The 72,089-nt window shown below is 44.0% G+C and overlaps 1 protein-coding gene, 1 long non-coding RNA gene and 1 pseudogene across 8 annotated transcripts; 1 reads left to right on the top strand and 2 right to left on the bottom strand.

The window, feature by feature from the left end:
• Positions 1 to 21,196: 21,196 nt before the first annotated feature.
• LOC143639304 (protein FAM156A/FAM156B-like) lies at positions 21,197 to 34,177 on the bottom strand. 5 transcript variants are annotated; one of them, XM_077107487.1, is made up of 5 exons: positions 33,734 to 34,177; positions 32,038 to 32,129; positions 30,826 to 30,906; positions 30,428 to 30,568; positions 21,874 to 23,296 (listed from the first exon to the last, which is right to left on the bottom strand). In XM_077107487.1, the coding sequence occupies exon 5, from the start codon at positions 23,174 to 23,176 to the stop codon at positions 22,532 to 22,534; it is 645 nt and encodes a 214-aa protein (XP_076963602.1). In that variant the 5' UTR covers positions 23,177 to 23,296; positions 30,428 to 30,568; positions 30,826 to 30,906; positions 32,038 to 32,129; positions 33,734 to 34,177; the 3' UTR covers positions 21,874 to 22,531. The 5 variants fall into 5 exon arrangements, 4 of the variants coding, with proteins under 4 accessions (XP_076963602.1, XP_076963603.1, XP_076963604.1 ...); XM_077107488.1 differs by having other exon boundaries at positions 33,954 to 34,177; XR_013154674.1 differs by lacking the exons at positions 21,874 to 23,296; positions 33,734 to 34,177 and adding an exon at positions 21,197 to 21,382 and having other exon boundaries at positions 32,038 to 33,657.
• LOC143639305 (uncharacterized) lies at positions 33,762 to 56,623 on the top strand. Of its 3 annotated transcripts, XR_013154676.1 has the most exons (8): positions 33,762 to 34,194; positions 35,693 to 35,742; positions 36,232 to 36,372; positions 37,900 to 38,100; positions 38,404 to 38,524; positions 41,296 to 41,490; positions 55,274 to 55,502; positions 55,992 to 56,623. It is a non-coding gene; the product is annotated as an uncharacterized LOC143639305 (long non-coding RNA). The 3 variants fall into 3 exon arrangements; XR_013154675.1 differs by lacking the exon at positions 38,404 to 38,524; XR_013154677.1 differs by lacking the exons at positions 38,404 to 38,524; positions 41,296 to 41,490.
• An 8,181-nt stretch (positions 56,624 to 64,804) lies between these two features.
• LOC143639021 (hsc70-interacting protein pseudogene) lies at positions 64,805 to 65,941 on the bottom strand (annotated as a pseudogene).
• Positions 65,942 to 72,089: the final 6,148 nt, after the last annotated feature.

Below are 72,089 nucleotides of genomic sequence, written 5' to 3'. Positions count from 1 at the left end.
GCCCTGTGTTCCATGTTGACGCAAGCCTTGCCCTGCCATATGTGGGTGAAAAGGGGCGTCCTTGGGCATTACAGGAAAATATTTGTCACCCCCCTCCATCAAGTGAACATATATAATAGATAAAGAACAGAATGGTCAAGTGTGCCAAAGATGCCTAAGATCTCAGCTGAGGCGTGCATAGAGAAGTGTCCCATGGGTTTGGCTACATGATTACTACTGGTGGCCTTGACAAGACCCATTTCCTTGAGCTGACCGGGGCAGAAAAGCTCTGTCTGAGTTGAGGAGGGAATGGTCTCAGAAGTTTTGCATTAGCAGATAAAGTGCCAGTAGCTGCTGAAGGACATGTGGGTAGGACTGAGTTTTCTTTCCCCTTCCTTTGTGGCATGTTCCAGGACAGAGGGAGCACTGGATGGCTCAGGAAAGAGGTGTGATCATTTCAGGAGGCCTAGGATCCTGAGCCAAGGTCAGGGTGATGGTCGCAGTTAAGAGTGTTGTCTGCAGAGAGGTGCAGAGAACGCCAGGCGAGGCGCGGGCAAATTTGGCTTGGGAGGCCCTGAGACTTCCCACCCCAGCGCTTCTGCCGTCTCAAGGAATCTTTAGGAGAAATCATTCCAATGGAGGGAGGGTTGCTAGCATTGTGGAGGAGTATTATAGTAGTACCGGTGGAACTGGCCTGAAAGCAAGAAGCAATCCTCTCACGGTCGTGGATAGAGGTAAAGCAATATACAGAAGGTTTCAAGGTTTTTCTCATCACTGCTAAGGTGCTCAGACATAGGCACGGTCAGGCGCGCGATGCCCAGGGCATGACCGCGGGCGGGGAGACTTAGGAGAGGAAGAGGACGGAGAGGCGCTGGTGCTGGCCGGCTCAGCCTCGGGGGCGCTGAGGTCGCCAGGAAAAATCAGAGGGGCGAGGACTGAGGAAGTGTTCCGCGTGAGAAGCGTGTTCAAAGGCTAAGGTGGGTGGGACGAGAATGACCCGACCGGTACGGGTCCGGACCGTTGGGCGGCGGGGGCGGTCAGGCAGCAGGGCCTGGACATCACCGACCCCCTCCCCCACCTCTTGGAGAGGGAAGTCCAGGTGCATGGCTGCCGCGGCCTCAATGGGCTCCCGCGCGCAGGCCCACAACCCGCCAATCCTAGGCCAGCCTCAGCTGCGTTCTTCCTGCCGGAACTTCCTGCCGCTGTCGTTACGGTTCCGAGGGCGGGACTAGCTACGGCCTCCTCTACCGGCATGGTTCTGTCGGCCCGCTTCGGCTGGTTCTAGCGCGTTCTGTCACCCGGGCATTCATCCCTCTTGGCCCCCACAGCCTTTATCTCTAGGGCTCTGGGCAGAAAATCCGCGGGAAGAGTGGATTTTCCTCCGGCGTTGGCCGACCTCAGTTTCTGTGGCCTGTAGATGGCAGTGTTGCGCCGTCCGGCCTTTTGCGCGCTTCTCTCCCCCGCCCTGCGCGGTTGAAAAAAATGTGGCGGAGCCCTTTTCTAGGAAAGAAGCCTTTTCCTTCTCCCTACAAAGTCTGCACAGCCCTGGAGCCGGGGATTGAATTGCCGCCTTCTGGGACGGACTCCCGCTTAAACTCAGGGGTTGTGGACAAAGCCCTCTGATTTTCAGATTGGCATTTCTCTGTGGGGCTTGTATTTCTGTTTCTGAAATAGGGGAATTCTTTTCCCCACCTACCCTGATTTTTTTTTTTTTAGGGGAAAATTCATAATGTAAATAGAGAGTCTAATATATAAAAAACAAATCAGTAATGATAGGCTTAAATATTTATTCAATAAAAATAGAAAAAGAAAAATGCATAAATTTTCAATTCAAAAAAATCAGAGAAAGAACAATGTACATTAAAAGCCAACATTAATGAGCTACAAAAGTATTTATTTAAAAAAAGCAACAAAACAAATGACCAGAAACTTAAATTTTAAAAATAAAGCATACGAATGGGGATGTGGCTCAAAGTGTAGTGCACTCGCCTGGCTTCCATGCAGCCTGGGTTTGATCCTCAGCACCACATACAAATAAACATGTTGTGTCAGCCAAAAAAAAAAAAAAAAAAAAAACTAAAAAATAAAATATATAAATAAAGCATAGATTGGGCTGGGGTTGTACCTCAGTGGCAGAGTCCCTGCCTTGCATGTGTGAGGCACTGGGTTCAATCCTCAGCACCACATAAAAATAAATAAAATAAAGATATTTAGTAAATAAATAAATAAGAAAAGCATGAGTATAAGATATTTTTTAAATGCTTGTAAAGAGAGAACGAACCATCAAATACGAAGAATTATTAATCACAAACCTACTTTGAACAACTTTAAAGCAAACTCTTTTGAAAACCTAAAGGAAATTCATAATTCCCTTAAAAATTAAAATTTAGTTCTTTGATCCTCAAGGAGACATGATGTTTAAAGACATCAGTGACAACAATACCCTGGAAATATACCAAGAAATGATATTAATAGAACTAAAATAATAAGTAGGCAAATCATAAGAAATTATGATGTAAAGCCAGATTCCTAGGATGCCAGTAGATCTCCAGGAGCTCAAACTGATGAAATCTCACAAGAGTCTTTATTGTAGGCTCTAGCCTGGACTCACAACCATTGCCACACAGGGGTCCCTAAGAGTCGAGCTATCTCAATTTATGGAACTTTTATCAATGCATTCTTTTTTTTTAATATTTATGTATTTATTTAGTTTTCAGCAGACACAACATCTTTGTTTGTATGTGGTGCTCAGGATCGAACCTGGGCCCCACGCATGTTAGGTGAGCACACTACCACTTGAGCCACATCCCCAGCCCTCAATGTATTCTTTCATTATAGATGTCATTTAACCTCCAACTCGAAAATTTCTGTACTGATAAAGTGAAAAAAAAAAGTGAAAGAAACCCTTAACCACAGTTTTCTCATCCAACTCTGTTAATTAACCTTTGCTGTCATTTCCTAGTAAGATTTTCATCCAAAAAAAAGCACTTTTAGCATACCAAGACCCGCTTTTTGCATTGTGACATTGACATCTTTATTTTACAGCTTTTTTTTTTTTTTAAGTTTTTATGATTTGGCTTACTTTTATTGAAAAAAAATGGAAAACTTTTGTAAAAGGGACAATGGTTATGTAAAATGGAAATGCAATTTTACAAAATTTTGTGTCTCAAAGAAGACTATCACAACAGGAGCTCTGCGGTTTCTTTCCTTTTACATTTATTCCTCAGCTAAGTGATACAAGTTGCTAGGGTGTTTAGGCAACCCCACAGAGAAATGCCAATCTGAAAATCAGAGGGCTTTGTCCACAACCCCTGAGTTTAAGCGGGAGTCCGTCCCAGAAGGCGGCAATTCAATCCCCGGCTCCAGGGCTGTGCAGACTTTGTAGGGAGAAGGAAAAGGCTTCTTTCCTAGAAAAGGGCTCCGCCACATTTTTTTCAACCGCGCAGGGCGGGGGAGAGAAGCGCGCAAAAGGCCGGACGGCGCAACACTGCCATCTACAGGCCACAGAAACTGAGGTCGGCCAACGCCGGAGGAAAATCCACTCTTCCCGCGGATTTTCTGCCCAGAGCCCTAGAGATAAAGGCTGTGGGGGCCAAGAGGGATGAATGCCCGGGTGACAGAACGCGCTAGAACCAGCCGAAGCGGGCCGACAGAACCATGCCGGTAGAGGAGGCCGTAGCTAGTCCCGCCCTCGGAACCGTAACGACAGCGGCAGGAAGTTCCGGCAGGAAGAACGCAGCTGAGGCTGGCCTAGGATTGGCGGGTTGTGGGCCTGCGCGCGGGAGCCCATTGAGGCCGCGGCAGCCATGCACCTGGACTTCCCTCTCCAAGAGGTGGGGGAGGGGGTCGGTGATGTCCAGGCCCTGCTGCCTGACCGCCCCCGCCGCCCAACGGTCCGGACCCGTACCGGTCGGGTCATTCTCGTCCCACCCACCTTAGCCTTTGAACACGCTTCTCACGCGGAACACTTCCTCAGTCCTCGCCCCTCTGATTTTTCCTGGCGACCTCAGCGCCCCCGAGGCTGAGCCGGCCAGCACCAGCGCCTCTCCGTCCTCTTCCTCTCCTAAGTCTCCCCGCCCGCGGTCATGCCCTGGGCATCGCGCGCCTGACCGTGCCTATGTCTGAGCACCTTAGCAGTGATGAGAAAAACCTTGAAACCTTCTGTATATTGCTTTACCTCTATCCACGACCGTGAGAGGATTGCTTCTTGCTTTCAGGCCAGTTCCACCGGTACTACTATAATACTCCTCCACAATGCTAGCAACCCTCCCTCCATTGGAATGATTTCTCCTAAAGATTCCTTGAGACGGCAGAAGCGCTGGGGTGGGAAGTCTCAGGGCCTCCCAAGCCAAATTTGCCCGCGCCTCGCCTGGCGTTCTCTGCACCTCTCTGCAGACAACACTCTTAACTGCGACCATCACCCTGACCTTGGCTCAGGATCCTAGGCCTCCTGAAATGATCACACCTCTTTCCTGAGCCATCCAGTGCTCCCTCTGTCCTGGAACATGCCACAAAGGAAGGGGAAAGAAAACTCAGTCCTACCCACATGTCCTTCAGCAGCTACTGGCACTTTATCTGCTAATGCAAAACTTCTGAGACCATTCCCTCCTCAACTCAGACAGAGCTTTTCTGCCCCGGTCAGCTCAAGGAAATGGGTCTTGTCAAGGCCACCAGTAGTAATCATGTAGCCAAACCCATGGGACACTTCTCTATGCACGCCTCAGCTGAGATCTTAGGCATCTTTGGCACACTTGACCATTCTGTTCTTTATCTATTATATATGTTCACTTGATGGAGGGGGGTGACAAATATTTTCCTGTAATGCCCAAGGACGCCCCTTTTCACCCACATATGGCAGGGCAAGGCTTGCGTCAACATGGAACACAGGGCAAAGAAAGTGTTCCATTGCAGTCCCATGGGGCAGAAGGTCCTCAGAGGCAGTGGCAGGCAGAGTCAGACATCTCAGAGGAGGAAGGGTGTTAGAGAAGAGGACAGGAGCTCCAAGCAAAAGAGGGTTTCAGCTGGGGTTGTGGCTCAGTGATAGAGCGCTGGCCTAGCATGTGTGAGGCACTGGGTTCGATTCTCAGCACCACATATAAATAAGTGGATAAAATAAAGGTCCATCAATGTCTTTAAAAAAAAAAAGTGTTTTTTGTTTGTTTGTTTGTTTGTTTGTTTTTGAAGAGGGCTTTACCCCACATGCATTTGGGACCTGCAAGAGTTCACTTTGGAGAATGACCCAGTAGCCTCCATGGGCACAGGGATGGCTGGAGTTGAGGAACTTCCATGTATAGAGCTCATCTTGGTTTGCTCTGTGCTTGCTGCCAGTGAGTCCCCGGGGTGGGGGTGGGGCTGCATTCCCTGAAAGGGAATGTGGAAAGTAGCTGACTGAAGAATCAGGGGAGCTATCATGAAGGAAGCCTAACCCATCTAGGGACTAGGGGACCCTGTAGTGGAGGCAGTGAAGTGGGCGACCCTGGAGGGAGGCGGGATGGAGGATGAGACCCAGAATCGGAGGGTTCTCTGGAATTGCAGATGCCAGCAATGCCAGCAACACCAGCAGAGGCTTAGTCAGCCAGGGAGCACCAGGTCCAAACAAAGAGGAGAAAGATACAAATGCAAGTTACCCTGGCCACAGGCATGAGCCAGCAGGTCAGCATCACCAGTAGGACCCTCAGGAGTGAGGGAGGACACGGTGAGCAGCATAAGAATGTCATAGGCCCACTTCCTACATCAGCGCAGATACTGGAAAGCCATACAGGCTCTTTTGTCACCTTGGAAAGGAGGGAGTAGGGAGGTGGGGTGGAAATCTGAGAGACTGAGCATTTTCACAGGAACAGATTGAGTACTTAGTCAAATGGACCACCCACGTGACAGCATCAGAAGACACTTACCCAGACATCAATCTGGTGGTGTCTCCCTTTACTGTCCAGGACAGAGGATAGACACTCCTGGTGAAGATCAGATCAGCCATATGGGGACAAATGAATCCACAGATTCACTGGGGACACCAGTGATTTTGTGGCGTCTGCCTTGACAAGACCATTTCGTTGAGCTGACCGGGACAGCCGACCAGCCAGCGTCTATCTCCACAGGCTCCCCATCTCCACCTGAATGGGGGAATGGGGCCTCCTGGCCCCTTCTCCTTTAACCCAGGAAAATTTTTACCCCCATTGTCAGACCCAGAGATCAGCAAGGAAAGCGGAGAGGGCCAGAAGACAGACACAGAGGGGAGCATCTGGTGAGCTTTCCTGAGGTGATCAGGGCCTCCTGGAGACCTGTCATTGCACTCCCCAAAACATGCCAGGCTCCACTGTCCGTTAGCAACACAGATCCTACCTCCCAGGGTCTGTGTCCTGGAGCTTGGACTCAGAAAATTCTTCCACGCCAGGAAATGACCTTCAGAGGAGATGCAGAAGGCCGGTGTTTCTTATTAAAAGGAGTACTTCTTTCCTTATCACTGTTTGTTTTAAAGTTCAGTAATGCCGGGCTTTGCCCAAGGGTTGAGAGGTAACAGTGGATATTTCAGTTCCGGACTGACCCAGAAATATCTCCCAGGATCTCTTGCCCACCATATCATTTTGTCAGATAACCTATCCTTCATTTCTCCTAGACCTTGCTCACCCATGTATCCAGCACTGCCCTCTGTCCCAGGGGAGAAGCAGGGAATTTCTCTAACTTAAGGGCATCTCTCAACTCTCGACTCCAGCAAGTGGGCTTTCTTTGGCCCCTTTGGATGTGTTTTCTTTCCAGGACATCCATCCTATAGTAGAAGCTTACATGAAATCAGAGAGAACATCCTCACTTTATATGGAGCTGTATGATGTAGAAAATATTGGGGTACCCAACTTTTGCCTTGTTTGGTTCTACAACAACAGTGGCCTACCTCACATCTTACTGAGATGGTAGTGCTGTGAGACCCAAGAGTCTGGCAAAGGCAAGCCAGGACACAGGCCCCAGGGGGTGATCAGGGCTCTTGTGGCTCATCCTGAGAACTTCTAATGGGGTCCTGTGGAGAAACGGCTTGGTTCTCCCCTTGTCGTGGTCCAGCCCCTTCTGGTCTCCTCCCATCAGGGTGAGCCTGTGGCGGTTCCCTTTCAGATCGGGGACTTTGCTACTCCACCAAACCCCAGCACCCACCACACAGTTTGAGGAGTTGGGCAAGACGGGGTTTCCTTGGCAAAGGCCTTCAGGTCCCAATGGTGCCAAAATCCTCTCTTGGATTGGACCCTCCTCCTCTACTGGAGAGCACACACCTCAGTAATTTGATGGTGGGCTGACTCAGGTGGCCCTTGGTAAGATCTCTGAACCTCCAGATTTGGTCCTCTCCATTTACCACCCTGGCACTGGGCCCTGCACCCCTTCTAGTGAGCTGAGGACTCAGACTGACACCCTAGCACCGCAGAGGCCAGAATCACAAAGGAGTTCAGTTCTGTCCCCTTTTGGGCTGACCCAGTCAGTTGCTCGCCTCTGAGCTGGCAGTTCATGATCCTGCCGGAGTTTTGCAGAGGCTTGCCACAGACAAGGCAACCTCTCCTAGCTGCCCACAGCTCCCTATGCTGCCACCCTCCTGGACAAAGAAGTATCTTTGTCCCAGACATTTGGTCTGAATCTCCAAGCCAGCCAAGTGCTCCTGTCCCTCGCCTCTCGCCCCAAATCCAAGGTACTCTAAAAGACGGCTTTGGCCAGGTGTGGTGGCACACACCTGTAATCCCAGTGGCTCGGGAGGATAGGACAGGAGGATCTCAAGTTCAAAGCCAACCTCAGCAAAAGTGGGGCACTAAGCAATTCAGTGAGACCCTGTCTCTAAATAAAATACGAAATAGGGTTGGGGGTGTGGCTCAATGGACGAGTGCCCCCAAATTCAATCTCCGGTACCCCCCCCCAAAAAAAGACTGCTTTGTGCCCTCCCCACTGCCCAGCCAGATTCCTCCTACCTGTATTGTTTTCAAATAGGTCAAACCTTGCCCCTGATGCCACTCTTCTGGGTTAACTCAATCTTGGACCCTCCCATGACACCATCCAATTAGACCTTTTCCACAGAAGACGTAGTACTCCCTGCCCTCAACACCGTGCATCACAGAAGAAAGATTGGGGGCAGGAGGGAAGACGGCAGCCTTCCTGAACCCCAGCCTCTACCTTAAGACCACTGCGCCTCCATTCTTGGCGTGCGAGGAACCACTCCTGGGGCTCGTCCCAACTGCGTCAGTCTCTGTTGTCTATTCATTCACTAGTCCTCGTGATGATCACAGATTGGCGGCACATGCGGTATGTTATTTTTCACAGGTGCTCTGGAGGAACAGAAAGGACCACACCCTGAAAAGCCCACAGCCCTCAGCTTCTAGTACCCGGCACCTTTGCCTCTTTACAAGCCAAGCTTGTTGTAAGTGTAGAGCACAATGAAATACTTTTTGGTCACCTCTCCCTGTCTTCCTCAGTGTGTCCTCACATCTGTGACACATTCTCCAGCTTAAACTCTCCAGCCAGTTACACATTGCCAAACCAGCCTGCCCCATTCTGTCTTGGCCACAGACAACGTTCCTCTTTTCAGTACACTCTGCTTTCTCAGCATCTGTGACATCTGCACCCTAGCTTTCTCCTACCCATCCGACTACTATTGGTCCCTTTTTCTTGGAACACCTGAAAAATCACAATTCTTCTTGGTTTCTGACCTTTGCCTGGGACACTTGTCACTCTACACATGATTTCAGGTGACCAAATCTACACCCAGACCTTTTACCAATCCAACTTGTTACATTCTTATGTCCCAGCGTGTTAATGGCATGTTTATGGCTTCATGTGGCCAAATCTACATAGGAACCCTCAGCCTATTCCCAGAGCCTCCAGAGGACACAACTTCTGGAGCACCTCCACTCAGATTATCCCTCAAGCCCTGCAATCAACAGGTGTCCCCACACCCGTGTCCCATGTCTCATGGTAGGCACTGCCACCCATACGATTTCTTAAGCCACAAACCTGGGAATGCTGCTCCATTTGATCACAACCAGCCCATTACTTCCCTGGAACTCTCTGGAAAAGGCCAACCATGAAGTCCACATCGACGCAGATGCCAGAAAAGTCTCCTACGAGGGTTTTGTTGTTTGCAGAGATTCTGGACACACCTTGATCCCAGGCATATGCCCTGGTTTGGGTAGCCCCCACCACAAACTCCAGGCAGAAGGCCTGGGCCCTGTAATATATCCGGGTGGTTGAAATCCTCAGCTGCTCTAAGAACTCAACCGACAGGACTGGCGCTGTAGGTCAGTGGTAGAGTGCTTGGTTAGCATGCGCGTGGCCCCGGGTTTCATCTAAGCACTCTGCAGAAGAAACAGCTAAGAAAACAATGATTGGATTAATGGGATGGTATCAGACTAAAAAGCTTCTTCACAGCAAAGGAAACAAGAGTGTGAAGAGAAAGCCTATAGAATGGGAGAATATCTTAGCCACCCACACCTCAGATAAGGCGTCGATTTCCAGGATATACAATGAACTCAAAAAGCTTAACACCAAAAAAAGACAAATAACCCAATCAATAAATGGGCAAAGGAACTAAAAGAAGAAATACACACAGTTAGTAAATATATGTTCAATATCTCTAGCAATTAGAGAAATGCAAATTAAAACTACACTGAGATTTCACCTCACTCCAAACAGAACACCAACTGTCAAGTATATGAGTAACAATAAACATTGTTGAGGATGTGGGGAAAAGGGTACACTCTTACATTGTTGGTGGGACTGGAAATTAGCGCAACCACTCTGGAAAGCAGTATGGAGATTCTTCAAAAAACTAGGAATGGAACCACCATTTGACCCAGTTATCCCACTCTTTGGTATATATCTGAAGGAGTTAAACAGCCACATCCATGTTTACAGCAGCATGATTCACAATAGCTAGGCTATGGAACTAACCTAGATGCCCATCAACAGATGAATGGATGAAGAAACTGTGGGAGATATATATAACATTATTAATATTAGATTATATATGTAATATTACACTCTCTCTCTCTCTCTCTCGCTCGCGCTCTCTCCTCTCTCTCTCTCTCTCTCTCTCTCTCTCTCTCTCTATATATATATATATATATATATATATATGACATAATATTACTCAGTCATAAAAGAAGAGTGACTTTTTATGACATTTGCCAGTAGACGGATGGATCTGGAGACTGTCATGCTAAGTGAAATAAGCCAATCTCCCCAAAAACAAAGGTTAAATGTTCTCTCTGATGTGTGGATGCTAATCTACAACAAAGGGTGGGAGGAATGGAAGAAGAGACATTCAGTGGTTTAGACAAAGGGGAATGAAGGGAAGGGCGGTGGGGATGGGAATAGGAAGGACAGTGGAATGAATCTGACATAACTTTCCTATGTACGTACGTGAATACCCCCCAAGTGAATCTCACCATTGTGTACATCCTCAAGACTGGGACCCTAATTAGAATAAGATATATCCCATGCTTGTATAAATATATATAATATCAATATAGATTCTACTGTCATGTATAACTAAAAGGAACAATTAAGAATTTTTTAAAAAAAGAATCTGCAAGTAAAATAAAATTAAAAATTAAAGAATGGTTAGGGAAACACCTCTCCATGTCTGTGTTTGAAATAAGGCATTGCTGCATCTTATTGTTCAGCATCAATTTTCCTGGCACTATTTGGACTGTTGCCTAAACACTCGAATTAATTTGATTACAAGGTGTCATAAAGCGTCACAAATGCAACTCAACACACTTAGCAAGTATGCCTAAGAGCTGGTTCACCCACATCAACTGACACAGATTGGAGCCATCTTCCGTTTTCAAATAACTGCTGTGCTGTATCTGATGAAGGTGCTGTACAACAGTTTGAAAGACCCCAGCCCAGCAACCTTAGGCTTAGTTACAAAATTATTAGGGCACGTCACAAACCTGCAGACAATGTGTTTTTCAGATAATCAGTTAAGTGTGACCGATTGAAAAGGGAAAAACAGGATGGTTGGGAAAGAGCAGAAAAACAGATTCCAGGGCATGCCTGAATAAACAGGGGCTAATAAGCAGGAACAGAAAAATCAGAATGCTCATATGTAACTGTCATGTGGTATTGTTTCAGGAACATAAAATGAAAAATAACTTTACCCTTTAGGTAACCTATATGCTGGGTTCAAAATAGCCAATAAGAAACCTGTTGCTTACCGCGCGCGCGAAACCTGCCCCTTGACCCTATAAAAAAACCTGTACCCCAAAGCCTGGTGTGCCAGCTCACCGAAGCTCCGGCTGAGGTTTCGCTGAGCACCCACAGACGTCTGTGTCCGAATAAACCTCATGCGTTTGCAGCCAGTGCCTCGTGCGTCTTTCCTGGACAGGGAATCGGTGGGTCTTTCATTTGGCGAGCCAGCCAGGAGAACTCCTGTAACCCCGTCTGGATCCCTGCCCGAGGAACACCCGATAACCACTGGGAGGTAAGCTGGCCAGTTCGTGTCATTGTGTGTCTCTGTCTATGTCTGATTGTTATTTGTTCATGCGCAGCGTCTGTACAATTACGCGTAATTGCTCTGTATCTGGGCAGCTTGAGAAGGAGTTGACGAACTCAGACTTCTCCCCTGCCACCCTGGGAGACGTCCCAGGGACTCAGGGAGGCCCATCTGGGGGGGCCTCCAATGTTCTGTAGAGTACACTGTACTCGTGGGTGACGGAGGTGACGGTATCCCTCCTCTCCCTAATCCGTTCGGTTTGTGCTCCAGCCGCGCAGCGTTCTCTGTGTCCAGTCTGATATTTGTGTCTGTCTTCTTGCCTTTGTACTTTCTCATTCCATCTAAGACTAACATGGGACCTTAAAACCAGTAGATATCCCTTAACACTTAGGTGGCTTCTTTAGTCCACAGATCCACCATGAGGAAAAAAAGAGTCAAGAGAGAAATTTGAGCCGATCAAAGTACATACCCTCTTCCCCCTTTAAGACCTAAGACAGATAAAAACTGACTCTGCTGGAAAGTTAGGAGATATGCCAGATTGCCTGAAATTGGGTCTATCCAAAAAAGTTGATCCTTTAAGTGGAGGAGAGACTGAGAAACTCCCAGCAGCTGCCAGAGCCATCTTTGCTCTGGGGAATTTCCTCATTCTTTCCCTGCACTGCAAGGATTACTCCACCTGAATGCAGTAAAGTCAGTCACACCGAGACCCTTGATTTTATACCTATAGTTGCCCCTATGTAAAAACATCTGGTCCACTCGTGGAAAATCTATGGTGCCACTGATAGGAGTCATAATTAAATGGAAGTTCAAAACCTGGAGAGATATTTTCTTATCTAGTTGTCTGATTGTTTCTTGGGGATAATCTAGGTTAAATGTGTGTCTAAAGATAATTTTTTTATTGTAACAATCTGGTACCTAAATAAGTTTGAAGCATTGCATAATCCTGCAGTTAAAAGTTGGGGTTAGGTAATTGTTTAGTTTGTGATTTCAGATAATTCATGCCAGAAAACTTAAATACTTAGGATAAAAAAAATTTAAAAGAACTCTACTTCCAAGTTGGCAAGTAACTCCCAATCATTCAGTTTTATTTTCTCCATCAATTTTGAACTGGGTAGCCTAAAAAGATTTCACTAGGTGAACCAGTGCATTAATTTGGACAAGGATAGTAAATTATGATTTGGTATCTGTTCCCCTTAGTGTGTAAGATTCAGAAAAAAAAATGTTAAATTAAAATGTTGGTCTGGCTTATTAAAATAACATTAAATAGCAACAGTCTTGAAAATATTTAAAGCTTAATTTTGGATATACATGGTAGTGTGTGGTTCTTTTTTAAGATTTTTTTTCCAGGTGATTTAATGTAACTTAGTACTACTTTAAAAACTTCAGAACAAAGAAAGTGACTTAATGATCCTGAAGGGATCTCTTCTGATGGTAGTTTTATATTATTAAATAAGATCCTATTTTCAGTTTTGTGTGAGCAAGTTTTTCTAGTATAAAAAAAAAAATAGTAAAAATGTCTTTTTATGGGAACTCAAACTAGATTAAACCAGAGGGTAAATTGTATGGCATTTACTAATTACTGGCCAGTCAATTTTTTCTAGGATTTTTGCTTTTTCCTTAAATTTTGTATTTTTTTTTGAGCTCATGATTTTGATCCTACAGACAAGTTAATGTTTTTCTGATAAGTTCTATTTTTGATCAACTATGGAGTTTTTAAACATTGCAATGAGATATCACCTGAGAAAGCAACAAGGCCTTTGCTATTGTATTGTGTTACACTTGTTACGTGTTATATGTCAGTATGTCTGTATGTGTGTATGTCCGTGTATCATGTAGTGATATGACAATTGACAGATGAGGAGCGCTCATAAAATATTTTAAAAATGGATCCAAATATCTTTGACTCACGTGATTAAAATGGTTCAATTTAAATTGGGTAAACAGATAAAAAAAAAAAACTAGAAGGTTCTAGATATAAATTTAATAAAAAAAAATTTCTGGATAAAAGTCTATATGATTAAATAATTTAAAAAGTTTAAGTAAATAATATAAAAAAGGTCTGTGTAAGTTGCTTATAAGTTTTTAAACAAGTAATCTTAAAAAAATTAAACAGCTGGTTAAACAAGTGCTGTTGTTTTAAAAAATTGTGCTATGTTATCTCTTTAAAAAGCTAAACTTGGTTAATATAAAAACATCAATGTAATTGTGGTGCCATTAATATGTTTATATCTTCCAGGTATACAAGTCTGTAAGGTAAAAGCTTCAAAAGAACATTATATCAAACTGGTGTCCTAAAGTTGTATGGTAATTTTAGGTTTAAAAAATGTTAGAAATTTATATATATCATTTGTGTTCTATAACTGGACTTGTTATCAATAAGATATGTAAAGTTCTATGTTACTTTTTACACTGAGATACAATTTAAATATATTTTTAGGTTAATGAGAGCCTAATCTGTGTAAAGGTTTTATTGCAAAACACAAAAGTACTTTGCCACTTTTCTACAAAAGGTTAAAAGCTTTCAGCCTTTCTTTAATTCATGTTTTAAATGTGATATTATGTTATGTTTGCTCAAGTTCACAACAATTTATGTAGGCTTTTATAAAATGATGTCTAAAAAGTAAAGATCAGTCTCAGAATTGCAGTACTTAAGATTTATAAAGAGCCCCACCTTACTTGAGATAAAGCTCTATGTCCCATCCCACTATATGTAAAAGTGACTATAAAAAAGTAGGCTAGATTTCAGTACATTTAAAGTTATGTCCAAATGTTAGTTTTTTGTTAAGATTACTAAGATCTCAAACAGGAAATTATAATGTATAACTCTGCCAAAATTCAAGGTATCTATTATATGAACTAAATATGTTTTTACTCTTTGATAATTTTATCTTGTAGTTTTCAAAATGGCTAAAAGACTGCCTGTTAATGTTCTGCAGAGGTACTGATTTAAGAACTCACAACCTGGGTTAATGTAAGATAAAAAGTTATCACTTACAGGATAGAGAGATAGACATTAAAGCCCAGTGCTCTTAATATAAGGCTGTTGACTTATTTGCTGGATGTTTAAGATCAAGTTTTAAAATTAAAAATTTGGCTTTTGCCCTCTGAGTCAGTATGAGTCAGGGGATAGGGGACTTTTCCAAAGGGCTCTGCAACTCTAGGCCACATAACCTCCTGAACAGGGAGATTAATGAGACCAGTGGAGGACAGAAAGCCAATCAGTGCATTTGCTGTGAAGAGGAGGGTCATCAGAAAAGGGAGACATCCCTGATGCTTCCGAGGGAAGCCACATGGTCAAGCAAGGCCTGGACCCATCCTAGCACAAATGGCACTAGCAGATCTGAAAAGCTGCTGTAAGTTCCCGAGGACTCCCAAGAAAACTCAGCTGACTGTTAACAATAGATAAAAACAAAGGTCAGTTTGACTTGCTTCATCTTAAACACTTAGCAAAGACAGTCAAAGCCAAAACACAGTTATTCCTGGGCATTTTAAATAAAATAATAGTAGTTAAATGTAACTTCCATAAATAAATAAACTGGAGGCTTCAAAAGAGATTCTTATGTAGAAATGCCTGATAACCATCAAAAGGGAACTGCCAGAGTAATTTTAGCTTAAGGTTAAGGCCTTTATTTCTAACCTATACAGGTGGGCTTAGTTTTTGCTAGTATGGTTATCCAGCCCTAATAACAGAATTAAAGATTTTACAAGATCAGATGACATTAAATTATTAAACTGTGTCTTAAAAAAAGGACATCTGTAACCCTAAAAGTTAAATGTTATGTTTACAGTCCTAATAACTGGGGATGTTAAAGCCTGGTAAAAAACTTATGTACAGTGACATGTTCCAGCTGCTGCAACACTTATTCAGTACTCATGGTTTTTGTTTCTCTCATAGAAGCACCCATCCCCAGATGACAACCTGTTTTTCCCCAACCAGACCTCAAATGGAACTGACTTCTAAAAGGAAACTCACGTCCCCCACGTCGCTCCCCAACGTCTTCAAGCCCCCTCATGTTCGACACCCCTTTTCAGCTCTGAAGCAGCAAGAACGAGTCATCGCCCCTTCTCCACACAGCAATAAAGTTTCTAAAATTAGGGGGGGAACAAAGCCAAAAGTAGATAGATAGTATAGATAGGTAAATCGAGGCAGGTTGGATCTAGGAGGTCAATTTTAAGTAAGTCTGGAAAGTTAAAGACTGTCCCCTGAGGATTACTGTTTACTAAGATATAGAGCCAGCCCAAATAGGCCCCCAACTGAGGGAACCATGATTGGTTCCCAAGTTTCCAGACAAAGGGGGGAATGAAAGACCCCAGCCCAGCAACCTTAGGCTTAGTTACAAAATTATTAGGGCACGTCACAAACCTGCAGACAATGTGTTTTTCAGATAATCAGTTAAGTGTGACCGATTGAAAAGGGAAAAACAGGATGGTTGGGAAAGAGCAGAAAAACAGATTCCAGGGCATGCCTGAATAAACAGGGGCTAATAAGCAGGAACAGAAAAATCAGAATGCTCATATGTAACTGTCATGTGGTATTGTTTCAGGAACATAAAATGAAAAATAACTTTACCCTTTAGGTAACCTATATGCTGGGTTCAAAATAGCCAATAAGAAACCTGTTGCTTACCGCGCGCGCGAAACCTGCCCCTTGACCCTATAAAAAACCTGTACCCCAAAGCCTGGTGTGCCAGCTCACCGAAGCTCCGGCTGAGGTTTCGCTGAGCACCCACAGACGTCTGTGTCCGAATAAACCTCATGCGTTTGCAGCCAGTGCCTCGTGCGTCTTTCCTGGACAGGGAATCGGTGGGTCTTTCAAGTTCACCAACTGTGAAAAGAACCCAAGCACAAGGGATCATCAGAAGAAATAAAGAACCTCATGTTTCATTAGCAAATGCAGGGTTTCTACATCAAAACTGCAACTGCAGAAATACAGAGATCTTCAAGGGTAGTGTACTGTTTGAAAACATGCATTTCCTGTGAAACGTTTTCCCCATTCCTTAGCGTAAGAAATCTGTACAGCACAGCAGTGAATGATGAAAACCTGCTTTCCTTCATAAGGAGGGGCCTCTCATTTCTGATTTTGGTTTTCCTCCTATAAAGATGGGTCCTTTTCCACAGCTGCAGCCTAGGCTTTCCTCAGTGGAGCATAAGGTAACACTCATTGTTGGGGGGAGGAGTGGTGCTGGTGGTGGTTCATCTCAGACCCACTAAATCAGGATCTCTGGGGACGGCGGCCCTGCATCTGTTCTTAAAATCACTCTACCAGAGATCTCATGCGCAGCTTGAGCCTGAGAATCCTAAACACACACTCCTCCTCCCCCGTCTTGTTTTCAAATACAATCTTGAGCTTGAGGGTCTTGTTTGTTGTTAACTGATTTTTTTTTTTCCCCAAAAGGTTGATTGGGTATCTTCCCTGTGGAGAGCTATGTTTGAGCCATTCATTTTATAGGCATATGTAAATAAATCTCAAGGAGTCAGGAGTGTGTTTATTCCACAAAGTCCCCTTTCCTACTTGATGGCTGAGGGGAGGAGGAGGGCCTCACAGGTGGTGAGGCCTCTGAATGCCGTTGTCTTGGAAACCGTGCTGCTGCTCACCTCCACAGGGTCCCTTGTTCAGGCAGGGGGCCCTGGAGTGAGACAACAGCCCTCCCCACTCGGATGTCTTCCTGGGAACAGAGGTTGAAGCTGAGAGTCGAGGTTGGTTACCAGGGAGACTGAAGCCGGATCCTTGAGATTCGTGAGTAAAAAATGACGTACGTGGAATTTAGGACGCAGGATGGATATTGGGAACCTGCCCACGGTTATGGAATTGTGCTCATGATTGCACAGGCATACTGGTGCACACACACAGTCATGTTGTGCACTCACCAGCACACCTTCTACCCAGACGTGCACAGTGCCACCGTCTGGCTGGAGCATCAAGTGCACATGGGGGATGCAGGAAATAGGCAGGAAATGTAGGCAGGACCCAGAAGAAGGAAAGAGAGAGAGCAACAGATTCCTTACTGTTGCAGAGAAACGACTGCACACCTTTCCCCCGTGACTAACTTCCACATGTGCATTACATTTTTAAAAACATCTTTATTGAGGCATACCATGAAATTCATGCAACTAAAGGTACAATGCAGTGACGTTCTGTACATTCATGTGATTGTGCAACCATCACCACAACCCTGTTTCTTATTTTTTTTAATGTTTTTGTTTGTTTGTTTGTTTGTTTTTTAAGAGAGAGAGAAAGAGAGAGAGAGAGAGAGAGAGAGAGAGAGAGAGGGGGAGGGTGGGAGGAGAGAGGAGAGAGAGAAACTTTAATATTTTATTTTTTAGTTTTCGGCGGACACAACATCTTTGTATGTGGTGTTGAGGATCGAACCCGGGCCGCACGCATGCCAGGCGAGCGCGCTACTGCTTGAGCCATATCCCCAGCCACAACCCTGTTTCAGAATGCTTCTATCCCTTGCCCCCAAAAGATTCCCTCATACCCATGTAGCAGTCAATCTCCATGACTACCGCCAGGCCCAGGCATTCCCTATAAACTGACTCATGCAAGAAGCGGACTTCCCCTCTCCCCACTCCCCGGGTTCTGGCCATTAGGAAAATATTTTCAAGTTTCAAACAAGCCATAGCATGTATTAGTAGTTTGTCCCTGTACTTTGCTCATTAATATTCTACTATATGGATACCTGAATTCCACTTTTTCATTTTTTTATTTTATTTTTCCCACCTTTTATTTGTACCTTCAACAACTGGCAGGCATTTAATTGTCTTCATCTGGGGCCATCATGAACAATACTGCCATAAGCATGGAGTACGCGTTGTCGTAGCCTGTTTGCTGTTGCCAATATCCTCAACTTGGCAAGGTATAAAGGAAAGAGGTTTATTTTGGCTCATGGTTCTGAGTCGAGGTTCCCCATCTGGCCATGGCCCTCTTCCCGGCAGGGTCCCCAGGTGGAGTAGGGCATCTCGTGGCAGGGAGACATGGAGCATCGGAGAGGGTACCGTCCTAACTGGCTTTCATAGCAGACCCACTCTCAGATCAACCCATTAACCGCTTACCCGATTCGTCCTAGACTAGTCCACTGGTGAGGGCAGAGCGCTCATCACCTCTCACAGGCCCCTCCTAAGATCTCAAAATGGGGATTCAATTTCAACATGAATTTTGGAGGGGACAAACCACAGCACGTCTCTGAGTGGTCATGTGTTTTCCTTTCTAATGTATCCACATTTCCACTTCTTTTTCTTACGTGACTGCGCCAGATAGAACCTGTGGAGAGAACGGTGGGAGCGAGCATCCTTGCCTTGCTCTCAGTCTTACGGGAAGAGTGTTTGTTATTTCACCACAATATATAATGTCAGCTGTAGGTTTATGGTAGATGCTCTTTATAGGTTGAGAGCCTTTCCTTCTAACCATGTGGGGTTGGTTGAGAAATTCTTTTTCCATGAATGTGTCTTGGGTTTTGTCAAACGCCTTTTCTTTTCCTAACAAGATGATGATGCTGCTTCTGTCCTTTATTATATTAACATGGTGGATGACCTTAATTGAAATTGGAATGTTAACCAATCGTGGATTCCTAGGAGAAATTTTACCTGGAAATGTTGCGTAACATTTTGTATCTGTTGCTGGATCTGGTTCATGAATATTTTCTTTATTTTTGGTGCTACTGAGGATGGAACCCAGGGCCTCACACATGCTGGTCATGCGCCCTACCACTGAAGTACACTCCCAGCCCTGTAAAAATAATTTTTCTTTTTCAATTTGCAACAGGGCCTCGCTAAGGTGCCCAGGACGGCTTCAAACTTTTGAATCCTTCGGCCTCAGTCTCCCAAATAGCTGGGATTACAGGTTTGCACCTCTACACCTGACTCGTTCATATTTTCTTCAGCCTTTTTGTGCCGATATTCATGGTGGATATCGGTCTGCCGCATTCCTGTGATGTCTCTGTCTGGCTTTAGTAGCAGAGTAAATGCTCTTCACCAAATGAGTTGGGAAATGCCCCCCAACCCCCCACCCTCTTCCACATTCTGGAAGCGTCTGCAAAGGATTGGTACTATTTCTTCTTTAAATGTTGGGTAGAATTCACCCCCAAAGTCACCTGGGCCTGACTTCTCAATTGTGGGAAGATATTTTTCATTTCCTCTCTCCGTTTTATAGGAATGCTCTAAATCTGTCCAGGTTTTCATCCTGTGCATCCATTGTAACCTTTCTCTGCCCCAGTGTTTTCTTGCCTGCTGGTACCTTTCATTCAGTGTCCGGTTTAGAATTTGACATGTCGGATGTCTGTGGACACCATGAGATTCCAGCTCCTAGCCTGTAGCTTTGGATAGTCTGATGTCTGAGACATCCCTTCCAGAACCCCTCCTACAACCCATCCATGGGTATAGAGACCTTTGTCTTGGAGGCGGGGATATGGTGTCATTCTCCACACGATCTCCTGCTTACTTTGATTTGCTCTGTAGTAATGAATTCCTCCACAAGCCCTCCGTGTCTGCATGGAGGAGCCCCAACGGGGTTCCTTCTCACTCCTCTCACCCTGAACCAACCGCTCCACACAAGGGATCGATTGCCTGCTCCCTAGCCCATCCGTTAGTGCATGCTATGGTTTGAACCTTTTTGTCCCCTCTGAAACTGATGTGCAAACTTAAACCCCAATGTGGTAGTGTCAGGGTTGGGTGGGGTGGGCTGTGGCCTAACGGGAAGTATTTATGTCCCCAGGGATCTGCCCTCATGAATACATTAATTCTGTTAAAAGGGGGCTTGTGTGAATGGGTTTGGCTCCACTGCCATGAAAGGAACGACGTCCAATTCCACTTGCCCTTCCACCTTCTGCGATGTGAGAAGAAGGCCCTCACCAGAAACCAGACGCAGGTACTTTGATCTTGGACTTCCAGGCATCCAGAACCATGAGAAATAACTTTCTCTTCTGTATTAGTTGCCCAGTCTGTAGTATCTTGTTACAAAAGAGACTGAGACAGTGCCCAATCTTCCGACCTGATTCAATGCTCAGTGCCTAAGGGCAAGGACCAAAGGCACCATTCTTCCTCATTTCCCCACCACAACCGTCAGCATGGCCTAGACTAGGGGGAGTTAAAGTGTGGAAATTGAGCCCCGGGGGATTGGTTTAACGCTTGGTCGTCATTGGCATCACGGAGCTGGTGTGGCCGATGAACTGAGGATGGTGAGGCGAGGTCTGAGGAGCGTGACTCAGTGTGTGGGGAGTCAGACAAAGGCTTGCCTCTCTGGCCACCACTACAACCTCCACAGACTCTCAGCGACAAATAAGCATCCCTGCCCTGTTGCGCTGTGCTGAGGATTCAACAACACATCTTACCAAGACTTGGTCCTTGAAGGCATGAGGTGTCAGTAAGGTGACTTTGCAATAGCCATTACAAAGGGGGAACAGGTTCAGATTGCCAGCTAGAATCCACCTTGCCTAGGCTTGTGTGCCAGTTCCGCCTCTTGCCGCCCAGGGGACCCTGGCCAAGCTCTCTACTGTGGGGGCTGACATTGTTCCTAAGTGATGGGTCTGTGGTGGGGATAAAAAGAGCTAACATATAGAAATACGCAGGACACTGTCTGACACCTGGTAAAGAACCAGCCAACGTGCATCACCCTGTCATCCCTTCTGAACACTGCAGAAGCCCCGTTCTAGGATTCAGGCCTTTGAGTTTCAGAAAAGAATTCGACCTTCTTTATTTACCCTCTCCCTTGGAACTGGGAGACGATCCTGATCGGGTCAGTTTAGCTCTCAAGTTCTCTGAGGGGATCCCAAGTTGAAAATCTAAGAAACTTACCTGCTCTCAAGCCACTTGTGTTGGCAGGAGACGCTCAGACTTCTGCAGCAATGTAGTGCTGGGGCCTCCCTAAAAACAGACTGACACAAAGCAGAATTTGTTTTCGGCTCAGAGGAATCACATGGTCCGTGGCTGGGTACACATCACGGGCTTCTGTAGGGGAAAATAGGTAGATTTAATCACTCGGGCTTCCTGAAATCAAAAGACAAACGTGTCTAAATCCAGATACAGTTTTGAAATAACTCAGTGATGCTCTGGTTCTCAGGAAGCAGGCGGAAAACTGCTGTACACTTTCACCAAACCAGTGCACCGGGCGACAAGGAATGGCCCCGGACCCCTCAGCCAGGGCATCAGCGGCAACCAGCATGGGCTCCTACTGGGATCTGGGGACCCTGCTTCCAACCTCGCTGCCTGACTGGTCTGAATGCTGGTCCCACTACAGCACCTGAAACAGTGACCGGACAGGGTTCTTGAGCCCCCTTCTCCCCCGTTCTGAATCTCCACAGTGCAGAGCTCCTCTTGACACGCTCTGGTCCGCTGGTCGGGGATGCCAAGGTCCAACAAGAAACAAACCACTATTGATCAACAAACCTGAATTCTAAAGTTACTTTCCTTTCATACATGTGTTTATTTGGTATTGACGATGAGGTACCCCATCAGAAAATCCTGCGCGGGGGAATACTACTCAATGGTTAAGGAGCAGGGAAACATTTACTTACAGTTAGCTTATCATAGTCATAATAGTTTACACAGACAGTACAATAGTGAGCCACCAAGTTCCAATGCCACACCCCTTTCCCACACTTTGTTTAGCTGCAGATTCTCGAACCTGGATCTCAGTGTTGCGCACCGCCATTTCAAACAGCCCTAGCACTGCTCCCAGGAGGCAGTCGATAAAACGGCACAAAAGCACAAGGACATGAACAAAGCATTCACACTACATAGACATCTTATATCTTACTGACAACAAGGTAGGGAGCAAAGACGCAGATCCAGGCTGGGAAAGCGACAACATGCGGCATGGGAGCCATATGGGATGAGGTGAGGTCCACTGGTGTGCAGTCTCCCTTGCCCCAGGGTGCCTCACAGCGCTTCTCAGATGACAGGAAGAGGAGGACCTCCCTGGGAATGGGTCAAATCTCACGCCAATAGGAATCCATCCAGTCACAAAACTAGTCTTGGGACTCCTCTGACAACAGCTGACTGTTTGGTCCCCAGAAGGAGCCCACCCCCAGGAGCTGGCAACACAGCACTGTCTGAATCCCTTCAGGTCTCCGCCCCATGAAAGGGGGCAGGGGGCTCTCAGTTTTCTTCCAACCACTGCTTGAGCAGCCTCTGGAACATTCTCTTGCTTTCCTGCTGCTTCTCCAGTTGGCACTTCTCCTCTTGCTCCTGCTGCTGCTGCTGTGCCCCTTCTGGCAGAAGGCCAGACCGGTTGTTGCCCAGGCTGAGGGTCAAGCCGCTGAGGCCCTGCACTAACGTTTCCCAGGAGGAAGGGTTGGGGGCCCCATTCCTCTCGCCAGAGAGCCCAGAAATACTCGGCCTGTGGCCCTGGCAGTAGCGACATTCACATCGGAACCGATTCTGAGCTCTGTCGCCTGTGGGGTAGACCCTGGTCTCCCTTTCCACTGGGTAAGGTGCCATGTGATCGCGGTGCCTGCGTCTCAGGTGACCCAGGAATGCTTTCTTCCTCTGAGGGAAGCCTAGCCGCTCCCAGCGCCGCTCCCGCAGGGTCTTCTCCTCCCTGTACTGCTGCTGGAACAGCCCCTCTGGCAGAGGGGCAGGGAGGCCAGGACCAGGACTGGGGTTCAGGCCGCTGAGGCCCATCATTAGCTGTTCCGAGGAAGAAGGCTGAGAGGCTGCTGCGCCCTCCTGCGAGTTCTCCCCAGCGGTCGCCTGGGAAGATCCGGAAACCAACGCTGGGTTCCATTTCTGGAGTGGATCCATGGGGGTCCAGTTAGAGCTAGAAGCTCCGCCCAGCCCGGGGGTCTAGCCGGGAAGGTGAAGCTGGAGGTTTTCGAATAGCTAAGAGGTGGCGAGGGAAGCGTGTGGCCAGAACACACCAGACTGCAACAAAGGGTGACAAGAGAAGAAAGAAAACCCGTGATTATTCATCTTACTCCACCTTTCTGTCCCTCCGCTTCCTAGGTGTAAAATGGGGCTGATGATGAGACCCACCTTCTAGGCTTCCTCCGAGGATGACATGAGATAACACATGTCCAGAGCTTAGAATGCTGATGGCATAGCATAAAGGTTTGAGAAATGGCACCACTGATTGCATCCATGAGGCATGTGATGTAACATGGAGAAACATATTGAACGAGGTTAACTCCGTGCAGATTCTTTGTAACCCAGGCTCAGGAACGATGATAAGAACAAGCAATGCCTGACTAACACGTGCTCTTCTCATAGGCATTTGAATACTTTCATCGAGTAGACTTTCAGTAAATTGTACATATTTGTACCACGGTGACAACACACCCTTGGGAATTTCTGCCTTCACGATCAGTGGCTTTACATCTAGTTAAAAAGGCTGCTCGTACTGATGGAAATCATCTCAAAAGTCTCGATACGTGTAAATAAGAATTTCTTCTACTAAAAAACCAGGAGGTAAAACCACGACAATGCAAACAACACATGTAGGGGGGTGGGGGGGCGGCGAAGGTGGGGGGGGGGAAGAATGATGAATCTCCATTAAATGGAAAACTGGTTATTTGAAATGATCAATTGATACATTTTTAGCAGGAAGGGCAAAAGAGGGAGGAAAGAAGGTATAAATAGCAGGGATGGCAGAAGAGATTTCACTACAGACTCGGAGAACAAAAAGAACAACGTGGTCAGACTGCAGTCAGCACCATGAAAATAAATGCTACACCTTAGTTGAAATGGACCAGTTGCTGTAAAATTGTAAGCCACCAAAATTCACCCAGGATGAAGTAGCGTAGACAGTCCTCTATTGTTTACAGAAACTGAACTGGTAGTTTTAAAAACGAAAGAAAGAAAGAAAGAAAACCTCTGCAAAACGATCTCCAGGCCCAGAGAGTCTTCCTGGCCAATTCTAACAAACATTCAATGAAGACATCACACCAATTGTACACAATCTCTTCCAGAAATCAGAGCAGGGGGGACACTTGCAAGCGATGCCATGAAGGTAGTACTGTACTGATACCTGGAAAACTTCAGACTGGTGCTTTATCAGCAAAAGCCCAAAATTCCTCAACAAAATACACAAGAGCTCCAACCCAGCAGTATGTGAAAAGAATCACAAACCACAACCAAGTGGGTTTCATACCAGGAATGCAAAGGTGGTGCTTTCTCTCGCCAAAAAACAACATAATTCCACAGAAGTTGAGGTCAGGCAAAGAAGACAAATGACAGCATGATGTGAAGGTACGAAGGAAAGCCATTTGACAAGACACAAAATCCACTGATGATATGAAATCCTCTGACACACAGGGAATGGAAGACCACTTCCTGAACCAGCTAAAGGGTATGTGCCCCCACACCTGCAAGGTCAAGAAATGGAATGCTTTCTCTGTAAGGCTGAGAACAAGGTCAGGGTGGTGACTCTCACCACGACTGTTTGATGTCACCCTGGAAGTCCCAGACAGGGCAATGATGTCAGGAAAGGGAGCAGCACACAAATGAGAAAGGAAGAAATCAACTTGTCCCTTGGCGTAGATCTCATGACCGTGTATGCTACGTGGAACACCCCAACGTATCTCTGCTCAAACCCCTAGAACTAATAAGTGCATTTAGCAATGATGAAAGAGACAAGGTCAACACATGGAAAACCACCGTGAGTGTCACAAACTGAAACTGAAAAGCAACACACAAGGGAATAGGTACGTACGAAACCAACGACAACAACAAAAAATTTACAGGAAGTGCCTGCGGAACACCTTAAGATCCTAATGAAAGAAATCAAAGAGGACCTAATTCGATGGAGAGAAACAATGTGTCCATGACGTGGAAGAGTCCATGTGGTAAAATAGTTAATTATCCCCAAGTTGTTCTGTAAAACTAATGCAATTCCCATCGAGATCCTGGCAGGAGTTCTGTGTACATACACAGTCTGATTCTGCGCTTCACCTGGAACGTGCAAATTTTCAAAAACAAGGATGAATTTGGGGGAGGTCTTGCCAGAGTTGCAGTAATCAAGACTGCCATCTTGGAAAGGAGTAGACAGGTAGATTAACGGAAGAAAATACAGAGTCCGTAAACACACCCATGAAAATATGAGTTCTGATAGAAATGCGAAGGTGAATTCAAGAGAAGGGAGAATCTTTCCATTGAAAGTGTTGCATATCCGTGTGCCAGGATACCAACCTCGACCCCACCATTTTTATACACGGCTAACTGAAAATGGTTCAGACATCTAAAAGTGAAAAGTCCACTGGTGAGCCTCTCAGTAGACAACACAGGAGAACATCTCCGGAGCCAGAGGACAGGAAAGAGTAAGTCTTGAACGCGACAGCAAACGCACGATCCACGAAAGAAAGAAAACTGATTAAACAGACTCCATCAAAGTGTAAAACTGAAGCCAGGAACGATGGCACACACCTGTAGTTCCAGCTACTGGGGAGGCCGAGGGAGGGAGGATCACTCGAGCTCACCAGTTTCAGACCAGCCCGGGCAATACACAGAGACCCTCTCTCTAAAACAAAGGAAGGAATAAAAATTTCAACCAGCTTTGGCTTGGAAAAAGACAGTATGTCGAGACGATGAAAAGCAGAGCTATGCATAAGGATCACAGATCTGACAAAGTCTTATATCCAGAGCACAGAAAGAAAGCGTTTGCAAAACTTACCGCTAAGAAAACAAAAAACCCCAAAGACTTGCATGTGAGCACGTGAAACAATGTTCAACATCATTAACCATCAGGGACCTGAACAATAAACCCATGATGACAGTATCCCCTTACACAGTACTACGATGGTTAAACGAGAAGCACTGGAAGTACTGAGGGCCGGAGGACAGACTGAACAAATGGAACCCTCACACTTTGCTGGCGAGAAGGCAAAAGACTACAGCCACTCTGAATCTAGAGTGATGCTTTCTCCTAAGCTAAACTTGTGTTCCCCTGAGGACCCAGGAATCCCATGCCTGCCTCTACCCTGGACCAAGAAAAACCTGGGTTCCCACAAAAGCCAGCACACGAATGTTTGCAGCAGCTCTTTCCTCAGATGAAAGGATAAACAAACTGTGGTGTCCACACAATGACAAGCTGTTCAGCATTCAAAAGGAATAGAGTATTGCTCTGAGATTCACCAAGATGTTGCATTATGCTAAAAGAAGGAGGCCCATCTTGGAAGGCCACAGGCTTCCTGGTTTCAGATCCATGACCCTCTCTAAAACACACCACCGCAGGTCAGGGGAACAGATTTGTTTTTACCGGGGAGTAGGGGTGGGGAGGTGTGTCTGCAAAGGGGCAGCAACAAGGAGTGTTGTGGGGGCAAAGGGCGAGTACACGGTCCTGATCCTGGTGGTGGCTACGAGCAGCTACACATGTGATAAAGCCTGCGGAACCGTACTCAAAAGAAAACAAAAATGTTGGTCTTACTGGGTGGTAGTTGAAAAACCCAAATGGCAGACTTTGCCACAAGGGCATCTCTCTATATTTTCTCAATACACATGTCCTGAAGGAGTCTAAAAACGCTTCACATGCAATGCCAGATTGAAACTTCAGGGCAGCAGCCCAGGCTCTGTCCTTCAAGCCAACTTGGAAACCAAGAATACACCGGCTTTCTTCAGAGCATACTGGCAATTGGCAATTTGTATTAACCAAGCATCAGAGCAGGAAACACAGAACAATATTAGAAATGTTTCAAATCATCTGACCTACAAACACAGATAAAGGTCCCAGAGAGAGTCTCCCTTAACACGTCAGTAAGTGAAAGCTGTTGTTTCTCAGGAGTTAGTCCAGTTACATCCTCTGGGCCATCGCCCTCCCACATAAACGCTTATGTGTGAAACATCTGGAAACTGATCTTAGCCCCATTACCTCCCCAACTGATTTTTCACATGTCACAGGGACTCCCTCAGGATCATATTTCCTCATATGGAAAGGCGATTCTCGCAGAAAGAAAACCATTCTCACGAACACCTTTTTGTGAAGAAAAACCAAGCCTTTGGAAACATCAATTCATAACTGACCTGTGTCTTAATCACCCTTTGCTCTCCCTCTCTCCCCACACCGTTCCCGTGAACTATTTCACTGTCCTATCTCCAAACCACACACAAGAAGGTTCTCATGATCTTCTCCAGAGCCATCAAAGGCACCGGGGCCTAGAGAAGTCCCCTATTTGGGGGGAGGGGAGCAGTCGAGTCAATCACTGTGACTTCCCATCCTTCATTATCTTATTCCTTTTCCCTTTTTCCACAGTCCCTTGTCCCAGAGGGATAAAGATCTCATATCAAATGTCTGCTGCAAGCACCATGGTTCTGGATTCACTTCATCTTCACACCCAGCTTCTGAAGAGAAGGAAAGGACCACTGGACACGAATGAACCCACCAAGTTTACTGGTCTGAGCTCAGTTCGGCAGGTGATGTCCCTCAGCAGCCTCTTTGCCCACGGCTCTGGTGAATCTTACTTGTCAGTTCGGCTAGGCTACGGTGCCCAGTTGCTCAAACATTCATCTAGGTGTTGTTGTGAAGGTATTTGTGGGGAGTGATGAACTTGCACAGTCACTAGACTTTAATTAAAGTCCACTGCCCCCATCACGTGAGTGGCCTTTAGCCAATGAGCTGAAGGCCACAAGAGCAGAGACTGAGGCTTCCCAAGGCAGAAGCAACTCAGCCTGAAGACCACAGACGCTCTGCCCGAGTTCTCAGCTTGCTAGCCTGCCTGCAGATTTCAGCCTCAAGACTGCAACTGTCATGTGAAAGTCCAGTGGTGTCATCTGCCCTCTGGATTTCAGACTTGCCAGTACTCAAGATCCCGGGGAGCTGACTCCTCAAAACCCATCTATCCATGTGCAGATGGATATAGATACGCACAGATGCACAGGCACATGGACGTCCTTATTGGTTTGGTTTCTCCGGAGAACCTTGACTCGTGTACCCACAACATACCACATCTTCCTGAAGTCCAACCCAAGAAACATTTACCGAGCTGCCATACTATCAAGTGCCAGGTGGATGACAAGATGTTTGACAGAAAACAGCCTCTGTTGACTTAGCGTCTTCCACGTGCCAGGAAACGTGGGCTGGGAGTTTCACATCCATTATCTCATTTGGTCTCATTTTACAAATGGGGACTCAGAGGCCTACGGGGAGAAAGATGTTGGTGGCAGGGCCCACATTGGAATCTGGAGTGTGAGAGAGAGCTGGGGAGTAGTCTGGAGAATAGGGAGATGGGTTTGAACAGAGCAGATGGGACCAATTCATGGAGGACTTCCAAGCCACGCAGGAGCAATAAAAAGTCACACCCTCTGTGCACTGTCCTGGGGCATCCACCAAAGCAGAAGCAGCCCCAAACTACTGAGGATAGAGCTGGGGCTGAACTGGATGGATCCACACAATAGAAGGTGAGGTGTGTTTATGGCTCCCAGATGGGGAAACCACCATGCAATGGCCAGCATTCTGGTGAGGCCCAGAAGAATGGGGCGGAGAAAGAAAGGCTCCTGGGCTGGCCAGAGAATGCTAATGTGACACTTACATTCTTTTCTCTAGGGTTCCCAGCATGGCCTGGGCCCCGCCTTCCTCCAGTGTGTCCCACAGAGGCACTGGCAGTTTTAATCATTTTAATATTGCTCCCTCAAATAAAATCCACAACAGTCACTGTATCAGGCAGTCAGCTTTAGACAATGAGTGAAGAGGAATGAGACCTAAGCAGAGAGGTAATTTGCCAACTCACAAAACAGAGTGAAGAGGAAGGGTGGGCCCAGGCCAGGTATAATCTGTGACCCACCAGTGCCACCTAGGATCATCTGTTGGAGCTCTCCTTTTCGGCCATATCAGTTCTAGGACTGACATCCATACATGCCAATGTCCAAGGACAGGAAGGCACTTTCTACTCTCTGTATCTCTGCTGTAGCAAGCGAGCAGACCAGAAGCCCCCACAGACATTCCCTCTGGGTTAGTTCCCCATTCCTCAGTCAGTGGGGAGCCAGTGGAATGGATGACCATGGCAGTCTTGGATGAGAGATTTTGCAGGGGAGTGGTGCCTTGGAGGACTTTCACCTCCTATCCACCCTTGGGGAATCAGCTTAGAAAGAACTTCCTCCAGGAGGCCTTCTCTGGCCTCTTCCCCAAGCCCTAGATGAGCTCACACAGCACCCTGAATTTCCCCTCTCCCAGCCCCAGCCCCATTCAGTTGGCATCAGATGGTTCTGCCTGTCTCACTCACTAGCCCAGAAGCCAACAGTGGCCAGCGACTTGGCAGAATTTGCCCATCACAGAGCCCCGACCCCGGTGGACGTTCACGAACAGCCTGCAAATGAAATAAGAAAAATCTGGGGTCCTCCACAAACGTCTCACTCTGTAAGTAAAACCCTATACAATCTGTACTGTCCCATGTTGCAAGGAAGCAAATTCCTGCACCACAAAGTTGGGTAATAGCCCTAAGATCACACATCTAAGACAGGGGCAGAATTCCATGCCATGTCTGTCTGACTCCAGGTGCGTGTTTCTCATGGGGGCAGGGCACTGCCTCTGTGGATTATCAACCCGCATGGAAGCCCGAGTTACAAAGTAATCCTGCGGGGGGGAGAGGCCAGCGAGGAAAGTCCTGGAGGCTGGCCCACGTGTCCAGAGCTGGTCCAGGGATCAGGCAACTGTCACAGCCAATGTTTACCTTCCCTTACTGGTACCAGGCTCTGTTCTCGGTGCCTGGAATGCTGTCCTCAACAAAGCCTGCTCAAACCTCCTGCCCTCATCAGCTTGCATTCTAGCCCGGGTGAGCAGAAGGTAAATAGCCGAACAAGTAAATGCATACAGTGTGGGGGTGATGAGCACTGGGAAGAGAGCTGTGCTGATTTTGACGATCGAGACAAGGACACACGATACTTTTTCCAACTCTGCCTAATGTGATGTCATATCCTTATAAAATGAGTCCATTTCAGTTCGGAAGAACTGAGTTCACATACTACTATCAACTACATAATACTATGATGGTTTTCCAGAAATGGCAAGACTCTACCAAAAATGGCTGAGATCCGTGCAAGGTCACTGTCTGCTGAAAAGCGTATGCCCACCTTATACAACGCCAGGGAAAAAGGAGTCTGAGTTCCAGACAATGCAGTGCCACGCTGCTGTTCTGTATCTTTGTCACCTGCACGGATTAGCTGTATTCTCCTCTACCAGGAAGAGAGGGGATAGTCTTGTCAGCGGCTCTGCTGCAAAAGAACATGGACATTAGCCAACACTCAGTGATGCCCGCTTTCCAGCATGAAAGAAGAAAATGAAGACCAATGAAACGTGGTCCCGGCATGGCATTTGGGATCTTCCTGTAGGTGGGCCCAGAAGACACCGACAGGGAACCACAGTGGGAGTTCAAAGGGGTGGGGGCAGGGAAAGGGTGAAGAGGAGGAGAGGCTGAAGCAGCAGGAGGAAGACAAGGGAAAAGTCTCCTCTTGCAAAGTGAAGAGCTCACCTGGTCACCCGGGTCACTGATCACTAGGTTCACATCGTCAATGCTGCTGATGCCATCGTGAGTGAAATCTATGCCTCTCACCTACAAGACAACAAAACCTGAATGGTGAGGCATATTCACCTAACACTTCTTTACTGATGGCACACTCTGTTCAGCGGTCCCCTCAGTGAGGTACCCAAAGCGGCCATACCCCGAGAACAGAGCTCAGCCCCAGTAAGGAACATTCTAAGGTATAATATAAAGCAGAAGGAAAAAAAAAAAAAAAAACCTAGGCGCTACATTGTTACTAGACACCTAAGAAGAGAGTAGGGATAGAAGACACAATGCTTCTCACCCCATCTCCTCAGAATAAGCAGAAATTCAAGCACAGGACCTGCCACACCAGCTCATTCGCTATATATATATATACATATATATATATATATATAAATACATACATATATATATATATATATATATATATATATATATATATATATTTTTTTTTTTTTCCATCCAAGTAACAGCTGGTCTGACAGTTCGTATTCCCAACGAAGGGGAATACGTGGCTATTGTGCTCATAGTATATGGCTCTGGACTCTCTACTGCGTGGGGATGAAAGCCACAAACACTCTCTGCATGGACGGAAAATGAAGTTGATATACTTTCTGCATCCACTCCTGCACACTCTATCCTCCTTGCAGGATAAGAGTCCTCAGCAGGCTCCCAGTCTTTGGGGGCAGGGAGCCAAACTGAAGATGAGGAAGAGGACCTGAGCTGGGGGAACTGAAAACTCAGAGAAGGCCCTGAGGCCCAGGTGGTCAGGAAGGGCTTCTCCATGGGCGTGGTGCCCTAGGGAAAATGTAGGTTACCTATCCCTTACCTGACATACTCAGGGACAGAAGTATTTCAGAGTGTTTCGGGTTTTGCAAAATTTTCATATACCTAATGAGATTCTCTGGGAGGGGGACCCACTGAATTCATTTACGAGTCATACACACCTTGTACACACATACCCTAAAGATAGTTTCATATGATATCTTTAATTAAGGCGCCTGTGTGTATGTGTGCATACCCACTGGGGAGTGAACCCAGGGCTTCAGGCATGCTAAGTACACCCTCTATCACTGAACTACCCCACCCCCAGCCACTCTCAGAAATTTTGGGGTTTGGGAGCAGTTCGGATTGTGGAGTGTCAGATGACGGAGGCTCAATCTGTATTATCGCCCTTACTTGCAGATGAGGTACGTGAGGATCAGAAATGTTCAGCCACTCACTCAAGGTCACGGAGCTAGGTTGTGATGCTGGCCATTTCTCCGCTAGGTCTGTTAAAATACAAATATCTCTGTACCTTTCATCACACCAATCTCTCCTCTCACTACTGTCGCCTGTTTCAGTTTCCATCCGCCATCTTATACTTACCCGTGGCTCTCCTTACCTTTAAATTCTCATAATCTGATAAATATCAAATACAGATGGGGTGTTAGCACGGGATCATTACTCTAAGGACATAAATTTTCCTTGCAACGCACCAGAACCGAACATTTATCTTTAGTTTATCTGCCACCCACACGCCGGGTCAACAAAATGGATCTGGGGCTTAGTTTTAACTCAGCTAGTCACACAATCCCAAGTCTGATTTCCAATGTAATGGACATCTGACTGCAGAGAGCATGACCAGCGCCTCCCTACAAAAATCATTCCCGGAGGATTTTCTCAAATGCCAGTGATGGTCCAGGCTAAGAGACACTTTGACAGGGAGCTGTTGGGATTCTGCTCCTGAAAACAGGGAACTGCTTCCTCTCTGGCCTTTCTCCCTGTTGCTGGTACCCCAAGAGGCTCAGCCAAGCAAGGCCACTCACTGGCCCTTCTTGGACAAAACTAACACTACCCTGACGCACGCAGGTCAACACACAAATGCAGCACACCCCATAGGACCGTGTGAATCTAGGGAAACCGCAAGGGAAGTGCCAGTGGACATCTGTCAGCCTATCATCACACCAAATTTCTGATCCCACCCAGGTCAACTGCCCAGGATCAGCTGCACTGCAGCCAACGGGAGGACCAAAGATGCCCTCCCTCTCTGAACATCACACACTGCAGCTCGCATGGTGATTTGATGGAAAAGGTCCAAACACTTGCATGCGAATGCAGGAATCACAGAGCCTACTAAGAGCCTGCCTGCTTCTAAGTCACATCCTGAGCCCTCTGGCTTTCAAGCATCCTGGGAAGACTTTCTCTGACGTTTCCATTTGGGAAATGTCGCCTTCCTTGAAATCACTTCAGAGATTTTTGTCTCCTATGGTGGGGTGGGAGATGAGGCGGAGGAGTGGGAGGCGATACCGAGGAAACTGGTTATTTCTGAACCTGTTGAACACGGATTCGAGCCCGATCGCACCCAGCTGCTTAAGGATGCCCACAGGAAGTTTCAGTCCTATTTCTCGGCTTCAAAACGCCGGGCCCCAGCTAGAGAAAGAGAAATACGCCACACGCAGACTGTCCACCCGCCATTCTGATGAGGACGAGATGGGGCGTCTGAGAAAAACAACGGTCCCCTCGGAAAGCGCCCTTCACGGCTGGCCAAAGGAGGACTCCGGTCCCAGGACCCACAGGCGCACCTGGTCTGGTCCAGGAGGTTCTCTCCGAGTCTCTCCCCCCACCCCCTTCTCTTCTCCTTCTCTCACCCAGCCGGTGCCAGGGAGACTCTGTCTCTCCCCCTCGGCCTCCCTCTCTCTCCGTCTCTCGGGGTCTCTGGCTCCCTCTGCGTCTGTCTCTCTCCCAGCCCCCTCGCCTCCCAGTCTCTCTCAGTCTCTCCCTGTCTCTCTGTGGCTCCCACGCTCTCCGTCTCTCCGAGCCTCTCTCCCACCCGCTTCTCTCTATCTCTGTCGATCGGGCTCCTTAGGTCTCGTTGTCACTCGGGCTGTCTCACGCGCGGTCTTTCTCCGGAGCGGGTCCGGGCGTCTGCTCGCCGGCGCGCCGCCAGCTCTCCTCAGCCCTGGTAACGCACCGCGGCGCTTGGGAGGAAAGGGTTAAGATCACCGAGAGGAGCCGCCCTCCGGAGGCTAGAGAGGCCGCGCCAGGGAAGGCGGGGTCTGTGGGCCTGGCGTGCGTCAGAGGGCAGGGACGCCTGGGAGGAGGAGAACGGGGACCTGGGTTCTCTGTGGCAGCTGCAGTGCGAGTCGGGAAGGGGACGGCCCCGGGTTGCTCCGCGGAGCGGCAGGGTAGGGGGTCGCGGCCCGCGCGTTCCCTCTCGGCCCCGCGGAGCGGCGGCGTCGAGGCCGCCCGCCGTCCGGGCAGCGCACCGCCGCGGGCCCTCGCGACCTCGAGAGCGCGGGTCCGGGACGCGGCGATGCTCGCCCAGGCCGTGGGAAGAGATTCCGGGCAGCGGAGGTGACGTCACAGGCGGGGCTCGTGGGAACCGGCGAGGGGGTCACGGGAGGCCACCTGCTCGGGGACGGGCTGGCTCGTTCTGGTCTGGAGCGCGCGAGACCGGATGCCCGCTCTGTGATTTGGGTTTTTTTTCACCAGCTGCTTTTGCAAGGGCAGAAGGAGCCCACCGAGAAGGAACGCGCGTGCGCACGCACACACGCAAAGACATGGAACCCATTCGGGCTGCTGCAGTAGGCAGAGGGCCCTGGATGTGGATACCAGTGTCGCGGCGGGGTGGCTCTTGCCTTTGCGTTTCGCGAGGAATAGACAGGCTATAGTGGGGGAGATTTACGGGGACGGAGGTTATTGATATGATCAGAGGTGCTCTCTGTAAACTGGATGGGGAGTGATTATCGCTGCCCAGCTAGTCGAGGAGAAGAAACTTCCAAATCTAAGCGCATCATCCTTGAGACAGACAGTGGACCAGGAGTCAGGAGGGCCTGTCATACCCGAGTGGTGTGGGACTGGTGGCCGGGTGGACAGAGTGCAGGCCTCATATCTTTAGTCGCACGGGGAAGGGTGGTCCTTTGTGGTCAGCGTTTCCCAAAGCAGGAAATCATGCTGGAATTTCTTCCCCATGACTTGCATCAGGAGTCAGGAGATGCTCAGCATTGTCGACAAGGTCAAACTAAGCAGGGCATCTTTCTTGCCTTTCCAAGCAGATCCATATGTATGGAAAGAGATGATCATTTTGCCCTGGAAGTTACTAACCCATGAACAGCATTTTATACTTTCCAGATGGTCGCATACTCATGGTGTAGATGAAGGCAGAAATCAATAATTGTCCCAGGTTGTGATCATCATCCTCATTTTATAGATGAGGTGACTTTTTGTGTTCCAGTGCTGGATATGGAACCCAGGGACTTGCGCCACCTAGGAATGCCCTCTGCCACTGAACTTTGTCCCCAGCCCCAAATGAGGGCTGGAGCTCAGGTGGCAGAGGTTTTGCCCAGCAGGTTGGCGACCCTAGGTTGGATCCCCAGCACCAAATAAAAATGTTTATAAGGTGAGGTAACGGCCACAGAGAAGATTCATAACCAGCCCAGAGTTACACAGGGAATAACTGGGGTATCACTGATGCACATCCAAGTGTCTGTGGCTTCATTACCCCATTCCAGATCCAGATATCTGAATCAGTCCTCCCTCCTAAACTGTAGACTTCTTGAGCCAGCTAAACACCCACCAGTCACATTTTTGCACTCAGTGAACTCTGGGGCAGTGGAGTGACCTCCAAGAGAAAAGAGTGGTAGGGAAAGTGGATCCCAAAGCCCGTGCCCTACCGGCTGGAGAGAGAGAGGGCCTATTATCAGGAGCTTGAAGGATGAGAGGAGGAGAGGTTTAAGTCTTCCATAGGAGACAGACAATTATGCCCCACGCAGGTGGTGGTCAGCTCGGATTATATTCAATTTATTTACTTTTCCTTTCTCCCCCCCCCCCTTCCTTCCTGCCTATCTTTCAGCATTTGCAAAACATGCTCTTGTGGTGAGCACACCCGAAGCCTATATGTGGGTAAGTAGAGAGATTCCCATTTTTGCATGGTGAGTACCTGACCATAACCACCACCATGCTTCTGGATAAAAAGAGAACATTCCCTTACACTAAACAGATGAAACTAATTAAGTCATGTTTTCTAATTCTTATTTATTATTCTCCAATCACAGAAATGGCATGCTAGGCACTGAGAGGTTAGGTCAGCTCCCCAGAGTCACTGTTGTGGTTGACTCCCACAACAGTTAATGATCAGCATGTCCCAAACTGAAACTGTCCACGCCCACCCTCTGCACACCTTTTTCTCCAAGACACCACCTTTTGGTTTTGGTGGGGTTTGTTTGTTTGTTTTACATTTTATTTAGAGACAGGGCATCAGTGAGTTGCTTAAGGCCTGGTTGAGTTGCTGAGGCTGGCTTTTAACTCATGATCCTCCTGCCTCAGCCTCCCCAGCCGCTGGGATTACAGGTATTTGCCATCACGCCTAGCTGCAGTTTCTGTTTTACCTAGGGAGTAGATGGCTGGAAAAGCTTACTGACTTGGCACATGATGAAGATTCCTTACAGATTTCCCAGATCGACTGACTAATTGGAATAGGTCTGAGAGCTGGGCTTCCGGGGCAAGTTTTACTGAGAATTACAATACACAATGGTAAGTGTGGAAGGCCACAGTTTAATTTGATAGACCTCAGTAATCACTTCACTGTGTATGTAGTGCAAAACATCATGTCGTATGCCTTAATTATATAAGATAAAAATAAGCTTAAAGAATAGTGACACCTACGTAAATAGTAATAAAGGCATATGTGTAAAAGATTTCAAGGAAGAGAATAGCATACATTCACAAAGATCTCCCCTTCATTCATATGGACCCAATGTTGCATTTGCCTTTGGAATTTGCAGTTGCGGCTATAATTTTTGTACCATGATGAGATGCAGGCTGGAGGTCTCTTTTGCAGTGGAGAGTTAAGTAGCAGAATCAAGGAAAGAATCTGTCACTTTATAGCCTCCTTGACCAAGGAAATTAAGTAAACAAGATCTGATCTGCCCTTGATAACGACTGTTTTGGTGTGATGATGGTCCACGGCAGGTTCCGTCTTAGATGCAGTCTGAGCTTTCTGTAGTGACAAAGCATTCTAACTGAGACAGAGAAATGAGTCTGACATAACTTTCCTATGTGTATATATGTGAATGCACCACAGTGAATCTCAACATGGTGTCCGTCCACAAGACTGGGATTTTAATTAGAATAAGATATATACCACGCTTGTTTAAGTATCTCAAAATGGAGTCTGCTGTCTTGTACAACTAAAAAGAAAGTATACTAGCCGAGCTGTCCTCCCTTTGCCAGGGTGTGGGTCAGCAGGAGGCCAAGGTCATCAGTCTTGACTCGGGGACCCTCCAAGGGACTCTGCAGTGCTTGCATGCAACTCGTCATTTATCTTTTACTAAGGATGCCATCCGCTTCCCACATGAGATTCTGTGTCTGTTTTACACCATCCACTAGAGAAGTCGGGTCCACAGCTGGTTCTATCTGCAACATAGTACACCGTGAGCATGAATTTTGTTCACCGAAGCCCAGTGTAATTCCTCTTAGCACACCTAAGCGTGAAATGAAGTATGTGCTGTGGACAGGGGAACAATAAATAAGAAAAGGTGGAAATGGCACCAGTCCCACCACCACCATTCTCAACCTCATCCTGCCTGGAGTGTAAGCTAGAATCCCAGGGGCCCTAGCATTTGGTTCTGCATAGCAAAGGGAGACAAACAGTAAGAAGTTGGGTTGCTGATGCAGAAGAGCCTGGGTCTGGGATTCACATCCCAGTTCTGTCCAATTTTATAGCCAGGCCTCTTTCCAGGTACAGCAAAACGGTCTGTTTGGGTTTCAGAGCTGCCTACCGAGATGCAGATACCGTGCTGTGATTGGATGGTCCTTGTTGTTCCGACACCAAGTGCATCTGAGAAACATGGGCCCCCATCAGGTGAAGCCACCCTGAGGGTTCTAGGACACTCGGTGTCTGCCCTCCCAGGAGCCGCTGTGACCCGACAGCCCTGGAGTCTCTTTGGTGGGAAAGGTTGGCTTCAGCTTACAGTGGCACAGGGCTTTCTCTTCCAGCAGGAAATCTTCAGTTCCACCCTCAAATTATGTCTCACTCTGTTTAATCTCGTTCCCTGACAGATAATAGGAATTCAGAGGCAAACAGTGCCAGAAGAAATGTTTGTAATGGCTTCAACACAGCCCTGGAGTCCACCAGACACCGAAGCATAGTGATGTGGGGCCCAACGGACTGAGGATGGATGTCTAGCTCTGTTCTTCAGCTCTCCCCATTCTATGATGTGGATAATCAGAGCACCTATCTGCTACGCCGACCCCTCCCTGGTGAGTGTGGCCCGAGCAAACCCTCCCCGACACCCTGTAGGTGAGTGTGAGTTGCCCTTCTTTATGTTCGTGGGGTGCTGTGGCTTAAACTCTGGCATCGTTCTTCTCCCACCACACCAGAGTGTGTGTGGGGGGGTGTCCTCAGCCTGCAAAGGTACTGTCTGTGTCATCCCTGCATGCTCCTTCCCATCTCCTTGCCCAGCAAGTGCTTAGAACTTGCTTATTTAGTGATTGAAGAACTTTGAGCAAAGTTACTTGGACAGAAACGGATAGCTGTTATAGTTACAGTTATTTCTGCAGCAGAAACGACAATGAACAAAGGGTTCCCCTGTGCTTGGATTGTCTTCCGCCAGGGTGGAAAGGAAGATCGTGGTTTCATCCCATGTCTAATTCTGGAACTCTGAGGAAAGAGGTTCCAAATATTGTGAGTATATGTTGGGCAGTCTCTTGGTCCATCAGGCTCCAGTCTAGCCTCCCAGTAGTATTGCTCTGGTCCGTCACCAGAGTTTCTCAAGTGTCTGGTGCACATAGTAGACCCCTGTTCAGCAGGACGACTACTGAGTGAATTTGGGCCTGGTATTTGAGTATGTGGTACTATGGCTAGAGCACAGATGTCCCTTGAGACAAGGCTGTGGACGGTATGAAGATGCCAGTGAGGTCCCCATGGGCTCTCTCAGCCTTACCTGGTTGTGGTCCTAGCTTTTTGCCCAAACCCTCCTGTTTGCTGATTTCTCTTGCCCCACCTCTCTCCTTTCCCCACACCTTGCCTTTCCTGGGCATCTGTGACCCTCTGTCGTCCTTTACTGTCCGGCTGATAAGAGCCGAAGCTTCTTCGTCTCACAGCAGCCTGGCCCTCTGACCCTCACACTTTCAGCCTTCTTCTCAGCTCTTCCCCACTCTAGGCTACTCTGGTATCCTTGCAGTGTGTCTGCACTGTTTCGGCAAGCTCTGCCTCAGCCAGCTGTTCTCTCTGTGAGGAAAACCCTGACCCCAGGTGTCTGCTTGACTGAATCTTCTTCCTCTTCTCATCTGTGTCAAAATGTCTCCTTCTCCATGGGGACTCTAGTTACTCTGTTTGATACTCGCACCTGCAGCTCACTTGTCCATTTCAATATTTCTGATTCAATAGCATTTCTTCCCCTCCCTACCCTCTCTCTGAAAAATCATTTGTTAACTTATTAAAGGCCATGCTCTGTGTTGGAGACTTTCCAAAAAAAAAAAAATCGAGGCCTTCTCGTCTTTCGTAAATCAGAAACAGAGCTGATTTCATGCTCATCCTGCCCAGAAAGCAGTTCCTTTTCTCAGGGTTTGCCTGTTAATAGAAACCTAAAGGACCGGTAGATAACCTGAGAGGGTTCAGGTGCCACCTTGGAGGCCCTATCTTTTGTCCCTCCAGAGTGGTTTTGAAGGGTCGGTTTGGTCCCTTTGCCATAACCCTGATCAGAGTCAACCCAGCTGACCTTTAACAGCACTGAAAGGTACCAAAGAAGCCACTAGGGTAGCTGGAGATTGATGAGTCTTACCTTAATATCACAAGGTTTTTAGTACTCACTGATGGGAGCAGATTTTGCTACCTTGTAGCAAATTTTACCTCTCCTTCACCTTAGCTATTGTGAAAAGAAATACCATTCTTCTGTGATTTTCAGTTAGTTCCTTCAGTTGTTAATTTTTTAGATGACACTGATAGTGACATTTCCACTATCTCGCAATATGTTCTTTGCAAATAGCTCTTTAAATTCTTCAGCTAAAATCATCTTTTAAATCATAATCTTAGAAACCAGGTAGTAGCTTTCTCGCCTCTTCAGTTTCCCTAAGGCATCGGTATTATGCTGTCACATATGCATATGTGTGTGTACCATGTACATCTTTATCTCATGTCCTGCAGCTGGCCTTCATGGCATGCCAGCTAAGAAAAATGCTGTCACCCATGGTGATGGGTGTTTTCAGGCTTGGGTAGTAGGTGAGTTTCTGTTGACAGTCTTAGTGAAACACAAAACTCCTCATTTGTTTTCTTCAGCTTTCCTCCCAGTTATACCTTTACACTTTGATTAGAATATGACGACTTGGAGATTTTGAACAGCAAGCTTCATGGTGGGAATCAGGCCCTTTAAGTCATGTGTTAGCTGTGCAGAGAGAGAGAAGGATTATGGGACAACAGCAGGGAAGGAGGGTAAGAGAAATGTGAGGTTCACTGGGAGCACTAGAAGACAGCAAGCCTTCCAAAGGTGTTACCAGTGTCTCGTGACAGCCTAGGCCATGACCATGGTGAAGGCAGACACTGGCAGGAGCACCATAGCTATGGGAATACCACGGCTCCCATTCACCTCTACATCTCTTCAGTCCATTCTGCACTATAACCTGTGCTGCACTTACAGTGTCAGAGCATAGGCTGCATTATGAAAGGGGTCTAGAGTAGGTTCTTTAGGCCTTCAACACTTACGAAGAGTATGTTATTGCCCTCCTGGAGGTGCCCATCCAGGGCCACAGTCCCATTCTCTTTGCTGCGGCTGATGTAGATGTCCCTATCATTGGAGACAAATGTGAAGCAGGAACTCTACCTCTGAGTCACATCCCCAGGTCCCTGGGCAGGGATTTCTGTCAATTCTGTTCCCAGATGAACCCTAGCTCTGCACGCTGCCCTGGCTCAGAGAAGACCATCCACAGGGTTTGTCGCTGGAAGGGTCGTGTGTCCTTTCCCACTGGACTGAGACCCTGTTGGGTCCTAGTTTCCCCCATCTGGTAGGGGCCTCAGTGTGCTCAGGCCAGGTCGCTGTGTGGCAGCAGCTGCATCAGTCTGAGGCACAAGTATTGCCGAACAGTTCTGTCATCTGAGTCTCAAGGCTGCCCGGTTTCGTTTCAAACCCCACACACTGACTTTCCAGAAATTTTAATTTAGTCAGCATTTTGGCCCTAGTTTGGAGCCTCAAGTCATTCCTTGAAGTGGTAAGTTGAAAACAAACCGCGTCACCTTAGGAAACACTCAGGAGAGCAGTGTGATTAATGTGGTTGGGTGACTGTGAGATGCTTTGAACTGTGTGTGTGCACTTGTTTCCCTCATCCCTTTTTCTCATTTTCAACCTTTTTTGTGTTTCAAGAGTAAGCAGAAGATTTCTACCTCCCCCAGTGCTCAGATGACTTGCCCCCAAAGGATCTCACTGTTAAATAACAGTGAGACGATTCCCATGTCTGTTACAGAGGGGAGGCTCAACACACATCTATGAAGTTCCCATTGGCCTTATGGAATTGGAGAATAAGAGAAGTTAGGAACGTCATGGGGTGTGACTCCCTGTCCCCTGACCCTGCAGGTGAGAAGGCTTCCCCAGACTTCACCCCTCCAGAGACTGGCATCTGGGCTCCACAGCGAATAGTGCTCTGAGGCCAAGGTGCAAGGTGAGTCCCACAAAGCTCAGTTGTCATTAAGAAGGAAGTTTCCCCAGCATGTGATAGGCAAGGTGCTCTTGTATGTGATCCTGGAGGCACTGTCCTCGATACTCTACAGGTTTGGGAACACATGCGGTAGAAGCAAGGGGTTGCTTGTCCTCCAACAGAGGGTGTTTTGCTTCCTGCTCTGGTACAATTGGCTTGAAACACTAATCCTGGCAGTTGAAGAGAACATCCCATTCTCCACTTGCCTTGTTATCCCATTGTGCGCAACGTGGAAATGGCTTGGGTTGTTATCAGGAACCTGTCATGTCACCATGTTCCAAGTTGCCAGAGAAGGAACCAAGAGTTCTGTCTCTGAACCTCTCTCTCATGTGGCAGTGTATAACGTGTGGTTAGTCAGAAGTTAATACGATGAAACCATGGGTATCTTAGAGATGGAGGTGATCTTATGGGATAGTTCACTATCATCGGCCCTACCCACATTTCTGGTAAATGATCTGTACACTTTCATCCTGCATTTCCTGCTGGACAGTAGGGCCCATCCTCTTTCCCTGGCCAGAGATGGCCTTTCACGGCATCCCTTTCTTTTCCCCAGCCCCAACTTCTGATTTCAGAGGTGTCCAATGGGAGGAAGGGTCCGAAGGGGTCTGGATACAGTGCCGTCAGGAAGGTGCTCCCAAGAGCTAGTGTCTTCTCTTAGCCAGCAGTGTCCTGGGATCCAGGCCCTTAATTGTGTGGGTGATGAGCTGCAGCGGTGCCTCTGCCTTGGTTACTTTCTGGGTGTCGTGAGGCCTAGAAGGAAGCAGACCATAATACCCCAGGACAGGATGGGTATGTCCCGTTCGTACTTGGGTGGGGGGCCCGTTTTCCCTTGTCACTGAGATTTCCTCAGCTGTGGCTGAGGGAGGTGCCTTGTCTTTCTAAAGAGCAGCAGGATTCTCAACCCAGGGCAGGGTCTGAAGGAAGCTGACTAAACTGAACATTTAGATAAGGAATGTGGGCTTTGGGGAGCTGAAGTGAACGAAGTCTCAGGATAACCTCTCACTGTTTCTGGACAGTTGTGAAAATGAAACATCAGGAGGAGGTCAAAAACTTCCTGTCTGAACTTGGGAATGTGACAATGTCTCTCTTCCCAGAGTGGAACCTGCTCATAGCTCAGGTGTTTGAGACCCTGGAATACAGAACAAAAGGCAGACCATGCCTGTCTCTGTGACACAGATCTTCCCTCAGCTCAGAACCATCACACCTTGGACATGAACTTCCAGCTACTTCAGGGACCTCACCCTATAAGTCACCAAACCCCAAGCATCCCAGTGCCACACAGAACCCAGAACTCAATCCAGGAAAGCACAACTCACAGACGTCAAATCTTTGGGCACATAATACCTCACACTTGACTGAACCTAGATTGCTCAGCTCAATGAATGAGGCCAGGGACTCAGAAGAACCCTGAGATGTCCAGTTCTGAAGTATAGACTCAACTGCATGCCGACAACTTCATAACTCACGACTTAAAAACCCAAATAGCTCCCAGACCTCCCACCCTGGGCATACAAATCCACAAAAACTTGGATCCCTACCCTGGAATGCAGGCACATGCACATCTGAGAGGACTGGTACTGAAAACACAAGAGACCTCATGCATGAGGGTATGTGTAACCGACATCTCAGGGAAGTCAGAGCCTGGTGCACAAAGCCCAAAGTTTGCAAACCAGGAAATGGTCAACCCCTCAAAATTGCAGCAAGCTCAGTCCCTGGGATACAGACTTATGATTGGGTCACAGAGGTCACATTCAGGATCCAGAATCAAAAAAGATCAGACACCCTTGTTTTGGATAACATCTGTGATCTCATGAGCATAGGGTGAGGAATGTCGGGTTGCATCACATTTTCCATATCGCTACTCTGCAGAGCTCAAACCCTAATTCTGGACGTGCAGAACAAAAACTGCAGAGAATGTATATGGTAGACACAGCACCTAAAACAGATCACACACCTCACACACCAGCACACACATTTATAAAGAACCCTGAGATCCTTCACTCTGGACACAAGCCACTCAGGGCTCAACAGATCTCACATCCTGCACAGACATCCTGAAACTATTCAGACAACTGATAACCTGTAATGGGCCAGGGACCTCTCAGTCTGGACAGAGACCTTGAAACAACTCAGTGATGTGATGGATGGCCTTAGTGACACCCACAATGTCACCCCTTCCAGGATCCATGCTAAATAGGGCCACAGCCGTGTTTCTCCCAGTCTCCTGAGTGAGACACAGGGGTGGAATGAAAGAGAAGGGAGGGCCAGGCATGGTGGTGCATGCCTGTAATCCCAGCAGTTTGGGAGGCAGAGACAGGAGGCTTGTGAGTCCAAAGCCAGCCTCAGCAATTTATCAAGACACTATGCAACTCAGTTCAGCCCTCTCTGTAAATAAAATACAAAAATTGGGCTGAGGCTGTGGATTAGTGGTTGAGTGCCCCTGAGTTGAATCCCCACTACCGAGAGAGAGAAATAGAAGAGAATGAGAATGAACCCCTACATCTGGGCCCTGGTCCAAGCACCTGAGTATCCTTTTCCAGGGGATGAAGACCCAGGTTCTGCCCTCAGAGGCTGCTTCTGGGCAGTGATTCACATATACCAAGGCCTGATGCACCCTGGAGTCCTGTGCCTGCCAGCTTGGGGATATGTTCTAGGTTAAGATGTCTTGTGCCATCCTGGAATTGAACCCTCACTGCCCTCAGGCCTGAGATGCCCTTATGCCACAGAATCACTCTTTGGGTAAGGAGAGGCTGAGTGTATCTCTGTGAACCACAATGGTCTTCTAGTGGTCATAGCAGAGCTGATTCTTCTGGGAACCCGCCTCCAGCTCAACAGTGGACCTCCTGCCCAGCATCCTGTTCACCCTGAATGGTGTCCTTCTGACTCTTGAGCATGTAGATCCAGGAGCCCCTTGATTTCCTCTGCCCTCCTCAACCCTGAACAGATGGCCCTCTGCAGATCTTTTGAGCATGAATGACTCAAGATTAAAGGGGGAGATGGTGAAAGTGTTTGCCGCAGAGTGCCAGGGCTATATGGCACAGACCGCACAACCCCGCCCCCTCATCAACCCCTCACTCCCAGTCCTTTCTGTCCTCTGAGTATGCTTGTCCCCTCCTCCCAATTCATAAATCAGGTATAAAGGGAATGGGGTGTGAGGGTCTCTGAACTTACGCATAGCTTGGTGTAAGTTGACATAGAGCAGATATATTCCCGCACATAGACCATGAGAGCAACCCTGGTATAGGACTATTTATTCATGGGCAGTCACAGCTGGGAGGCTGTGCTGTTTTGGGACTGAGGCTGATGTGGCCTTGCTGGTGGGCCTCATCTTCTTGGGAGACACACACTGGCTCATATCTGATTCCCTGGTGGATCTCCATTCCATTCCCTGAGGATTCAGTCTCATACCTGCAGTGTTTCTGGAGACGTTTGAACAAAGTCAGGGCTTAATTGATGCCTGCTGATAAATTCGTTCCCTTAAGAATTCACCTAAGCCCTAATTACCAAGATGCTGTCAACATCTCTGCTGCCTAATGCCTAAAAACACATCATTTAAGCATTTACTTTTTATGGATCAGGTTGCCGTCTCCCTGGAGGAATCAGGACTGGTTCTGGAGTCACCCAGTCCCCTTTGAACTGCACCCACGGGTATTCTGGGGAACATATTTCTGACTGTGAATGGTTTTCTTGGTGTGTCTGTAAACTGATATTGGGCTTTCGGATCAATATAATGGGATCCAATAAGCATTTGTCAATGAGCCAGTGATCTTACTGACCTGGTAATACCTTCAGTCTTTTGTACTGGTGAGTCAACTGAGGTCCCAGGGTAGGATCCTGAAGTCTCCCAATCCACCTCCACTTTGCTATTTGAAGCCCCACCTTTAGGGCTATAAGCTTCCAAACCAGGACGACACCCCTGACACCCAGACCATGCATGCTCTTGAACCTGGAAGATTGTGAATGGGTAATCACATTAACCAAATAGGTTTTAGTGTCATCCTTAGTTTCTGCCCTGCTGCTCCACCCTGGAACCATTCACTTATCTCTTCGCCCTTATTCTTGGCAGCACTAGGGCTGGATCTGTAGAGCCAAGTAGCTGGGGCCATAAATGGAATGATGGTGACCTGAGAGGCTGCAGAGGCCTCACCCTGACTAGATGTATGGAGGTTCCTCCTTGGTGGGGAGCCCAATACACATGATGCAGAATGGTTTATTTTAAAATACAAGGCTCCCTTTCCCAGTGGTCTTTCCCAAAGTGTACTGCTTCATCAGGGCCTTTAGTGGTACATTTCAGTGCAGGGAGGTTTCACCCACCCTCTTCATCCAGCCTGTTCCTTCTCAGTGTCCCCAGTGTCTATGATTCTCCCAGAAGGGACAGTTTCAAGCTATTTCTTTTTAAAATTGTTTTTATTGGTGCATTATCATTGTACATAATAGTGGGGTTCCTTTGACCTAGTCATATGTGCGTAGAATATAAGTTGCTCCTTTTCAGTCCCTGGTGCTAAGTTTAGGCTGTTTCTAATGAGTCTTTTCATCTCTATCCCCCACCCCACCCCCGCAGTACATCCAATGGGTGTTGCCTTTGTGATCCTGACACTGCTCAGTGGAGGATTCCATTCCCATCTCACTTCTCCTAATATTGTCTAATGGGCCACACGAGTTGCATATTCCTGTTCTTGTAGAGTGCCTAGTGTAGAGTCCGGCCTCCTAGCTAGAACCCCTGCCCCAGGAGTGGTACTTAGGATGTCAAGAATGGGACATTGCTTCCCGTCCCCACTGACAGAACTCTGAATCAACAAGACAACTGCATGCATCGATCATTAAATTCTACCACCTCCCCCTCAGTAGAGGGAGACTGTTGTTCAATATATTCTTTGCTTTCTCCCCAGCACCTAGAACCGTGTCAGGCACAGAATAGGCCCTCCATTGATGTTGTTAAGGAAAGCATCCTTTGACCTGGCAATTCCATGGCCAAGGGTATGTCCTAGGAATGCATAGTTTGTCCTGACCATAGCGCCTTTCTCCATGGCATGGTATTAATGGAGAGTAGCAAGAAGGAGATGCTCATACCTACCCAGTGTGTGTGTTTTCATGCACGTGCAAATGTGTGTGTGTTAACGTGTATATGTGCACACTTGGGAGCATGTGTGTGTGCATGTATGTACGTACACAGATCTCACATGCAGGGACTAGAAAACTTACTATTAGTGTCAATTATACTCCCCAAGGAGATCTTATGACTCGTTGCAATCCCTATCAAAATTCTAATTACTTACCTCCCTAAATTACCAAGACGGTGCTATAATTCTAATGAAATGAAAGTCTCCCGCAAAGACGATGTAGAGAAAAAGGAACACTTTTACACTGTTGGTGGGATTGTAAATTAGTGCAACTACTATGGAAATCACAGTGGAGGGCCCTGAAAAGACTAGGCATGGAAATCCCGTATGACCCAAGTATATCACTCCTTGGTATTTTTCCTGAATTAAAATCATACTATAGTGGTATGTGCATACCCATGTTTATAGCAGCACAACTCACAATAACCAAACTATTGAACTAGGCTAGTTGTCCAATGGATGAATGGGTAAAGAAAATGTGGTATGTGTACTCAATGTGAGTTAATTATTAAGCCATAAAGAAAAGTGAAAGTATGTCATTTGCAGGAAAATGGATGGAACTAGAGACATTATGTTAAGCAAAGTAAGTCAAACTCCAACCATAAAAGGAGCTATGTTTTCACTTATATACAGAAGCTAGAGAGGAAAAAGGAAAAGAAAGGTGGAAATGAAAGTTTGGTCTGTACAGGAAAGGGACCAAGGAGTGGGAGGTGGGGATGGAAGGAGGGAGTGCTTGGGGGGTGATATTGGCCAAATTATATTGTTGTGTGCATGTACAAGTATATACCATCAAATACCACCATTATGTACAATTCTAAAGCCCTAATAAAAATGTAGGGGAAAAGGCTTCCACAATAGCCAAAACAATCTTGAAACACAACAAAGTTGCAAGATTCACCCTCCCTGACTTGAAAACCTACTATAGATTTACTGCAGTCAAGACAGTATGGTACTGACATAATTTTAGATAGTGGCGTAAAATGGAGTTTTCTGAAAGCCGTATTTCTGTGGTCAACTTATTTTTTGTCAAGGATGCAAAGCCTGTTACCTAGTAAAAAAGTCTTTTCAGTGGATTGTCTTGGCATAACCTGTATGTCCATACACAAAGGAATGAATTTAGAACTGTATCTCACACTGTCTACAATTAAAATGAATTACAGACCTAAATGTAAGACTTTAAAATTATCGGAAGAAAACAGACATAAGTCTTCAAAAACCTTGGTTTAGGCAACAGTTTACTAGATGTGACATGGATGCACAAACAACCCAAGGCAAAATAGATAATGTGGCATCATCAAAATTTCAACTTTTATACTTCCAAGAATACCATCAAGAAAGTGAAACGTCAACCCAAAGTATAAGAAAAAAGTTTTGCAAATCATGTGATAAAGAACTTCTATCTATAAAACACACTCACTCACCTCTCAACTCAATAGAAAGGAAAACCCAATTAGAAGATGGGCAAAGAATCTAAATACAGTTTGTCCAGGGAAGATATCCAAATGGATGATAAGCACATGAAAAGGAGCTCCATATCATTAGCTTCAGGGAAATGTGTCTATGAGTCAGTCATGTTGAGATAGCACTTTATACCTGCTAGGATGTTTTCCAAAAAACATGTTGGTTAAGTATGTGAAGAAAGTGAAACCCTCGTAAGATGCTGGTTGGAATGTAAAATGATGCAGTCAGTTTGGAAACGGTTCCACAAAATCAAATACAGAGCATCATGTGGCCCGGTATTCCACTTCTTGGTACATATCCCCCCAAAATGAAAACTTATGTCCACACAAAAATTTGTGTATGCATGTTCAAAAATTATGTGTAATTTTCAAAAGGGTAACTAATAGAAATCCCATTGGACTGACAAATGGAAAAATAAATGTATATCCATATGGAATCCCACTAAACATCAATAAAAATAAATCATGGATGAAACTTGGAAACCTTTTGGGAATTCAAGCCATTCAGAAAGATACCACCTGTTGTATAATACCATTTTTTTTGTGTAAAGTTTAAAATATGCAAATTTATTTATTCAATTTTGGGGGAATAAAACCTAGGGTGCCTAAAAACTGAGTCACATCCGTAGCCTGTTTTGTTTTAATGCTTTTTAATATAAAAAGTCATAGATGGGTTCAATAACTTTCTTTTATTTTCATGTGGTGGTGAGACTCAAACCAAGTGCCTTACATATGCTAGGCAAGCACTCTACTACTGAGCTACAACCACATTCTCACCTTTTATTTTGAGAGAGCGACTCATTTGCTGTGGGACTTGGTAAGTTACCGAGGCTGCCTTTGATCTTTTGATCTTCCTGCCTCAGCCTCCCGTGTTGCTATGATTATAGGTATGTGTCGCCATGTCCAATTTCCACAAGAGGAAAATTTATATAGACAGAAATTAGATTGGTTATTCTCTACAGATGGGGATTTGGAAAAAAAAGGAGGAAATAAGAAAGGACTGCTAATTTGTACGGTATTTTTCTGGGGATGATTAGAGTGTTCTTTAGTTGTGGTGATGGTTTTAACATTTTGTGAATACACTAAATATCACTGAATTTTTAATGTTAAATGGTCAGTTGTAGGCTGTGTGAATAGTATTCCAATAAAAGTGTTACAAAAAGTGATGTAAGTGAATGATTCTTATGATTATCTGGAAATGACTGAGTTGTGAAAATGCTATCATGTCATGCTGTTAGATAATAAAGGAAATTGAGCCAAAGTTCTATCCCTGCAGTGAAACATGGCTCAGAACCAATTTTTCTAATACTTGGTACACATAACTCACATATTTACTGCCTTCATAGATATCTTCTCAGTACTTTCCTAAGTATTGAGAAAATGTTTTCCAATTGGGGTCATTACAAAAAATTAATTAAATACATATTTAATGAGACTCATTATGTTTGATATACTATCTTCAAAAAGCATGGCACACTCTGTATTCCAATCAGTCTGAGCCTCTTTCTGTTTATTACATGTCCCACACTCTGATTTATACACCCTTACACGTACTTCTGGGATGCTTTTCCTACCATTTTTTCTGGCGAGTTGAGATTTACCTTCAGCTCTTGGGTTACATTTATCTTTCCCTAGGATATTTGCCTGAAATCAGGTTATTATCCTGCTCTGTACAGAAAGAGTCCATTCATTGACCTCCTTTAATAGAAAGCACTTATCACAATCTTTGCTAAGAGACTAGGAGCTCCTTGTGGAAGGGATCATGTCTTTCTTTTCCTTCTCTGAGCCCATGGACTGAACATAATGTAGGGTTTTTAAAATATTTCTAGTCATAATTAAATATAAAACATTAGTGAGGGGCAATAATCAAATATGAAACCATAATGGAATTTCTGCTTATTCAACAAGGGTTAAATCTGGATGGAAGAAAATAGTTTATAAATCATTTTTTTCTGAGTGGAACATGATGGAGATTTATTAAAAATTCCACAAACATCAATATTTTCAGATTCAAATGAGCTATGGGAAAGCTGCAATCTAAAAGCTATGTGTTAAGGAAAAGTTTCCTTGCTCACAATAGGATCCACACAGGAAGGGTCAGGCCTTTATTTTCTATTGAATGTTATGTCCAGATGGTACCCAAGCCTATGGCTAAAATTTTGGTAAAACAAGATCAAGAACAAGAAGCCTATTCAGTAAGTTTAGAAGCCAGAATGTGGAATTTGTTTATGAGTTATTAAATTTGTCATACTTTGAACCATTATACCAGTGGATTTTTTGATGCATAATTTTTCTTTATAGGTTTTTATCCTAGCTAGGATAACTGAGTTATCCTAGCTCTGTCAAGGGTTTTATTTCTGGTCCCACATCATCACCGGGGAGACAAGTTCAGTTTATTACTGACTTGGGAACCTCCCAGGGACTTTGACAAGCCTACCTACTTTGGTTCTTGAGATGGGTTAAACTCACTCAAGGCTGTATCATCTCCTATAATATCCACTTAAAGGATGGAGACTCTAATTTTGGTAGTGGGCTACTGCATGAACTATGAGAGCTAATTCATATTTGCAATGTATTGTTTTACCTACTCTTAGCCCAACTCACTTAGGGATGAAGTGAAGCATGTGCCTCGAATGTGTAAACCAAAAGAATTGGACTGGAATAACCTCATTCCATCCTAGTACATTGGTGGTCTCATTGATATGTTGGCTCTGGTAAGTGTGGGAGGATGACTCCTGTGTGTGGCATTGTCAGCTCATTTTTGGTATAAATACCTCTGCTGTTGCTGAATTCAAGCTGCTAACAATTTCATAAATGTTTTACAAGATTCTTGCATATTTATGGGTCAGCTTGGTGATGTGATCTGGCTCCAGCATTCCACTGAGTGTTGCCAAACTAAGGGAGATTTTTGGGGTTCCTGGTGCCTTTATTCTCACAGATATGCTCCTTATATAGGCCCATGGTTAATGGCAAGGTTATGATAGGCTGTGGCCCTGAACTCACGTTGTCTATACTGTGGAGAGAAGGGAGCAGTGGCAGGTTTCACAGCCCAATTCCAACAGAGAAGATGGGATTATAAGAACTATGTTCCAGTCTCTGTCCAGGGTTCAAAACTTATCTATGCCTCTGATACTCCTACCTCTCAGATATATACCACAAAACTGAGGCAGGCAGAGATACAGTAACTTTGCTAAACCCACAAACAAGTGTTGGAGCTGGTATTCTTCCTCATTCTTTACTTTCCCCCAAACCAGACTTCTTAGCATCTCTGCTATGAGGCCTTTCCTAGGAAATTGGTACATTAAATCAGAATATTGTACTGATGATTTCTGGGAACAGGACAAAGGCGTGTTTATTTGAATGATATCTCACAATCACTAAAGAGAAACTTGTTACAGTGACTTGCTTTAACAAGGGAAAATTATTATCCACAGAACCAGATTGTTGTAGCAAGGTTGAAACCCTTTGAATCCTATTCTCTGGAAAAGATACTAAAATATGTAAGCAAATAAAGTTGGAGAGCATGAGGCATAACAGTTAACTTCATACACCCCTGGTGAGACTGGAAGGTAAGCTTGCTATGTGCATCATGATTTAAATGTAAAATCAGTTTGATTTAGACACATTACTTCCAAAAGACTTAAGGAAATGATTGGACAGATAAAGATTTCTAAGCAATGGTATTTGACCTGCATACATTTGAAAATTTGAACAAGTGGAATGGACATTAATACACACCTGTAAAGTTTTGATTTTGAGAAATATACTACTTCCATGCATTTGGTGATATGCACTTAAACTTCTAGGTGTCTTTTTTGGCATGAGAAGGCCATTTTTTGGACACATAAACACGAAACATCCCTGAAAGCCACAATATTGCATTATCTTTTCTCAACATGGGGATTCTACTCCATCTTGGACTTCAACAAGTACTCCTGCTCCTAATATGCTCCATTTTCCCCTCCTTTGAGTCTAAAAGCATGAAGAATGTTTTCTGTGCTCCTTCTGAACCACTGTGAATAAAAGCAACAACAGCCTTTCACCAACATGTCCTGATTTGTATTATCCAAGTAAGGAAAATCTTTGAAAATTATATCTGTGGGGCTGGGGCAATAGCTCAGTGGTAGAGTGCTTCCCTAGCACATGTGAGGCCCTGGATTCGATCCTCAGCACCACATATAAATGAATAAATAGAATAAAGGTATTAAAAAATTACTACCTTTAAAAAAATTACATCTGTTATCTCTTCACTCCTGTCTATTGTGTGCTTCAGTCACAGAACTTGTTTTCTTCCCACTAACTACAGAGAGTAAGGATGTTTGCACTTAGTGTAATGAGGTATAGGGCTTGGTAGACATCATAAAACTTTCAGAGACCAGTCTTAACAAACACTGGTGGCACCACTAAGCAACAGCACATGGAGATGTAAACTTCAATATGTATACAAACTTGTTTAAAAACTGAATAAAAACAGTGTTTTATTCTGAGATTTTTTTTTTTTTTGAGTACTGAAGATTGAACTCAGGGGAACTCGACCACTGATCCACATTCCCAGCCCTATTTTGTATTTTATTTAGAGACAGGGTCTCACTGAGTTGCTTAGCACCTCACTTTTGCTGAGGCTGGCTTTGAACTTGCAATCCTTCTGCCTCAGCCTTCCAAGCTGCTGGGATTATAGGTGTGTGCCACTGTGCCCAGTTTATTGCTGGGATTTTGGGAAGGCTAGTTTAAGAGATTCAGACAAACTAATGAGTTCAAACATCCTTCACCATCTGATCCTGTGTTACTACCAGCAGGTTCCAGATGGGTGGCAAATTGATTTTACTGCATCATGTTTCTTACCCCAGTATCTTCCTTAGCCATATGAAGTGTGGCTCTGGGCCCTTTATCTCTCATTCCTGTGGTTCCAGGATAGAGAGTAACAAGTCAGTAAAATGTGGACTGGGAAACACTGACTGGAACTAACAAGACTCTAACTGTTTCCATTATAATGTTTTATCTACACTAAATACAGAATACATTTTCCCTTCCATTTTAACTGATTCTTATTTTGGATTACCCCCCCCCCCTTTGTTTGGGCAAGAAAGGAATACTGTCTCTCAGTGGAATCCAAAATATATTAAGAACAATCAACCTTTTCTACACAGTTTTATTTTAATGGAAGGAATACCCACCACATACATTTCAGATTGAAAGAGAAGCAAAACAAAACAAAACACTGCAAGTAATTGACCTTGGTTCCCAGGACAAAGATTTTTAAAAGTTGGGACTTTTCTTTGCTTGGGCAGCAACAATGTGCCTTATAGACTGGCAAAGCTTATCCAATAAGGAACTGTCCTGGTTCTACCTTATTTTAAAACAAAGTGAAAGGACAGCAACTCTGAGTATAAAATAGTTAAAAATAAGTCTTTAAAAAAGACATGGAGACATATGTGTTTCCTAACTGGTTTTGGAAATTGCCAGGTTATGATATAAAAAGTAGCTGATGAAATAATATCAAAATCTCATCTAGAAAACTACATCATCAGGGGAGGAAAAAAGGGACTTGAAAAAAATGCTTATTGCCAAAGTTGACTTTCTATAAGTTGAAAGATCACTTAGATTGAACAAACCACATAGCAACATAAAATGGGCACTTTTGAAGACTTTGAAAAATTATAAAAGCTGTTTTTTTTTTTTAAATAGGGACAAACTTGAATACTATGACACTATTATCTTTCATTGTAACACGGATTACATGTGTTTATGTGACACATTTACAAAAGTCGACCAAATAAGGGAACTGCCTGTTTGAATCTGCCACTGAACCCAGTGCAATTGCTTGGCAGCCTGTACTTTCATCAGTGCCACATTTTGGCTGGGCAAAATTCACGAGCCACTTGTCAAGCAGGAACGAACTTTATTTTTTGAACGCGCGCTGCACCATGCGAGCTCTCCAGGAATTCCCCGAGAGTCCAACTGCCACCACCGGCTCTTCCGGGGAACACCTCAACCGGAACCCTTAGGTCCCCGCTCTTGAGGCAGATTGGCTGGGTCGCATGGGCGGAGTCAAAAGAGTCCCCCAATGAGCAGCTCCATGGTCTGAAAGGGCAGGGAAACAGCCCAATGAGCATCACCGCAGAGGAGCCAATCAGCTGGAAGTTTGCTGGGGCCGCAGTGAGCCAATCAGCTGGAAGTTTGCTGGGGCTGCTTCTGCTGTGGCTCTCAACATCTCCCCCTCTCTGTTTAATTAAACAACAAGCATGTGGCTTAGGGACCTTGCCTGTCTTAGGTTGTCCAATACTACATATGGTTCTTACCCGTCATCAGATGAGCTGACCTCAAGGCGTCAGCCTCCTGTCTTAGGTTGGTACCATTGCAATTGGATCTTACCCATCATTGACTACCGGTCCAGCATACAGCCACACCTGTGGATAGGCCTTTGTACTAGTGTGTGTGGGGGGGGTGAGGTTCTTTGCCTCACCTCTGTTGGCCCCCAAATTTTAGCTGAACGACCATCACAAGCAGAAGGGAGGAGGATACAAAATGCCACGACACCAAGCCAATTGACGGCTCCTTTTGGGAAAATTGTACCATCAATGACATCATCAACAAAAATACCCCAACACTACCACAAGTCGCTGCACCAACAGATAGTTCACAATGCATACTAGTGAGTTCACAATGCATACAAGTGATACATAGTCCAGGCAAGTTCTGCAAGCACTTCAGTGATAGCTATTGCAGAAGCTGTAATTTGGTTTTATCTTTGTCTTCACCGGCACTGGGATGATGATAGGAATTCTGGCAATGATGGCTAAAGAAAAAATTATGTAACATTCCAGAAGGCATTAAAAGAAAACAATTTTCTGAACAATTTACATTATCCTGAACAGAATTATTAAATATAATGAAAAGGAAAGGTGAAAGTAAACAAACAGATCCGTTAACCTCCTTTTTTGTTCACATATTAAAACAATCCTCAACAGCTGTTTACCCAATTTAAATTAAGCCATTTAAATCACATGAATAAGAAAAAAAAATGTTTGGATCCATTTTTTCATGAGTGCTCATATGATATATGGACATACACACATACAAACATACAACACAAAACACAAGTGTGCACACATAATATAATACATACAACACGTAACATAATAGTAAAGGCCTTGTAACTTTTTACAGGTGAAATCTCCATTGCAGTGTTTCCACATCTCTCCCCACTGGAGCCGTGCCATCCAGTTCATCATCAAATTCTGCAAACTGGGAAAACATCTCTCAGATGGTGTTCTGGAAATGCCCAATGAGCATCACCGCAGAGGAGCCAATCAGCTGGAAGTTTGCTGGGGCCACTTCGGCTGCGGCTCTCAACACACCAGCAGCAGAAGTCTGCAGAGATCACTAAGATAAAATAGTAAGACTAATAAAACTCTATACAACTTTGAAAGATTAATGCCAGTTAAGGGCATTTACAGTGGCAGAGTCAGAAATATCCATTACACAGTCTGTGGGCACCCCAGTGTACATGTGTAGAAGCAGGGGCACACAGTGGCAACAGGAGATACTCCCGTCCTGCTTGGAGACCCAAGGCTGTGCTCCACTTTCCTTGCTTCTGCCTCTGACATCCTTTCAGCTTTCATCCCTAGATGAGGGGGCAGCTTGTGAGGTTGAGTGTTCCAGGCTGAGGGCACAGAGAGCTCAGCTCAGGAGGCCATGGTAAGCATGGCTTTGGCAGGCAGGAGTCGTGAAAGGTAGCCAGATGGAGCTGGGAGATGCAAGACCACACAATATTAAACAGTTGAAGAGATTGAACCAGGTCATATTTCTAGTAAGCTCTAATGACAGGATGTGCTAGAGCTTTACCAGCCAATCAAAATTGCCTATTTCAATGATATTGTTATAGGTGCAGTGTGCTGCGGAGTGGATCATTCACAGGATCAGAAGAGACGAGATCAGAAGAGAAGAAATGTCTTGCACATGACCGAAAGCTAGGAATAGGAACTAAAATGTTAAATAATGCCTTAAACATCTGTGGAAAAGATGGCACTTATTTTGGCGGGGGGAGTACTGGGCATTGAACTCAGGCACTGGACCACTGAGCCACATCCCCAGCCCTATTTCGTATTTTATGTAGAGACAGGGTCTCACTGAGTTGCTTAGCTCCTTACTTTTGCTGAGGTTGAACTTGTGATCCTCCTGTTCCAGCCTCCCAAGCCGTTGGGATTACAGGCATGCACCACTGCACCAGGCAAGATGGCACTTTTTGACAACATCTGTTTACATGTTTGGATCAGCAATGAGCCAGTAATTGATTTCTACAGGAAGTTTGGCTTTAAGATTATTAAGCTGAAGAAGAACTACTGTAAGAGGATAGAAACTGCAGATCATATCCTCATGTCCTTCAGAAACCCCCCAAGTTTCTTCTGGTCAGAATGCAGATGTATAGAAGGCAGACAACTGAACAAATTACAAATGACCTATCTTGTACTTCCTTGTTATCAAATAAAGATGAATCACATTGATCCCCCACCTTTTCTTAAGGTCTTGTCCCTCCTTGTTCTTGTTTTTTCTTCTTTATTTTATTCCTTTAAAAGTTTTTTAGTTTCATAGTTAAAATACATAGTCCCAAAAATTTGGGTGTCAGATGATTTTTTTTAATTGGTTGTTCAAAATATTACAAATCTCTTGACATATCATATTTCATACATTAGATGGTGTCAGATGATTTTTTAAAAATAAGCTGGGACAGGACTGGGTTTTGTTCAGATCATTCTTTTGGGGCATGTAGAGAGTGACTTTAACAGGTTGATAACTTTTTATAAGAAAAGCGATATCTGAAATACACGTGTATTCATCCTATTTTCCCATCTTAAATAGTTAGAACTTTAATATCAGTAGTGATGGCTCATGAAATTTTCTTATTGGGCTTTAAAACAATGCATAGGACTTGAATTTTCTGTCATTTGACTTTAAAAGGGAATTTTATAATAAGTTTTATAAGTCATAGTATTTATTTTCTTATGTAAAATTCTGGCATAAATATATCATCTTCAAATAGATTAAATGAGAATTATTTTATGGGATATTTGTACATGCTTTCTTAACCTTAAGTTTTTATTTGAAAATGTGGAAGTAAAATAAAGTAAATACACTTCTGTAGTCTTAACTGAATGCCAAGAAAAATACAAGAAAGGAAGATGGTTGATGACTAAGTTTATAGGGCTCTAATTTGAAATTAGTAAAAATGTAGAAAAACCATCTGGTATCTTCAGTATAAGTTCCTTAAATAATCCAAATATAGGCCTAGAAGAAAAGTTTAGCATTAAGTACCTTTACCTTTGTGAATAAGCTTCAACTTGTTCTTGCCAAGAGAACAGCGCTTGAGTTATAGAAAGCATAATTAGTGTGAAGATATCAGATATAAAAATAGATTTTGATATATAACTGAATTTTCTGAGATGATACTGCTTCTATTTCTATAAGCATTTCACTTGGACTATTTAAGCAGTCCTATGAATGTGATTATCAAAAACTTAATAACTGGGTTGGGGTTGTAGTTCAGTGCTTGCTTAGCACTTGTGAGGTGCTGAGTTCGAACTTCAGCGTCACATAAGATATAAATAAATAAAGGTATTGTGTCCACCTACAACTAAAAATAAACCTGAATAGCTGCCTCACAATTAAGTATGTGTCACCTTTTTAAAATTTTTTATAGTTGTAGATGGACAGCATACCTTTATTTTATGTTTATTTATATGTGGTGCTGAGAATTGAACCTAGTGCCTCACACATGCTAGGCAAGCACTCTGCCACTGAGATATAGCCTCAGCTCCTATATGTCTCTTCTTAAGAGGGAAAAATATTAGAGTTTGAACTGAGTGTGTAGGCTCCCTATCATCATAATTTCTTTTTCCACACTAATCAATGACCTAAGTTCCAAGTGTTTGTAGAGGGTTAATTATCCTACATATCAAACTTGTATTAAATAATCCCATCCACAAGTAAAAAGATGTGGCAGTGGTAGAAGCTGGGCACAGGTCACATGCCTGTGATTTAGTAAAGAGTAAAGTAATGTCCATGTTAAGTTAGTTATTTTGATACATGATGAAAAATAATCTTTCAGGTAAAATAGTCTGTTAACTGGAAGATCATAGAATATTTCCATCATATTTTTCAGGATTGATAGTTTTTGCTGTGAGTCACATTGGTTAAAATGATATTACATGGTCTTTGCGCTTGGGTTCTAAATAAAATAATGTGTAGAAAAATCTATGCAATATATAATTTTCCATATTAGTTTTCATATGGGGAAAGGAGTTCTGAAATATCTCCAAAGCAGTTTACTCATCAGTTGAAAGTCCTCCAAAAAGAGAACTGTTGGGAATTTGTAGTGTGTAATCATGGGAAAGCTCCCTTAGTTTTTGGAGGGAATAACTTTACGACTACTTAAATGGCTAAGTTTACTTGGCACAGTTAATAATCAAACTTGTCAATATTAATATTGATGTTACACATGAAATAAACATATATGATATTGTGGAGAAAATGTTTATCCTTCCACCCAATTGGTTGTACTGAATTGAAGTGTATTGTTCAGTTTTTCCCTCCCACTTTGTATACCCCCATTCAATGAACACAGAATAAAGGACTATGTTTATAAGACTACAGGGAAGTGATGGAACACCAGAGCTAACAAAATATTACATAGAAACCTTTTGTGTAGGGCTGGGGCTGTAGCTCAGTAGTAGAGCACCTGCCTCACATGTGTGAGGCACTGGGTTCGATCCTCAGCACTACAGAGAAATAAATAAATAAATAAAGATATTGTGTCCATACAACTAAGAAAATTTTTAAAAAAGAGAAACCTTTTGTGTAAAGGCCTTTAAAAAGTTTAGCTTACCATCCTTTGCATGTTGAGGTAAAAATACCATCCACTGCATTAGAAAAGATAATTTATAAGTATGTATTGCTTTAAAACTGACTCAGTTTTTGTTGATGCATTAGACAGTGTTGTAAAGTGTAAATTCAGTGCAACTTTTCTGAGCTGCTGCTAGATTACCTTTGAAGTCAGCTTGGGTCTATCTAGCATTTGAAACATTGTAAGGTTGCATGGGGTGCCAAACTGATTATTTTCTGCAGCTCAAGCAAAATACATTGTGTGCTGGTTATCATGGTGGCTCTGCACAGCCTTAGCCAAGGTCTGAGGATCCCAGGCTGTTTTCTGTCCTTAGACAGAAATCATTTCTGCACTGACATTATCTTTATCATCAAAGGATACCTTTCCCTAAATGCTACAAGTTGGGCATATTATGCAGGGACTGGAATGGAGACTGAGTGTCTGTTTATTTTTAATTTTTTGGGGGGGAAGGTGGTACCAGAATTCAACTCAGGGGCACTCGACAACTGAGCCACATCCCCAGCCCTATTTTGTATTTTATTTAGAGACAGTATCTCACTGAGTCGCTTAGTGCCTGGCTTTTGCTGAGGCTGGCTTTGAACTCATGATCCTCCTGCCTCAGCCTTTGGAGCCACTGGCACACAGCTTGGGTGTCTGTTTCTTTGCAGACAGCATAAGCTACGACAGTGTAGCAATATCTTTAATGTAGTGAAAGAAAAATATTAATTAGTCTGGAATTATATATCTAGTGAAAAACACTTTCAAAAACATTGGAAAAATGAAGACTTTTTCAGAAGCACAAAAGGAGAATTTGTCATCACCAGACTGTATGACAAGAGACTTTATTTCATTTTATTTTTATAGCACTATTGTAATGTAATTGATGAATGAAATTGTATATATTTAAGGTGTACAATGTGATGATGCGATTGTGAAATTATTACCACAATGAAGTTGGCTATTCATTACCTATATAATTACGTTTTTGTGCTATGAGAACACATATATTTCAAGTATACAATATTGTATTAATGATAACCATTATGCCATAAAATAGGTCCTCAGAACTTATTTACGTTATAACTAAAAGTTGGTACTCTTTGACCAACATTTCTCCATTCTTCTACACCCCCACCTTGCCTTGCCCCAGCTCTTGGTAACCATCATTCTACCCTTTGTTAAGAGTTCTACATTTCTTAGGTTCTATTACATTTTAAGGCTTGAGAATAATCCTCTTTGGCTTGATGCTATGTTCTTTGGGCTCAATGGAGTGCCAGTTCTGCCTTCTGGGCCATAAGTATAGGTCCTGCTCCCTTGCTTTTGGGCAGAAACTCCCTGAAATTCAGGAGGTTGCTCTACCCTCTGAAATTGAGGAGGAAGTTAGCTCCATCCCCCTGAGTTGGCTATTTTGGCCTATAGTGGCAGTGGCAGACTTGCCAACATCTACATCTGTGGCTATTCCCTCAAAGTTTTTCTTTTTAAATTTTGTTCCATTTCATTCCCTTTCATTCCCAGTTAGCTGTACTTCAGAATTCTCAAGAACCTTGTTGGCCTCTGATACAATTCATGGGGTCCAGGCCAATGTAACACAAATCTTTACTAGATAAGTGCAGCTGTATTCCTGGCTTCTACTGAGATGGCTGGTTGAATACACAATTTGCATACCTAATCTCTAGCAAACAGTTCTAGCTCTAACCTTGGGCTTGTTTCCACAGCATGCTACTTCAATAGGCAGAGAAGCTTTCAAATCATCAGTGATCTCTTTTTGCTTAGCATCTCCTTTTCACCTTACTCTCCCCTCTTGCACTTTGTTACAAGCAGTACAGAGAAGCCAGATAAGATTATTGACACCGGGCTGAGAATGTGGCTCAAGTGGTAGCGCGCTCGCCTGGCATGCGTGCGGCCTGGGTTCGATCCTCAGCACCACGTACAAACAAAGATGTTGTGTCCGCCGATAACTAAAAAAAAAAAAAAAAAAAATATTAAAAAAAAAAGATTATTGACACCTTGCTTAGAAATGTACTTAGCTAAATATTGGATTTCATCACTTAACAAGTTGTACTTTACAACAAGGAGAATGCAAGTAAGCCACATTCTCTGCTCCTTTATAAGGACTATGTGTCCTTCAGTTTCTAATAACATGCTCATGTTTACCATCTAATATCTTATCAAAAGCACATTTAATATTCATATTCATCGCAACATTCTCTTCATGATGATACATATATTCTCTAAGATGACAGAAACTTTCTCTACAACTCTCCTCTTTTCTTTCTGGTCCTCAACAGAATTTCTTTAATATCCAAATTTCTACCAACAGTCTCTTCAATGAAATGTAGACCTTTTCTATCAGACACCTCAGAATTCTTCTAGCATCTCACTTTCAAACTACTTTGACATTTTTAAGGTATTTGTTACAGCAGCATTCTGTTTTCTGGCACCAAAGTCTGTAAAAACTTTCTAGGGTTGCTGTAACAAATTATCACCAACTGGGTGGTTTAAGCAAAATAAATTTATTGTCTTACACTCCTGGAGGCAAGAAGTCTAAAATCAGAGGATCAGTAAGATTGGTTCATTCTGAGGGCTGTGAGGAAGAATCTGTTCCATACCTGTCTCTAAGTTTCTGTTGGTTTGCTTGCATTGTCTGACATTCTTTGGTTACTAGATACATTACCCATCTACCATCAATTTACATAATTTTCTTCCTGTGTGTGTTTGTGTCCAAATTTTCCTCTTTTGTAACACTACTAGTCATATTGCATTAGGGGCCTACCCTAATCCATTATGACCTCATCTTAACTAATTACATCTACAAAACCCCAGTTTCCATACCAGGTCACATACTAAGGTAGCTGGAGTAAGAACATCAGCATATGAATTTTTCAAAAGATGCAATAACATTTTACAACAATAAAAATTTTTTAAAAATCTCACATGCATTACACAGTATCAAGGGGATCCATGGAAACAACAAATGTACATGAATCTCATTGTCTGGGAAGTTTCCTTTATAAACATAGATTGGCAACTTCCTGACAGGTAGAATTTCACCTGAGCATTTGAACAACTGACATTCCCATGTCTTTCTCTGCTCTCCTGTATACTGATAATGCTAGAATATTGATAACTAAATGTCCCAAGGTCACTTGTAGGCAGTGGTGCTGCACAACTTCTCAGTGGCCTGAGAAGTAGAAAATATTATTATTTTTTATTTTTCCCAAAAATGGTACCAGAAGCTTGAGTTTAGGCAGGTGTGAATATTTGCAGTGGCCTTGGGATGCAAACCATCACAGTATTAAAATATAAATTAATAGTCAGTTCTGACTGCAGCCATAAAGAAGACAAACCAAGAAAATAATCTCAAGGCATTTAAACAAACAAGAATATATGTGGAAGTCAAATTACCACATAAAAATGTGGTTAGCATGTTGAAATGCACATTAAATACCAAGGAGATAAGACTTACATACTTCTTAGAATGGCTAAAATGAAAAAAAAAAGCTGACCATACCAAGTGTTGGTAAGAATGCGGAGCAATTGGAGCCCTTTTAGTCTGCTGCTAGAAACGCAGCATGGTGTAGTTCCCTTTGGAAAAATCATTTGGCAGTTTGTCCATAAAGGTGTGAAAACAAAAACTCCAGGTGAATTTTAAAAAGTACTTTATGGAGTGATCAGAACAATGTAAATTATCTGTGGTGAATATGATTTAAAATATATTTTAATTCTGAGAGCAAAAAGGATGGCTATAGAGAAAAGGACATGGGGCTGGGATTATAGTTCAGCAGTAGAGCGCTTGCCTTGCACTTGTGAGGTACTGGGTTCGATCCTTAGCACCACACAATAAATAAATAAATAAATAAATAAAATAAAGACATTATTATTATTATTATTATTATTATTTTTCCAGTTTGAAACCATACTTTATTTTTAACATAGCTAGAAATATCCAATAACTATATATTTTTAAGCAGAAAACTTTCTTTTCCTTCTTACAGCATCATTAGCAGAAAAAAAGAACATTTCTCACTTTTAGAAATGATACTGGGTCTCTAAGAAAATGAAGACTATCTGTTGTATTTGTGGAACTTAAAGTCTACAAGCACAGGACACATTTTCAGGTGAGTAATTTACTTTTACCCATGTATATTCGTAATATTTGAGTATAGTTAGGTCATGTATAATTAAGTCAATCGAATCAGGAATCCAAGAAGAAACTGTTCTTCTTGAGTTAAGCACAGCACACATGAGATTTTGAGAACATACATGAACAACAACAACAAAAAAGAACACCGGCAAGCCCAAATCCAAGTATAAAAGGTGTTTTTTTCCAAGGGTTTTAAAAGCATGCTCCATTAGCATACGACTTTTTCTCATTTCTGTAACAGATGCAGTTCTGTTTACTCATGTACAGTAAAGGGTTAGAACCTGTATAAATATATTAGAAATGTACTACTTTATAAATGTACTCCAAGGAATTTATCATTTCCTTTATCTTTGCAGGGACAAAAGGGAAAAAGAGGTGGGGGTATGGTTGCAGTATTTAAGGAAGAGCTGAATACAATAATGAATCTTCATGGTGCCAAGAACTCCATAATGAATAACCAGGCTCTCATCTATTTTATAATTCATGTTAGATCAAGCAGTCAATTCCTTGTATGGTTACCAATAACTCAAACCATGTACTCTTCAAAATACAAAGATTAATAGGTACTTCCTAAACAGAACACCAAACACTAAAAGGAATCCTTCCTTCCAATGTTTTTTGACATCACAAGATTTTGCCAGAGTGGAAGTCTAATAACATTTAAATAAGCAGTCTCATGGCTAAGAAAGAACTACAGCTCTTATGGGTATTATTCCACAGCTAGGATATGTATTACATATTAAATTAACCCCAGCATTAAATATACTTTGCACAATTATGGTATGATAGCAGTGATGATGCTAGTGAGAAAAGATTATCTTTAGTTCAAGAAGGAGGGAAATACAAGAAGCAGAAAGCAGACATAGTTGGTCATTTTCTGATGAGGAAAGGTAAATTTTAAACATAGAATATAAAAAGAAAACTACTCCCTTATTTCCCCACGGTGGAAATAATATGAAACATTTATTTGATATATCGAACAAAAACAGAGCTAAGTAATCCAACTCCATTGCAGCATAACAAAAAAAAAAATCACCTCTTCAACACAGTGTAAGATTTAAATGCACCCTGCATAAGGGCACATGTCATATAAAATTGTAAGACTGCTGCTGCCTTACCAAGTACTTCCAGTCCCTACCCAGGTTAGAGTGAAATAGTGGTCCCAATAGTTTTACTGAAATTAATCATTTAAAAAATATTTTTAAATGACAAATCAAAATGCCTCAGTCTCAGTAACCATATATTCAACTGAAACTTTTATCTATGTAAATGAGATTTATTTACTTCCCACTAGTAAGTCTTTATTTCACTCACGTTACAGCTATGTATTTTCCATACTTAGTATCTGCCTTGCCCAATATCAAAGAAAAAATACAAAATGATTAGTAAATAAAAATGTAGGAAATAACACCCCCTTGAGTTTTAAATATTTTTAAGGTTTAAAAAGTGTTTTAAGTTTGTAATTCCTAGTAGGAAAACATTATCTGAATGAACACCCTAATGGCAAACCATTGTAAAATGCTTCAACTGGATTTGCTGCAGAGGGGTAGGGATTATCTTCAAAGCACCCCAGCTCTCCTGATGAGGTCAGAGGTACACTGGTTTGTATTATTGCAACAGCCATTAAGTGATCTAGGTTGCTTTTTCCTTCAGTAAGGGTTTTGTCAGGTGGGCATTACGCTTGACCTCCAAATTTGGCTGACAATTTACTGATCAGATTCATAACCTTTGGGTTGCTTTGATATTTTGACATATTTGCTGGGTTCTGGGCCACATCCTGGAAGGCCACCATAACTTCTGGATCTTGCATGGCTGCAAGAACCTCCGGATCACTAAGAATTTCATTGAGCCCAGGCATTCCTGCCATTTCAGGCATGCCCCCTCCCATTCCAGGCATTCCTCCAGGAAAATTACCAGGCATTCCTCCAGGAAATTTCCTCCAGGAATTTCCTCCAGGAAAGCCACCTGGAAAAGAGCCAAACTGAGCTCTTGCTTGTCTGTCTTCTTCCTCCCTCTGGGCTCTCTCATGTTCTTCTCGAGCCTTCTTAACTCTTTCTATTCTTTCTTTGATCTCTCGCTCTTCACGTTTTCGCTCATATTTTCTCCGATGTTCAGCAATTTTCTGGGCCCGTGGTTGAACTTCTTTCAGCATTGCACTAGCATCATCATCATAATCCAGTTTACAGGCAAGAGCAAGATCATGGGCTGCTTCTTGCCGGTGGCCCAAAAGTCTGTGGGCTTTCCCTCGCCACTTGTAAGGCTGAGCTGAATCAGGATTTATTTCAATGGCTCTGTCACAGTCTCGAATGGCAGCATTTGGCTTCTGTAATTTGATGAAGACACTGGCTCTCTTGGCATACAGAATGGCAAAGCGAGGATTTAGCTTCATAGCATCTGTGAACAAGTCAATGGCTTTCTGTAGTTCACCATCATTCAGGGCTTCAATGGCAGCCCCTTTCTTTTCATTTGCTTGATCCATCATCTCCTCAGTTATCTCCGCATTTTCATCTCCCATTTCTTGAGGAGCATCAGTGTCTGGTTCAATTACACCTTCATTATCAATTTCTAGATCACTTTCCTCACTTGATGGCTCATCTCTCTTAATGTTTTCTTCTGACTTCTTGCTATCTGTTTTTTCTTCCTTGGTATTTTCTTCTGATTTAGGTTTATGAGTAGCAGGTGGTACTTTACCCCCCCCCCCCCATGCTCTCCACCCACTCTCTCAGGAAGCGCATATCCTCGGCGTGACGCTCGAATCCTGCTTACACATTTTCAGGAAGGCCCGAAGCTCGCTCACTTTGCGGGGATCCATGGTCGAGGAGAGGCAGGCAGAGGCGGCTGCGGCCCATTCCCAAGCCCCGGCGCTGGCTCAGCGTGACCGCGCAGAAGGGGGCGGATGCCGGGAGGCAGAACAGACTAGAACCTCCCCGGCCGCTGGCTCCTCCCCCTCAAGACATTATTATTTAAAAAAAAAAAAGAAAAGGATACGTGAGTCCCAAGAATCTTAGTTTGAAAACTGATTGCACTAGGAATTAGTGTTTTTTTTTTAATTTTTAGTTTTATTTTTCAGTTGTTGATAGACCTTTGTTTTATTTATTTATATGCAGTGCTGAGAATAAAGCCCAGTGCCTCACACATGCCAGGCAAGTGCACTACTGCTGAGCCCTAGCCCCAGCCCAGGAATTAGTGTTTTGACCTTGAGTAAGGTACTTATTTTCTCAGATTGTCAGTTATCACATGTATAAAATGGGATAACTAAATATATTTATGTGTTTTAGTGAAAATGTGCCATTTTTATTATTTCAGTATGAGTTCAAATTGGTTGAGACATATGTCATTCAATTTTGCTTCTATAGAACCAAATATATAAACATAGTGATAATTGGAAACAGGAAATTCAGTTGTTCCAACTAGAAATGGGGTCCATTGGCTTATGTATATTCTATAACCAAGGAGTTGGGAATGTAGCTCAGTGGTAGAGTGTGTGCCTAAAATAGACTACAAACATAACCCTAGGAACCCCCTTTGGCTTATGGTTAGACCTCTGTGGAGACTTTGAAGATAGACTTCTTGGCACATATATTATCACTAGTTTTTAAACTTGCCATATTTTCTAGTGGCATGATGAAGCCAAGACACTGAATACAGAACAGATTAAATCAAATGAACTCTTTAGAAGGTAGTTTTAAGTAGAAATAAAAAATTGTGCTTACTTTTACTAACAATCTAATATATAATAAACCTGAGAAACAAAAGAAATGGACAAACATGTATAATTGAAATGTTTTCAATTGCTATAGAGTATAAGATAGCTAAAGCAGTTAATGTTTGGAACTGCATAGATGATACAATATAAAATTTCAGTATTACATTTGCCTTTTCCTTGCTGTGCAAAAGTACAGAACTGTTTTTTTGGGGGGGTGCTAGTTTACCTTTATGTGATTTTGTAAGTATGGTAACCACATGCCCTTGGTTTCCATCTAATGTTCAGGTATAAATGCAAATAACATATGTTTTTATACTTGAAAACATTCCAGTTTGTAAAATAAATCATATGGTCATACTAGGTTCAGCCATTACTATAATTTTAACATCAAAATGGAAAGAGTTATGTACTATGTTTCACAACAAGGGAAAGAAAAGAAAAAAGGAACAAATGGAGGTAGATGGAGGGAGTGGGAAATGGAAAGGGAGAACAAGACACTTGGAAAAGTCAAACATTTGTTTCTAAAAGTTTGAGAGATAAATGACAAAATTCAGAAGTTCTTCCATGATATTTTTGATGTTTAGATTCAGGTACTATTGGGATAGATATATTTAATAATGCATACTTTACTAGGATATCTACAGTTTCTTCCATATTTTGAAAATATCAGAGCTCAAGAATGTATTTCCTTTTAATTATACAATACATTCTATAACTGTTGGTGTCTTATTCATATTCTTTGTTGAACTTCTTCCACTTTCAACATTATGTAAACTAATAGATACCCCTGTAATTTAACAGAGCTATCTTTTTAATTTAGTAATTAATTTTATTCTTCTTTAAGAGTTAAGGTTAGGGTAGGGTTAGCAATATAAGTCAGAATTTGACATAACCTAAGAAGAGGCATTCAAATCTCCATAAAAAAATCAAGCATAGTGTTTTCACATTTGCTTAATAATAATAAAATCTTAATTCAGATGTTATAATTTGATTTAAGCAGATATTTTATGAAAAAGAACCCATGCAAAACATAATATCTTTGTATTCTATCCAACAGAACCAGTGAATGTAATAATCAGAAGTGAAAATGATGTAATATGTCTTATTTGAATTCATTATTTTAAATTTTTATTTTATTTTTGTAGTACTGGAATAAAACCCAGGGCCTCACACATGCTAGGCAGGTACTGAGCTACACCCCTAATCCTTGAATTTATTATTTTTATTAAAAGAGAAGATGGATTTAGAAGTTAAGGGTTTTTTTGTCCAGAATTTTATTAATTATGCTAAAACTGATAGTAGAATTACTTTAGTGACTCAGCATATTTCATACAAACTGATATTACAAATGCAATTACTGTTAAAAAGAATCTGAACACTGTTATCTTTAAAGTAGGAAAATGTTTTCATGTTATTCAATATGACTCTGGTTCAGTTTACTTCTGTATTTGTTCTTTTATGTCTTCTTTGAGATCCCAAAACATTTTAACCATGTATATCCTGAAATCATTCTCTGTCATTTTTCTGCTGTAGCTGCCAATGCTTCTAACGATGTGTTGTCTTGATTTGTTTGTGGTACTCTCTTCCCTTGTCTTTTCATGTTGCTCATGTGTTTTCCTTTCCAGCTCTGTGGATCTGGTGTGTTATTGTTTTTATCCTATAGTTTTGTAGTGTTGTTGTAGGGTTCCAAGATCTCTCCTTTGTGAGGAAGGACAATATTAACAGATCCCTATATCAACAATACATCACCTATGAACAAATTGTTGTTCTTAATACATTTACAGTTTAGTCTCAATGTCCAGAAATGTTGGATTCAATTATTATTTAATATATAATCAGTAGTTTCATAAAAAGGTTTACAGTTTCTGGTGGTGGACAATGAACTGGGGGTCAGGCATAGGACTATATGCTGAGGGGGAAAGATGTGAAGGTATAGAGTTAATATATATTAGGAAATGTGAAGGAGAAATCTAATGAAGAGGGTTAGCAGCAGGGAATAGACAGGAAGTAATTTGGAGTAGACAATTATGTGGGAAGACAGTAGAGCACATAAAACAAACACACATATGTATTTAGAAAAATACAGGATGTAAAAATAGTAAAATTTGGAGGATGAAGGAAGAAGAAAGAGAAAAAAAGGGAAGGAAAGAAAGAAAAAAAAGAGAAGAAAAAAGAAAAAGGGGAAAAAGGGGGCTTATGAAATTCCTCTATATTATATTAGTCAGGTGACTCAGTCCTAAAAGTCCTATTTTATGCAAAGTTCTTGGTTTTACATATGTTGGAGATGTGAGGGTCAGAGGATAGAAGGGTAGAAGAGAAGGAAGAAGAGGAAAAAAACACTCTTAGAGATCCGTTTCTTTCTCTTTTCATCCAGTAGGTGGGGTTATCTCATCCAGTAGGTGTCTTTGCCCTCAGGATGGTGTAGGTGACCAGGGTGTGAAGACTGGATCTTGTGTGGATCATCTGGAAGCTAGGAGTGCCGCTCACCAGTCCCAGCATGGAAATAGCACCTCACAGGTCTTTCTTTTCGACCACTCATCTGACTTGAGCCTGGTATCGTCTCCCTCTCTTGCCCAGAGATTTTCCAGATCCTGGTCTCTGTTATGTTCCAGACTTTAGTCCCCTCCCCTCTCTTGCTTATCAGGTCCCAACTGTGGGACCTCTTACCCCCAGGCTCACTCCATGTGGGCGGCGCCCTGTTCACCCTGCACTCCTGTCCAACTGAGAGCTGTTTTTGTGTTGGGTGGTCACTGTGTCGAGTTACCTATGCTGGGAAGGGTGGGGGAACTAGAAATCAGGTACCTGCTCAAATTGCAATCTGATCTGATAGCCATGCCCACCAAAAAAATGGTGAGGAAGGTTTTCCCAGATGGAGTCGGTCTGCCTCCAGTGCTGGGGTGTCTCGTGATGTGGGGGGAGCTGGGCTTTGGCCTTGTGCTGTGGATAAGCAGCAGCTGAGTGACCTGTGTAGGATTGGATCACAGTCTGGAGTTCTGCAGAGGTGCTGATAGGTAGTTCCGCTAAGCTGCTTGTGAGCTGTGCATGAGCTCTAACTATGGGGTTTGGGTATGGAGTCTGTAGACCTACTCGTGCCCAGAGGCTCTCATTTCTGCGCAGGTGGTTGCAGTGCTAGTGATTTCCGTGAAAATCCACTGTAAAGAGATCTTCCCACACTCTCTAGGATGCTGTACTCTGTCTAGGTAAGACCCCGTGGAGAAGCTGCCCATCTGCTCTCCCGGCTTCATGCCACAGAGCAGCCAGAAATAGGACTTCCTCTACTCTGCCATCTTCCTCTCTCCCATATACTTATTCTTAATGGAGTTACTAAAGTTACTCTTCCAATAGTGAGGTCACTCCCACAGGAATTAAGTGCAATTATTGCGGAAGGTATTTTATCTATGGTAGGAAGGATGTGTGCCATCTGTTGTTAGTATGCCTAAGAAAGAAGTCATCAGGCATATTTCTCAGAAAAGTAAGAGCATCCATTCAGACCATAGCAGAATATATTCCAGTTGGGGTGGGGTTGTGGCTTGTGTGAGACCCTGGTTTTGATCCTCAGCACCACATAAAAATAAATAAACAAAATAAAGATAAAAAAGAATATATTCCAGTTGGGTCAGTCCTTCCTCTATGAGACCCACTGCCACTTGTTATCAGCATGGAAAAACTTTTCAGTGTATCTCAGCTATTCATTTTTTAAAATAAATTTCTGTTAGCATAAAACATTAAATATTAAAGCACTCACAACCATAGACTCAACCAGCTGAGTAGATCCTTCTTCATCTCTTCATTTAGATTTAGATCTTACTCTCACTTGATCACTCATAATTCACACTGAAAGCAGAGTGATGTAATTGGAAAATGCATTGAAGAGGATAGTTATATAAGAGCAATTCCATGGCAATTGTTAATTTGTAATTTTTTAAAAATTTGGAAATACTTTCAAAATAAATCTCAAAGTTTAATTATATATGCTTCCCAAGTGCTTGCAAAGTCACTTATTTTGGCCATGGTGGCATAGATATTATCTCAAGACACATGGCAGAAGACGGGTCATTTCAGATGAGATTTGGTTCTGCAACTAGATTCCCCATCATTGAGAAACTTAGGAAAATACTTTTAGAGAATTGAAACTGAAGTGACTAATGCTTTTGTCACACTTTAGAGAGCAGGCTGTGCCTTACTCCTTTCTTTCCGTGAGTTATTCAATTGTATAACATAGCAGTTTGTCTTGAGTTACTTCATTTTAAGTACACATGCCAATGTACAATAATTCTACATCTTGTTTGTACAAGTAAAGAACCACCATCTACCCAGCACAACCATAAGGCATACACTGGTTAAATAATTTTTCACACCAATAAAACTTACTACCTATGAACTTACCAAATTAAATGAGGAACACATAGACACATGGGTATATTAAATCATATCAGAAACATCAGACACATGAGCTTATCAATCACACCAGACTCTTACCTAAGACCCATAAAAGAAGGGGTACCTCAAACTGTATCACAGCACACTGACCTATCACCTAGTCACATTTCAAGAGCCTTGTTCAGGAAGATCGCCATAGTGATAAACCTCTATCTGTCCCCAGGATTCAGTTCAGCATGGTTGCCCATGATGATGGTGGTCCACTTCAAAATGTTTCTTGTACCCTCCTGTTGGAAGTTGTGCTCCTGAGTCTGTGTTTAAATCATTTTCTGACCACCTGCAGTGACTCTTTGCATTTCTATCCTTGTACTGCCTCTTTAAAATCCCATTGTTACCTTAACACTTTCTCAGCTTTGCTGTAACCTAGATGTTGTTATGTGAAGAGTGATATGTGATTTGAATGTTATAGATATTAGTAAGTAAGACTGGAATGGAATAAAATAACTTGCAATTGCCATGGTCACAAATACCAGGAATAGCCATTGAAGTAAAGTTGATGAAAGTTATGGAGTTTTGTGAGTTTATTGCTATTCAAGCAATTCTGACAGTTTTGAAAGACACAAACGTGTTCTGTCTATGTAAATGGCATAGCTTGCTCATAATACACACTTCCATTAACTAGCTCCATTTGCTCCTATAAGAAAATGTGTTGTGTTGCACACAATGTCTCTCCCTCATTCTTTCTGGTATCCTCTAGAGCTGTTTCTGTACTGTCAAAGGCAGAGGTGAGAAGTTTTGATACAGAACATGGGTGGCCACTCACTAGGTGGGGAAGACACAGTCATAACTCCACATAACCCCCATTTTCCATATA

Source organism: Callospermophilus lateralis, chromosome X (assembly GCF_048772815.1).
Source record: "Callospermophilus lateralis isolate mCalLat2 chromosome X, mCalLat2.hap1, whole genome shotgun sequence".
Lineage (NCBI taxonomy): Eukaryota > Metazoa > Chordata > Mammalia > Rodentia > Sciuridae > Callospermophilus > Callospermophilus lateralis.
The sequence above is the reverse complement of the archived record's forward strand: the minus strand, read 5'-3'. Positions and strand labels throughout refer to the sequence as shown.

Excerpts from the sequence above, each read along its gene's own strand:
- LOC143639304 (XM_077107487.1), bottom strand. The coding sequence starts at position 23,176 with ATGGATCCACTCCAGAAATGGAACCCAGCGTTGGTTTCCGGATCTTCC.